A 72,089-nucleotide genomic window follows, 5' to 3' on the forward strand; every position below is an offset into this window, starting at 1 on the left:
TGTAGTAGGCACAAAGAGGAGTGAAACAATCTTCCTACCAAGAATACCTCACTATGACAGAGGTGAGCTTCCCTTCACCTTCATTAGACGACAGTTCCCTATCCGTTTAGCTTTCTCTGTTACCATCAATAAGGGTCAGGGCCAAGAGAATGAACGAGTTGGCATCTACTTGCCTCAACCTGTGTTTGCTCATGGCCAACTCTACACAGCCTTCTCCAAAGGTTGTAAAAGTTTTCGTTGTGGATAATGACATGGGCATTACTGACATTGTTTATAGCGAACTCCTTTAGGATAATAAGCATAAAGGGAGAGGCAGAGATGTCCATATATGCATGGGCATAAATGCACACAGATGGTCAAAACGGGTCCTATGACAACAGGTTAGTATAATGGTCTTTGCATTAAAGGTGGGGCATTCATTCCCTATTTACATCATTCCCGAGCATGCCAGGCGCCGACCTAGACGCTCGGCCGCGCTTCTAGTTATTTTAATCAATGGACACCCCTTTACATTTTTTGTTTTGGCGATGGAGTGAAACGAAATGTCAATTCAGGCTAATAATGGAGTGAAACGAAATGTCAATTCAGGCTGAGTGTCAGGCTACTATTGTCCATGTCATGATGGACCCCCAAATTAATAGCGACCGTCAGGTTGTAGTTAGTATGAAAACATCCAGCTCATGTCCGTCACGCTGATGTGTCCATCACGCTCATGTCCATCACACTAATACACAACATTTCGTTACCTATCGACTTCAGTTCCTGCCTCCCATTCCATCCATGAAGGCAGGTCACAAACATTTGTAAGAAACACATTTGTTGTAACAGTCTGTGCCGCGTCACTGATTGGCTGAGTCACTCACGTGGGTCTGTGCCGCGTCGATGATTTTCAGTCAGCTGTGAAGCTCTGTTGTTTCAGCGCAACCTGATGGTCGCTTCTCGGCCTTAGGGCGTCTTTACTTGTATGAAAACGTCCAGCTCATGTCCGTGAGTGAGTCACGCTCATGTCCGTGAGTGAGTGATTCACACTAACATTTCGTTACCTATCAACTTCAGTTCCTCCCTCCCATTCCATCCATGCAGGCAGGTCTCAAAAAGTTGTAACACATTTGATGTCACAGGTCTGACCTCACAGGTCTGTGCTGCGTCGCTGATTAGTTCACTGAGCGGTGTGTGTGTGTGTGTGTGTGTGTGTGTGTGTGTGTGTGTGTGTGTGTGTGTGTGTGCGTGTGTGTGTGTGTGTGTGTGTGTGTGTGTGTTGGGGGAAATTGCTGCGCGACCTAACGGTCGCTTCTCGCTCTTTCTTGCATTTGTCCCTCCCTAAACCCTATCTGAAAATGTTTCGTGACAGGGAGCTCCCGTATCAGATTTGTGTTGTTAGAATCTTTCAAAAAACTAAATATTACTTATTTTCTTTCAAGATTATTTTTTTTAATAGCAGATCTACAAGCTCACAAGTCACAACGGATCCCAACGCATTGTGAGCTTGTAGTTCAAATAGTATTGTAGTCGGGGATCCACATGCCCAAAAGCTCAAGGAATAGGGTTGAACCTGTGATGTTCTGCCGCACTTTTTATTTCTGTTTTATCTATTAGTTTGGTCATTAAGGTCCACAGAATCAGAGGCCTGCTCTGCCGGAAAGGTCGCGAAAAAAAGGTTATGGCCATTTGTATATTCACTGTCCCATTGACTCCACTAGAAATATTCAACAAAGAAAAAAAAATCTGCTTTAAGTAGCATGTGAGGGGTCAAACTACGGGTTCTTCATCATTCTGAATCCATTGCAAGCATTTGTTTTGCATGAAAAACATTCCTTGGGCAAAATATTGGCCACTTTTCACAGTTTTTGCGGGCCAATATTTTGCCCAAGGAATGTTTTTCATGCAAAACAAATGCTTGCAATGGATTCAGAATGATGAAGAACCCCTAGTTTGACCCCTCACATGCTACTTAAAGCAGATTTTTTTTCTTTTTTGAATATTTCTAGTGGAGTCAATGGGACAGTGAATATACAAATGGCCATAACTTTTTTTCGCGATGTTTCTGGCAGAGCAGGCCTCTCATTCTGTGGACATTAATGACCTAACTAATAGATAAAACAGAAATAAAAAGTGCGGCAGAACATCACAGGTCCTCTCCCATTTTGATGACTGGATCCCCGGCTAGTATACATACGTGTGCTCTTGTGGCCTATTCTTTGGGGGTTGTTTTCCGACATGGTTGCTTGTGTCTCTCAAAAAATCTGGCAACACTGGTAGCAAAGGGGAGGAGAGATACCCCAGGCTGGCTGGAATGCTTGCAATTCAATTCAATTCAAAGGAGATTTATCGGCATGAGAAAACATGAGAAAATGAGAAAGCATGCACTCAGTTATGTCATTGTTATTGTTAATAGCTGGTTCAAATTACAGGCCTATAAGCCTACTTGTGGACGCTTCAATTTGAAAACATCAAAGATACACAACAAAATCATATTTAAGTGACATTAATGAATTAAAAATGTCATACAATGAAGGGCCTTTACTTTAATACTTGTCAGAATTGATTGAAAGGCTAAAGTGGAAATGCAGGGACAGACAACAGCCTACAAGTGGAAATGGAAGCCAGTGAAAGCAGGGTGAAGATAATAACCTTCAGTGAACCCATGATGTCAGAAAAGCTACCAGCACCCTGTGACTGTGATCAATCTGGGATGGATTGGACAGACCCTCTCATTATCCCATTGTATTTAAATGTGCTCTATAACTACACTAACTAAAACTAGATAGATAGATAGATAGTTAAGTATTTAAACAGCTAAACAATAACATACTGGATGAATGCTCAATGGCACATGGTCATTTGTTGATGGAATAGGAGATATATTATATATTGATGATGAGTGTTAAAATGTTTTCATTTACTTTCTATCGTTTTAGTGATTTAAGCTATTTTGATTTCAGTGGGAAGGGGCATGCGTACAAGTGGCTAAATAATGTATTTTTAGACAATAATCTTTTTTACTATTTACAGTAACACTTCTAAATCACATCTGCCCACCCACTGAAACAGTTTAATAATAATAATGATCATTTTTATATGAGAAATGATTTCAAGAAATGAAGGGAATGCAGCCTTAGGTGACCTGAAGTGAGAATATTTGCATTATCGTCTTTGATGGGTGGAAACCTTTTATGTCCAAAACTGTTACTTTTCAGGATTCAAATTCAAAAGTATCAGATCGACATGCTTTTGTATTTTGCTGTATTATGATCGTTAACCTACAAAAAAACACACAAAAGGTTAGAATATGGAGAAGTTTCTGCCCGACAGCAACGATATACAGTATGGTGCACAGTCAAAGTGTATTGTTTAGTGTATATGGTGATACAGTGATACAGTAAACTAGGTACAGTGAGATAAATCCATGCATACATGTAGGTAGTGAGGGCAAATGTTCTCAAGTAACAAAATGTACAAAGACAACATGTATTCTACTAATGTCCTCCTTTTCCCTCTATAGTCAGGTAGTGAGTGACATTCTACTACTGGGTTACTTGTCCCCAATAGTCTTGCAGTGAGTGACAGCTTATTTGAGGTATGAAAGCAATTTGTGAAACTGTCAAACAACTTACATAAGAGTACCTGGCGTAACACAAAAATGATAGATAGTGGTTCTCTAAATGTTTCATGTCAATTTGTTGTCCTCTTTATGAAAATATGTTGTGGGCCAGGCAGGCACATGCACACATATAGACATCAAAGGGGGCTTGAGCCCCTGGCCTTTTATTTGTCTGTAAAAAGTGCCCTCTCCAGACCATGAATGCAGTACTATGGTGAAAGAAATGCAAATGCCCTCTTTCCATGTCATACCTGAAGGTGGAATTCAAGAGAATTGCCTTGTCCAAACTCTCCTGTACTTGAACACAGCATCTTATGTTGAAAGAATTGCCCTCTCTATGTAGAAAGTCATGCCGTACGCCACATCTCTAGTATTGGCTTGATTATGCTTAGTTCAGTGTGGTATCAAGCACAGAAAATAGCGGCCCTCCAAGCTCATCAAGTCCTGATGATCTTTACTGCATATCTCTCCCCATTTCCTGTTAATCTCCTCCACTATGCAGCTGGGGACCGCCTGGAACCCCCTCAAGGACCTCAGGGGGTCCCCGGTCCCCACTTTGAGAAGCACAGATATCAATTAAGTTGGCAGATGATGGGAACCAAGCAGTTTTATTACATTTTGTCTCTGGAGAATGCTGATTCACCTCATTCATCTGTGGTAAAAAAAAAAAAAAAAAAGAATCTAATCAACTCAATAGCTCCATCTGCTGGCCAGACACACACCATTCTAGACATAAAAAGGACAAAGGACTGTTTGTATTGAATACACATCTGTATTCTGTTTTGTCAGTAAGTAGTGTAATAAAATAAAATGAAAACAAACACCATATGTACACTTGTTCGATACTGTCACTACATTCACATTTCCGCAGATACATCCATTTAAATCAATCTTATTGAGGCATCCATGAGGTTGGAATATGTTTATTAAATACATTATAATCCAGCACTCTTGAGCACTTACAGGGCCTCTGGTGATAGTCTCATAGCTTTTCAGAATAACACCTTCATTTAATAAGGCTCAAAAGAATGGATGACAGTATTTCACACAGTTTTGACATTTATTTGGTGATGGAAAGTAACCTAGTATACATTTACTGTACAATTCTGATGTATTTCTTTTTACGTTACTTGAGTATGTCAAATTCTCAATACTTTATACTTCTACCCCACTACATCTCAGAGGCAAAATAGACGATCTACAAACAAACTGCATCGTGGCGCGTTGTAGATCGGCTAGTTTTACTTAGATTTTTGTACTTTTAGGTCCGTACATGAAACATATTTTGATGCCAATACCTTTTTGTATACTGTACTTTTCAACACTGAATTTTTGCTTGCAACAGAGCATTTCCACTTTGTGGTATTGCTACTTTTTTAACCAGGAAAGCATCTGTATCATTTTAGATTTGAGGCGTTGGCTATTCAAAAAATAGAAGATATATAAGCGTGCAGTGAGTTACTTTGTGATGCTGATGCGTGGCGAGCTTGTGCATCTGCTATTTTCTGACCATTTCTAAAACATCTTGAAATGTTTGAGAATTACTGATTAAAAGGCATTTGCAGAATTAGGTCTCAAAAGGTTAACCCATTTAGACCGGGAACCCCTGTATGTAGATATACCTTTCAATCCGGGAACCCCCTTTGGGGTAGTTGTTGCTACAGTATGTATTGTACAGTATATAGCAACATACTTAAAACAAAAAATGGAATAAATATTTGAAATTATTTTCCAGAAAACGTACTTCAGGATTTAGAAGGCATGTTTAGAATCGGACTCAGGTCTCTAAATGGCTTAAAAGTACTTAAAGGTATATTCAGTGATTGTATTTTATTCAAATAATAAAAATACAATTGGTAAATTTTCCATTCATTCTCACTAGAATGTGTGCTGACCATAGGACTTCCACCATGGCCCGTGTTACGAGCATAGCTAGATTCAGTTTTCAGAGGTGGGCCAGGTGGCCAGCCAGTCCTCGACCAATCAGGGTAGAGTATGTCCCTAGTTATGTTATGATGTTTAGTTATGATGGTCAAAATAAAAGTGTTGAGAACCACAGTCGCTCTGAATTAAGAACGTCTGCTAAATGCCTAGATTGTAAACTACTGAACTCATAAAATGCCAGTGTCTTGTAGTAAATCAGTATCATACATCTCCTGAAGCTGGAGACGTAGGCCTACCTATATTCAGTGATTGGGTCTAATGATCAAAACGAGAACATTATAATGGTGTAAAAAATCGATACAAAACTAAACATTTCCACACTGTAAGGCCAGTAAGGGACAAGATGACCCCCGGCCACTTTCATTATCACTGAATACACCTTTAATCCACCACGTGCCATTTAACGAAGAAGACATTTTACACAGGGGTGGTGGGCGCTGCAGCGGCAGCGGGTTGAGCCGACTTGGTCAGCTTCAACAGTCTCTGGATGTCCGGCTCGATGTCTATCGTGGGGAACTTTTTGCTGTACCTCTTGAAGGGCTCGCCCTCCGGCCTGATGAGGAACTTCTCAAAGTTCCAGGAGACGTCGGAGCGGCAGACGGGGCTCCAGACCAGGAACTTGGGGTCCTGCATGAGGGAGGTGGGGTCGTCGTCGGGGAAGGGCAGCTTGTCCTTGAGGTAGGCGAACACGGGGTGGACGTTGGCGCCGTTCACCTCGCACTTCTCCAGGACGGTGAAGCTGGGCTGGAAGCCTCCGCCCGGACGCACGTGCTTCAGGCAGTTCAGGATCTCTCCGTTGCTGCAGTTCTCCTGGAAAAGACACACACACCACACACGTGACATCTTCACGATATTGTTGATGTTTTATTATGGTTTTATTAGGGCTATCACAATTATTACATAATCGTCTAATCGCGATTATTTAACATAATCGCAATGATTTGGTCATAATCGTCATAATCGTTTACATGTTGAAAAGTTTTCATATTTTCAAACATTTTTAAAAATAGTGGAAATAGCAGATCTACAAGCTCACAACGCGTCGCAATGCGACGCGTTGTGAGCTTGTAGATCGGCTATTTCCACTATCAATGTTCTTTTTCAAGTATAAAGTTGTCAAATATGCAAGTCATTTCTTTGTATATTCAGGTTATGTGTCATATCTGCCACGTGCAACTTCAAAGCCTACAAGCCAAACAGGAATGTAATTGTCAACGGCAGAAACACAATTAAATCGTTAATCGTTATGGTAAACTGAGGTTAGGGTTAGGGTTTAGGTTAGGTTTAGGTGACACCTCCATTTAGAATAATGGAAGTCAATCTTCTGAATGCCAATGTTTCTGAATGGAGATGTGAATAGACTTATGTACATGATGTGTAATGTAACTTTTTGTATAATTGTAGACTCGCTTTAGCGAGCACACTTAGTTATCCCGTCCCCTATTTTGGGGGGGTCTTTTGTTTTTGAGCTACAAATTCAGTTCAAACTTCAACAGCTTTACAGTTATCATTGCTTGTTTTGTTTTTTTGTTTTTGTTTTGCATGTTGTATCTTACACATATAATTTTATTTTATTTTATTGTTTGGTGGGTAGGGGTGTTCTTATATGGTGTCGAGGAGGAGGAGAATGTCACAAGCCGTAGTAACATCTTAAAGATGGGTCCAGGAAGGTTCCCAAGTCTTTGTTTTGGAGTCGAAGTACCATCCCCACATAGGCTACTGAAATCAGGAATACGCTGTTGGACGGAGGTTGCCCTGTAGAAGAGCCCTTTTCACATGCTGAGTCAGTGAAGCTACGGTGGGAGGAAGCTTCTCAAGGAACTTATTGCCATTTAATTGAGAAAAGCCACTGTCTGGCTAAGGCTTCATCTACACTGCTGCAGCCACAGCTCTTGGTGCTGCCCATGCACTAGTTCTCCCATGGCCAAGGAAGGCTGATGTAGTATCACACATTCTGTGGTACTACATCATGCATCGCGCATGGAAGAAAGGTAAAGCCAGTGACGTCTGGGGATCAAGAGCATTGTAGATATCATGAACGGGGTTAGGAATCAGGCAACCTCAGGCAACTGAGACATCACACAGATACCATGTTATACTATGAGACATCACACAGATACCATGTTATACTATGAGACATCACACAGATACCATGTTATTGCGACCGAAGGTCGCATATACTCTGAAGAACCGTGTCGCTTGAGTGTCCTTCCTTCTGTATCCTCGTGACCGTCCGTATCCTCTGTGATGTCAGTGTGATGTCAGCGAGTTGTGACATCACCTCCTGTACAGGGCGGCTACACGAAATGTGGATAACACTATATATGGAGATAGTCCAGTCCATCATGTCATATGGGACTACCGTCATAGAAAGTAGCCATTGTTAGGCCGGAGTCATTGGCTGTCTAAACATGGAGATGTGGATAACACTATATATGGAGATAGTCTAGTCCAATATGTCATATGGGACTGCAACTATATATGGAGATAGTCCAGTCCATCATGTCATATGGGACTACCGTCATAGAAAGTAGCCATTGTTAGGCCGGAGTCATTGGCTGTCTAAACATGGAGATGTGGATAACACTATATATGGAGATAGTCTAGTCCAATATGTCATATGGGACTACCGTCATAGACAGTAGCCATTGTTAATCCGGGGTCAATGGCTGACTGTCTGTACAGGAAGTGATGTCACATGACATACTTTTTATGCCCATATATGAGTCCTAACATGGAGATGTGGATAACACTATATATGGAGATAGTCTAGTCCAATATGTCATATGGAACTACCGTCATAGATAGACAGTAGCTATTGTTAGGTCGGAGTCAATGGCTGTCTAGTCTGACTGTCTGTACAGGAAGTGATGTCACATGACATACTTTTTATGCCCATATATGAGTCCTTCTGTACCACATCTCCATGTTTAGGCAAACTCCACACAGAAAGGCCCTATCGCCAACCCTTACTAAGTAGCATACATTTACAACATACCTTCTCCAAAAACATCAATATTGAACTCCATATGTATATGGATACATACATGTATTTTTATTAATAAAGGATAAAATAAAATTAAAATGCCATAGATGGGCATTCCCAAAAGCAAAATCCCTTTATGCCCATACATGGGGATTTCTGATGTCATCAATCTCTGGCCCTAACTAGCTCAAAAGCCTGCTTTACTCTGATTTACACCCTACCTTTCCAGATGATGACCTATTGGGTATACACTTATGTCCAAATATAGAAATCCCAAGGCATCAAACCCAAGCTTGGCTTTACTAATTAACTCTTTTAGTGCCACCCGTTCACCACTAGAGGGCGCCCCAGGTGCCATAGAAAATCCCATAGAGATATGCTGGTATATGCAGAAGCCCTGCAGCCATGACTTGCCTGAACACTTTCCTTTGTGCATGTACAGGAAGAGGATGAAGTTAGCTTGAAGTTAGCTATTGGCTACCAAGCATTTTAGAAGCCTTATTTTCGTGAACTTAGCCATGATTAAACCTTGCACACCTCATGCATGGGAAAAAAACAGAGAAGAATGAGCTCTAAAAAATCCAATGCAATCCTGGATTGCATTGGAGTGGATTTGTGCAGTTTGTTCACAGCTTTCAAACAAAAAAATCCGATTGGAAATCCGTTCAGGCATTCTTGAGATAATCGCCATTATGTTTTACATGTTATGTAAACAAACATGGCTGCCCTGTATGTTAGATGGGGTTGTATGGGGGTGGAACATGCAAAATCGCGATTGAAATCATGTTCACTAGATTTGATGGGGTCCAAAAAAAAAATTTTTTTTAAAAAAAATTTCAATTTTTTTTTTTTTTTTTTTTTTTTTCAAAAACCGAACATGTTCGGTTTTGGCATATGTAATACGTTTTAAAAAACCGAACATGTTCGGTTTTGGCACTGGATGAGTTAACATACGTTTTATGCCCATTTATGGAGATCCCCCCAATGTTATCAATATTAAGGACATATCTGGAAATGCCCATATTTGGTAATGTCCACATATGGGCATGTTTTGACATAACATAGTCAGGGCCCTATCGCTCACACCCTAGGTTGGGTTGGCGTGTTCTCCCCGTGTCTCCTAGGGTTGATATCCTCACAAAATTGGGGCAAGTCTACCAAGGGCCACCAGGACCGTAGGGTCCTGAGAAGGATTCATAACAAAGCATTTTAACGGACTTCCTGTAGTCATAAGGTAATTCTACCTCATGACCACAGAAACGTGTCTTTCATGAGGTACTTTTTACCTAACGTTTATTTGGTGAGGCATTGCAGAATGTCTTGAGGAAAATACGATTATTTTGTGATTATATTGTAGCCTACATTGTTTACAAATAATAATACACGTCAAAGTTATTTTATAAGTAATTCCATAAATAAATAATAAATAAAATCGAAGAAATGTATTGAGGAAAAAATAAAATAAATAAAGGTAATAGAATTACCTTATGACTACAGGAAGTCCGTTAAAATGCTTTGTTATGAATCCTTCTCAGTCATATTACTAGATTCTAGCGATCAATAGACTAACTAGATTATATTCTTCTGCTTTCTTATTTTTTATATATATACCACGATGCCTTGTTGTGTACATACCGGCTGTAATAACTCCAGGAGAAAGCTTTCTTTTGCGCTAAAGAAAAAGCTAAAGGAAACGCGGTAATCACGCGAGACGCGAGACTTCATTCTTCTTCTGTGAGTACTATTGGGATCATGTCAACAACGGCCATTTCCCTCAACCCGCGATAAAACAGTGGAATACTGGCTGTCTTGGAACTATAAATAGCAGATTTATGAAGAAAAAAGTAACTTTGCAGCGGTGAAAATTAGCGCTTTTGGAGGACCACAAATGACCGCCGTTTTGGCTGTGGGAGAGAGATCTGAGGAGTCCAGGAGAAGTAAAAACTGGAAGGACTATGATAAAAATCCATCATACCAGGTATGTACAGACGTGATAAAAGGCTGATTAAGGATTAATATGTTTTATTCTGGAATTTTCCTTTAAGCAACCTCCATCCAACAGCTGCATATTCCTGATTTCAGTATGTGGGGATGGTACTAGGACTCCAAAATACTTAAGTTGGGAACCTTACTGGACCCATCTTTCAGATGCTAGTACAGCCTGTGCCTGTTCTCCTCCGTTGGGGCTGCAAGAAGTCATGTAGTGGGCACTGCAAGTGTTGTAATGCTGGAGTCCTCATTATGTGGATGTAAAGGTTCCTGCACCAACAACGAGGGTTCAGACATGACACACATATACATGCAAATTAGGGTTACACCCAATCATAGTGATAAGCATTACAACATCATGTTTGTCATGGTCAAAAACATGAAATAGACAAGTTTGCATTTGTAGCTTATCTGATTCAAAAGTTACTACCAAAACTGTTTATGGATGGTGGCCATATTGCGTTGGCCGTTGTGGCGACCCCGAAGGTTGCCGGCTTGGGCGTCCTAGGTAAATCATTAGAGCATGCCTTTACATTTGCTGCTTTTAGACTGATTAGCATGAAATATCCATAATTCCCCAGACTAAAACTGATTGTTACCATCAGCAGCATCTGGTAACCTGGTAACCAAACTGATTACACTTGCAAGGGTCTTCAACAGGTCCGGGGCCCCTAGTAGAGGGTCTTCCAAATCTTTGTGTGATAGAAACTTTTTTTTCTCCTCTTCTATATTAACCACTTGCCAAAAATAGCAGATCTACAAGCTCACAACGCCTTGCGCTGCGAGGCATTCTGAGCTTGTAGATGGGCTATTTTCGGCATAGAGGTTTGGTGTAGAGGGGGAAAAGAGCAGACTAGTAGCCTACAGAGTGAAAGGTCAAATGTATTAAGTATTGACGGTTCAAGTGGTTAAATATCTGAAAACACAAATTGACATGAATCCAAAATACACTGATGATTGTGCTGTCAAACGATGAAACTATATGGAAACTATGGTTGTGGGGGCCCCTGCTTCATCTCTCTCTCAACTAAGGGGTCCTTGGCCTGATAACGTTGAAGACCCCTGGATTACAGTGTTACACTGACCTGGTAACCAAACTGGTTACAGGGGAAGGCCAGGACCACGAAGCGATGGGGGAACTTGCTCTGCAGCAGGTTGAGCTGGGTGTAGTCCTGGGTGGTGGTGCCTCAGAGGGACGCCACATTCTCGATCAGCACCACCCGTCCCCTCAGCACGTTGAAGTCAAACCGGTCCCCCTCCACCGTGGTGGCCTGCGGAGGTGTGTTCATTTTGATTCAGTGTTAAGGCCTGTCCATACTCTCTCCGAAACTGAACTTTACGTCGGAAAGTTTCGTCTCAACTACAAAATGACACTCTATTTTAACCATGATAGATTAATCAAAAACGCACATCTTTTTTTCTGCCGACTCCTGACGCCCTCCTAATACGTGAGCCGGTCGTGTTTTTCTAAAACCTTATTCATTTATTTTATTGTAATTTTTTTTCCCCCCAAAATTATTATTACAAATAAATGAAAAAGTTATCGAAAAAACACGGCCAGCTCACGTATTAGGAGGTCGCCAGGAGTCACCCAAAAAAAAGACGTGTTTTTGATGAATCTATCATGGTTAATACAATATAACTTGTACAATTGGGGTGATTGTCTATTTGGTCTCCCTGCTCTTCTATTGAGACATTTAGATTGTATTACAAGTCATGTCTCACCAGTAGACATAGGATCTGACATGAATTTTGACCAACATTACATTTATCCCCCTGCTCCATAAGCTCAAAGGTAAAAATGTCGGCACTTGGCCCGGACAGCTGGCGTAGCCGTCTGGGGACCTAGGCTCGTAATCCAGCCTGAGAGCGTGTTGCGGGTTTCAGTACAGATCCCGACGACCTTTGCTTTTGTGAGGGTACCTACTACCTACCCTAGGAGACACAGGGTGGACATGCAAACTCCACACAGAAAGGCCCTTTCGCCAACCCCAGCTAGGGTATGGGCACTGATGACGCGGAGGAGGGAACACGCCTCCCAGTGCCCAAAAATCATCTTTAAAAAAATTATGATAATTTAAAAAAGAAATCTTAAGAAAATCTTAAATATACAGATTTGATTGACAATGGCTGGCACCGATAATCTAAATGAACAATGTACAATAGCCACGGCCAAAAAAAGGCTTGCATTGCATTGAAATACTTTCAATCATTTTCAAAAAGTAGCGAAAATAGCAGATGTAGCCTACACGCTCGTAAAACAGACTAATGGAGCGATTCAAAGGATTATCCAAAAACATATTGCGATTATCTATAAGAAAATGTTTACATAAAATGGAAATTTTCCATTGGCTCACTGCCATCAACTAGACATCATTTACAATTACAAACAATAAAAAACACAACTAACACTAAAGAACACACAAATGCAATAAATAAGAGTGGTGACAGACGTAGGCTACAACCTGCAGATCGTAGAATGTCTTGGCGATGTATGCCATCTTGTCCCTTGTGCTGCGACACACACTGATGGCACACAGGATCCCAGCGTGTGACTGTACCCAACTGACGAGAGACAGAGACAGAGAGAGAAGACAGAGAGAGGGCTCGCTTCCACGGGTGTCAAATAGCCCAGTCTGCGGGCAATGAATATGTACCTGACACCCGACTCTCTCACACGGCGGTGAAGGTAGATTCCTATTACATATAAATCAAGTGGGTTGATTATCTATGTATCACAAGATTTGGCAGTTTATCATTTTCATTCAATGTTATATGAGATACTTTAATGGTTTCCTGTGGAAATAAGCTTAGTCTTTTCTAGGATCTCCTTGTAGTAGACCTTGTACCAGTGAACTGTAGCCTACAGTCATGAAACTGTACCTTTTCCAATGCAAACTTCTAATAAAGTCTTCAATCAATCAATCAAGTGAGATAGGATTATCCCGACATAGCTGCAGTTGTGTGAATTTCACATTTATATTATGATATTTTTGAGGGGCCCAAAGTCTACTCCAAATATGTTTTTCGAGTGTCAATGGTGTAATGTACCCAAGTACATTTACTCAAGTAGGCCCACTGTACTTAAGAACAATTTTGAGGCATTTCTTTTTACTTTACTAGAATATTTCCAGTCTTCAGTACTTTTACTTCTACTACTCAACATCTGAGGCAAATATTGTACTTTTACTTTTATTACAATATTTGAAACTTGCTTAATTCTAATTTTGTACTTTTATTCAAGTAGGCCTACATTTTGAATTCCAGTCTTTTACTAGTAACAGATTATTTCTACATTGCGGTATTGATGCTCAAGTAAAAACAAATGTAGCCTAATACTTTTTTCCACCACTGGTGAACAGAAAGGGGGTTACACGTGTTATGTTATTATATTTAATCTACATGACAATGTTGCAACCTAACTGGGCTTCTGGGTCATAAAACATTTAACATGTCATTACCTTTCTTTTTACAGCATGTGATGAAAAATGAATGAATCTCGCACGGTGTCTATTCGCTCAATGGGACACCCCCCTCCCCTCCTCCAGTCCCGGGCCAGTCCTGGAGAACCACCATGACTTTGCAGTTCTTCTCACATCTCCAAATCAATCTGCTTTTGATACGCAAAATGAAGGTTTCTTCACCAAGTTTATTTTCCTTCAAAAATATAATTTCTTTTTTTTTAAATAAAATATAAAATGCCATTTCAGTGACACTTCATTTCGATGTCAATCCAACTTAAACATTTTGTCCTTTAACGGGACCACTTCACCCATTTTCAACCTGACTTCGTATAATTGATACTCATTTGTGCTCATTATTACAGTGGTTCTCAAAGTGGATTCCAGGGACTCTTTGGGTTCCTCTAGGGGGAGGGTCTAAATTGACCCATACGAGTATGTAACTCTGACAGTGTACAAATGGAACAAAATGAACCCTAACGGGTTCATTTGGTTCCATTTATACACGGTCAGAGTTAAGGGGAGACCTTGAAATTTGAAAGTTTGAGAAACACTGCATTATTAGATGGAATTATGTGTCTACTCTGTCAGAAAACATGCCTATCAGTGACACCATCGGTAGGCAAGAGCAATGGCTTCTATTTCAGCATGTTAACCTCTCCAGGAACAGTAAGGCAGTAGTTTCTATTAGTTTGGAATACCCATCGATGAGGTCATTGGTAGGCAGGTTTCTGAACTGTCCACAGACCACCAGTGAGTAGACGGATATATATGTATAATGAGCATTATGAGAAAACCGTACATTGACAATACATTGACAATACAAAATGATTAAAACTAAACACACAGTACATAACAAATCAACTGACACAAAGGGGAAAAAAATAGAAGTGACAGATATGTGCGCCTTAATGAAGTTCAGTACTTTGATCAGGAGTTTTGTCCATGTTATCCCGTATGTACACGCCGTCTTCATGTGAGAACCGTTTCATGAAGATCTTTAGCCTTAGAGAAGGAAAGGCTAAAGACAACCGAAACAGCTAGAAAGGATATAGGCACATTTTGGATTTACTGATTACATGAGAATATTGTTGTCGGGTGGAAACCTTGTATGTCCAAAACCGTTCGTTTTGTATTTATCATTTTAAAAAACTATCTACACTAGTGCAAGGCGTTGTGGGCTTGTAGATCTGCTGTTTTCACTAGCTTTGTGCGATAGTCTTCTATGATGAAGCAGGGCTTTACTTGATGAAAAAACATACAAATTTGAAACTTGGAGATGCAAGGTTTCTGCCCGACAGTGATGATATGTTTGAAAATGGATGAAGTCCTCCTTTACATAGTCGTAGACTACTGTGTAAAGCGGCAGCCACACTGCTCAAGTGCTCCACCAACGGTTGGCAAAGACCAGTACATTCTTTGTCTGAAGAGTGAACTAGTTTCCGCACGGTAGACAATAAACATGATTAGAATTTAGGGTCATCTTGTTGGAGAATGACAGTCCTCTTCCTCATGTAAATAAGTGCGCGGTGGTAAGTTAATCCCTCCTCGCCTGGTGTGGGTTTCAGGGTGTAAATAATTCATCTTTGTCCTCTGGCTTCCTTGACGTTGACCCTAACCCAAACCACACCTTTAATGTCGTAGTACTTTAGAAAGAGTCAATCTATAACAGTCACAAAAACACACTGCTTATAGTTACCAGCACATGTGTTGAATTGTACAGAACAGAGGATAGTAAAGCTTGACATATTCACAGTTATAGTTAAAAAAGTTACAGAAATATTTGTGCAAAGACATTTCTCAGAAGCAAGACTGTCACAGTGTCATGGGGGGAGTGAACCAACGATAAAGAAATATCTTCATAAACCATATAAATATACAAAATATGGGCTTTACGGGAGCTTCGGGATGCTTTTCCAGTCCCTCTGCTGGTACAGTTAGGTACTACAACCTTCTATAAGCATACTGTACAAAGAGTGAAAGTATGATGGAACAGAAAAAGAAAGGCCATGGACCCCAGGTTATAAAATACAAATATTAAAATAAGGGCTGAACAATCGATGGTCGTCGTTAAACATTCTCCCATTTAGAATTAAATGCCGTGTTTCCCCAACCCTTTTCCTTAGCGCAGGGGTCTTCAACGTTTTCAGGCCAAGGACCCCTTAGCTGAGAGAGAGAGAGATGAAGCAGGGACCCCCCTCTACATATCGTATGAAATTGTGTTGCAGATGTTCATCGATTGCTTTCTTATACAGCTTAAGACTTGTTTAACAGCACAGTATCATCTGTGTAGGTTGGATTAATGTGTCTTCTTTTCCCTCTACACCAATCCTCTCTGCCAAAAAATAGCCGATCTATAAGCTCACTGCGAGGCGTTGTGAGCTTGTAGAAAAGTAGCTCTTGGCACCATGAGGTTTTCTTTTTGGTTAGAATTATTTAATGCTTTAAATACTGAAAAATAGCAGATATACAAGTAGATCTACTTGTAGATCTGCTATTTTTGAAAAATCTTGATATTTTTTTTGCAAGTCTTTGAATATATATTTTTAAAAGCGAACATTTGTAACTCAAATATTTGCTTCTGGGTGGTCCCTGGAACAACATATTTTCCTTGACATGAGAAAAAGTTTGTGAACCGCTGATTTAGAAGACATTTATAGAATCGGGTCAAACATATTCAAAGACTTGCACAAATAATGTTCACAATTCTTTCAAAAATAGCAGATCTACAAGCTCGCAGCGCGTCTGTGAGCTTGTAAATCTGCTATTTTTTAATTGCTGAAGCATAAAATAATGTTTAAAGAGGTGGTGCCATAGTTTTGTACTTTTTCTGTTTTTCATGTGTCTAGGAGGTTGAAAGTACATCATTGGACCCCCTGGTGTGGTTTTTATGAGCAATTATGTATTCTCTTGGTATTTGTTTGTTTTCTCTTGGAGGCTGCCACCTTGTGGTCAAAAGTGTCAGTTAAAAAACACAGATACTTTTACATCACAGAATCAACTCCTCCCCTAATTACCATTCACCCAACACTGTGGGGTGTGGCTAACTTCAGCTGGGTCACCACCCACCATGACATCCATGCATACTTGGTGTGGCCACATAAAAACCCAATTTTAACTCTTTCTGTATACTTTTTTGGAAAAGATCTTCCTCCTAGTATAATCATAATACCCGATAATCATGTTTTAGAGGGGGGAAAAATCATGGCACCACCTCTTTAAAGTGGTTCAAATCTAAAGTGATACAGATTTGCGTTCAGGCCTATATGGATTGGCTAACAGCAGGTCTTGTTGGCCTCGGCGGGCTGGTGAATGTCCTGGGTTTCCTCCAGAGAAACGCGGTCTAGATACTTATCTAGCGATCCCAGCAGGTTGGACGCCTCCCTGGTCTGAGCCTGCAGCACCAGTTCTGTCAGACGAGTGAATGACTGCATGGAAGAGGAAAGAGGAGGAAATACGTTTGGAAGTAGAAGTAGAGTCGTAGAAGTCGTCGGCGGTGGAAAAAGTGCTCAAATTCATTACTAAAGTAAAAGTATCAATGCTGCAATGCAGAAATACTCTTGCTACAAGTAGAAGTCCAGAACTCAATTTAACTTGAGTAAAAGTACAAAAGTATTGGTATCAAAATATATTAAAAAAATATTTGAAAATAGCCGATCTACAAGCTCACAATGCGTCACATTGTGAGCTTTGACTGACAGGCTATGACTCAATGTGAGAACTGCAGGTTTTCAATCTTCTTTCCCCTCGTTGTGAACACAATAACAGCAGCTGTCTGAGCTATACAGTACCCATATGTCCACAACACAAGTCTACCTTCTCTTATAGAGTCCATCTGGTATCTATCTATCTATCTATCTATATCGTATATACGTGTATATCATAAAATACAATTAAATAATGAAATACAATAATTCATGCAGGGTCTTTGGTTCAAATGTGGTCGCTCGTCGCCCTTACGGCGCGTTACTTGTGAATTAGTGCAACCAACGCGGACATTCTATGCCCCCGGCAGATCTCACCGGGTCCTCCGGCGTCTCGGAATGGACGCGGAGGGGGACATGACTCCTGCTGCTGTCCGTTTTGAGTAAATGAGGAAGTGATCCGCGGTGGAAAACAAGTGATAAATCATAGCGATTTTATAATTATAATGGATAAGCCTAAACAAACCAGTTCACATGAACAATACATACAATACAATGTAAAATAAGATATCTGAACGGCTACATACATTTTATATACAATTAAAATGTCGTGAGCCCCAGTTACAGCGGCGCTAGCCCAGGCTTTTCTCTTTGAAATGCCTGGATCCCGAGGCTACTTGTGAATTGAATACAAAGGACCACAATGGAAACAAGTCCCCCAGACTTTTTTGGCTTTAATGTCTTACTGCACCGCCTGCTGTTTACATTTCTGACTAATAAAGTATTCAATCAATCAATTAATCAATCAATCAATCAAGTGGGCCTACCTCAAGGATGTTAATGTTTTTAGAGGCACTGGTCTCAAAGAAGTCCAGTCCATAGGACTGTGCCAGCTACAAAAGTAAAGTTATATGGAAGAAAATGTGTTAGCATATCATATTTCATTTTACAACATTCACTGCTATGAATGAGCGATGACTAGGGCTGTCATGATCACAAAGCTTTACTTTACTAAGTAAATTGCAATACATTATTTGATTGTTACCCATTTAGGCCTAGAATTATAGAATGCTTTAACCAGTGAAAAATAGCAGATATACAAGCTCACAGCGTGGCACCGAGTGCCGTGCTGCGAGCTTGTAGATCTGCTATTTTATTTATATATGTGTTTTCAAAGCGAACGTTTGTAACTCAAATTTTGCTTCTGGGTGGTCCCCGGAACTAAATATTTTGAGATGGGGGTCCGTGGCCAAATACATATCATTTTGGGGGTCCTTCACATGAAAAGGTTTGAGAACCACTGACATAGTAGTCTCTCAAGAACAGACTAACTGAGCTCCATTTAAGTGAAAATGACCTTTTCTAAGACAATGGCTAGCCAGATTGCTGACATAGAAACATAGGTTTTTCAAAAAATCTTAGAAGGATTAAAAAGACACTTATAGAATCGGGTCAAAATTCTAATTTTCAAGATTTTTCAAAAATAGCAGATCTACAAGCTCGCAGCGTGGCACTCAGTGCCGCGCTGTGAGCTTATATATCTGCTATTTTTCAATAGTTAAAGCATAAAATAATGATACACAATATAGTGTACCCGTTCTAAATGGGTTAAAATAATAATAATAGGAACCAGTAATAATAAGAAATAGGCCATATCGTCGATCAGGTGGAAACCACATGTGTTCAAAACCTTTACTTTCAGCACCACTTTTCGAGCTGCTACTTTTGATGCCTTTGTGTGATCAAGCAGGGTTAATTACACAAAAAGTGAGAATATGGAGATAATATTGAATCATTTCATACTTAACGGACAACTTTGTTTTTTTACAACAAGGGTTCATATTTTAGATTGTAATTAGAGAAAAGAAAAGATGAATGTTATGTTTTCAGTTACTGCTTTCTATCCTTTTAGCGACCACCCACTGAAATCAAAATCGCTAAAATGATAGAAAGCAGAAAACATTTTAACTCATCTTTTCTTTTCTCTAATAACAATCTAAAATATCGTCACTGTCGTGCAGAAACCTCATATCTCCAAGTTTCAAATTTGTACGTTCTTTCGCAAAGTAAAGACCTGCTTCATCATACAAGACTGTCATACAAAAGTAGTGAAAACAGCAGATCTACAAGCACACAACGCCTCGCGGCGCGAGGCGTTGTGTGCTTGTAGATCGGCTGTTTTCACTAGTTTAAATCATTTTTGGAGCGGTGAAAGCGCTCCCAATAGACAGGTATGTCCGTGGGTATGTCCGTGGGTGGGTGGGTGGCTGGCTGGCCGTGTCCGTAGCCTGGCAATACCTTGAGTGGCCACACACAACACACTAGTTAAAGGAGGGGCGCTGTTTTGTGCAGGCCAGGCACACTCACCACTCACTCACAGGCACAGTTTACAGTTTACAGTTTAGGCATTTAGCAAGCTGCTCAGATTCACCGCTCCACTTCGAACCGAGGTTTGATTTTTAAAATGATAAATGCAAAATGAACGGTTTTGGACATACAAGGTTTCCACCCGACAGCGACGGTATGAACCTTTGAAAATATTAGAAACAGGTTTGAGCATGTTCAACAGATACAGATGGATGTAAATGAGAGCGCTCATCAGGCGGTTATTATGTAATAATTACATTACATTATGTAATATGTGGCTGCAGCCTGGATTGGAATGATGTGGGAACTATGTACCTTTCTTCCTTGTTCCTTGGTGACCTGCCTCCTCGGGTCCTCGTCAGACTTGTTCCCCACCAGAATCCTCTGCATCTGGCCAGGCCCGTACTGCAAATAACACCACCAGGACACAGTGAGGAAGCAGCTCCTCACTGACTCACACAGCCACACAAACTGGCTGCTTCATTTGCTTGAGAGGTTCACTGGAGCAGTGGTTCTCAACCTGTGGGTCGGTACCCCTCTCAGAGGGGTCCCCAAATTATTTTGGGTGGTCCCCAGATGATTAACTTAATGTGCAACATTGTTTTCTCTATCAACAGTAAACAAAAAAAACATAAAGTTTAAGTACATAGAGGGTCTCTGCACATTTCTAAAGTTCTAAATTTAAGGACTATTTAATACCTCTAAAATGACTAATTAAACGTTGGCCAAATTGTCAAATATTAGAGGCAGAAATTGTGAAAATAACCAATGGCGTTGTGAGCATGTAGATCTGCTATTTTCACAATAGAACCATTTTATTCTAAATGTAATGCCTCAACTCTTTGGGCTCATCAGGGTGGGGGGTCCCCAGTTCAAATATGATTATTCTGGGGACGCGGCCTGAAAAGGTTGAGAACCCCTGCAATAGAGGTTCATCAGTTAATCGAACTAACCGATTTAATCGCTTATTTTAAAAAGAAATCGCACATTGTAGGTGCGAGGAACTCTAGATTTGAGGGCCGAATAGTGGCACAAACCTCTAGTTTCAAAAGGTTTAAAATCAGTGAACACATTATCACTTTTGCATGACACAGTTGTGTGTCCACGTGCGGAAAAAACAACGCTTATGTGGTTAATCAGTTCATTGAGATGCAGCCCTGACGTTGACAAAAGGGGAAGGAACGGGGACACAGATGGATGGGTCAGAACAACAACAACAACAACAACAGGGAACAACGCGGGGAAAGCAGAGCAGAAGGACAAAGGGAAGGGGTGAGTGTGTGCTTATCACTATCACATGATCCACATCACTGTCTATGCGTTCATTGATTCACCTCACCTCGTCCACATCACTGGCCCACTTCACTATGTGCTGGAAGGAAGGCTCGCTGGTGATGTCGTAAACCAGGACGATGCCCTGGTTAGGATGACAGAAAAGGGGAAGGATGAGTATAGAGTACAGGGTTAGAGAATCAACTTAAAACCTAGAATATATCTTGATCGTATTAACCTACTGTATAAAATAAAGACCTGAGGCAGATTATACAAATGCTTTCTAAATCAGTGGTTCTCAAACTATTTTGTGCCAAGGTCCCCCAAAATGATATATATATTTGGCCACTATAAAAAAAGATATATTGATGGTATTAGTCGTGTGGTTGTGGAATGCTCACCTGGGCCCGTCTATAGTACTGTTTGGTAATCGTCTGGTACCGTTCCTGTCCAGCTGTGTCCCTGCAAAGAAGACCAAACGCCAACACCACCAAACAAACTCAACATTTGCGTCAACAACATACAAGAAAACTAAATAGCATCCAACTCCAAGCCATTTCACTCACCAAATCTGTACTCGTACCTTGACACCATCTATTTCTAGCGTTTTCATTTTGAAGTCGACACCTGCGAAATAGAAGGAAAACGTGTTGTTTATCATCTGGGGGGAAGCAACAGATCATTAATACAAAAGAAAGGAATGCTCTGCATCCAGGGATTATCGCCTGCTGGCTTGTGATGGACATTTGTGTCAAAATGGAAGCAAATGGACCCATTGTGGTTGTCCTTGAAAATAAAACATTTGAGAACGGCTATCCTAGTGGACTCCTCAGTAGGTCAGTGTCACACATTTTCTGAAGAAAACCTGTAGACTGACATTCAGTAATTGGGTCTTATGATCAAAATAAGAACATTATAACGGTGTGTGAAAACTATAGACTTTGCCACGGACAAGGACAAGTCATGCCACGGACACATTTGTTTGTGTGCGGACATACTGTATTGAGGACCCCTGTCCGCTTCACAAAGGCACAGCGTCAAAATAGTGAAACACCTTTCAGGGTTCTAAAGCAGAGTACAGATATGACAAGTAGGGCTGTCACGGCATTTTACTTGACGATTAATTGTCGCTCAAATAATTGAGCGATTAACAATTTAATTACGTTTCTATGTTGTTGAACATTGGAACATTATGAATAAACATTACATTTCTTTGGCTTTCAGGCTTTGTAAACAAAAAGGTGCATGCCCTCAATGATGTTAACGTTTTTAGAGGCACTGGTCTCAAAGAAGTCCAGTCTATAGGACTGTGCCAGCTATGGACTTATATAATTTAATAACTTTATAATAATATTACATACATTTAAAGAAATTGTGGAAACAGCCTATCTACAAGCTCAAAACGTGTCACAATGAGACATGATTCAGAGACACTGGTATCCCTAAAGCAGTGTTTGTCAAACTAATTTTGAGTACCTCAAGTTTGGTATATGGACCCCAGAGAAAGAAAGACATTACTCACTAAACAACAGTCATGTAGTCAGAAGTTGAGTGATATGGCAGGTTTACCCACTTCCAACCAACTTGAAAATAGGCTTTGTGCATCAGTCAATCAACTCCTGTTTCATGTTATTGTTCACAGTAGCGTTCAGCTAAAGGTAGCCTGTGACCGTAACAGCTTAAAACTGTGGTATGCCAATATGAATAGTATTTGTAGGAAATACCAGTGGGAGATAGTGACACGGGGTCCAGCAATACAGAGGAGAAAGCAAGTTACTCACAATAGCTGGGCCCTAAATCTAAAGTCTGTTGCATGCTGAGGTTGCATGCCGTAAACAGCAGATATACTGTATTATAAGCTCACAACGTGTCACAAATGTGAACAAAATAAACATTGGAACGGTATTTAAGATAGTGATGCCTGACTAACCTGAGTGTCACTTCCAACCAAGAAGGGAAAACTAGTTTGTTTGTTTCAGCTGCCAAGAGCTCAGTTCAGACATAGACTGCAAAACATCCCAAATACTGACACACCTTGGCCCCATTGTATTCATTATCCACCTCCTCCCACTCGGACTGATATTCTGCAAATATAACATTAATTTCCACTGTTACGCGGACAACACCCAGCTCTATGGCTCTTCCACCTTCCTACCCACCTCCCTCAGTGCCTGTTTACAGCAAATCAAATCCTGGCTCACCTCAAACTTTCTCAAACTGAACAGTGGTAAAACCGAGGTAGTCCTCATTGGTTCCAAGTTCGCACTCACCAAGCATCCCAGTTTCTCCCTCACTATAGACAATTCCTCGGTTTTCCCCTCCCCTCAGGTTAAGAGTCAGGGTGTCGTCCTCGACAGTACCTTATCATTTATAACCATATCAATAACACCATTCGGTCTGCCTACTTCCAACTCCGTAATATCAACCGCCTCCGCCCTTCACTCACCCCCAACAGTGCTGCAATGTTGGTCCACTCCCTCGTCACTTCCCGCCTGGACTATTGTAATTCCCTCCTCTTCGGTCTCCCCCAAAATCTCCTCCGTAAACTCCAACTGGTCCAGAACGCTGCTGCCCGTATCGTAACCAGAACCCCTGCCATCAATCACATCACCCCTGTTTTGTATCAACTCCATTGGCTTCCCATAAAACAACGCACCAACCTAATTCTCCTCCATAACTTCAAGGCCATCCATAACCTCGTCCCTCCATACCCGTCTGACCTCATCGATATCCACATCCACATTCCCCCCGGTCTCTCAGGTCTGCCTCCGCCATCCAACTGATCCCCCCTGACAAACCCTCAGCCCGTGTCTCCACCATGGGGTTACCACCTTTCAGCCGCTCTGCCCCTCACCTCTGGAACTCCCTCCCCCCTGACATCAGAAATTGTGACTCACAACCCAAGTTTAAAACCCACCTCAAAACTTTAGGTAGGCATATGCCTGACCTCATTGTTGCTCTGCTGCAAACTGTTCTGCTTTTATTGTGATTTGTGTTTTTTTTTTTTTTTCAACTGCTGTTTTAAAATTGTTGTACAGCGACCTTGAGTGCCCTGAAAGGCCCCTTATGAATAAAATGTATTATTATTATTATTATTACACTCTAAACCAGGGTTCCTCAAAGTGGGTGCCGTGATACAAGTCCAGGGGTGCCTCAAAATACTCTTGATAATATGAAGAATGTATCAATATTACTTCAGTTTAACCACTTATACTGAGACCTGAGATGCTCTGTACTTGGTGTGATCTTTTTCTGCCTACAGTACACCAAATAATAAATATAGCAGATCTACAAGCTCAACGCGTTGTAGATGGGCTATTTTTGTTAAATGTTCCCCCCATAATAGGGATGCTGCTGGGGTCTAAGTGGTTAAACACCAAGTATAAAAGTTATTTTCGATCTGTAGCCTACTAATGTAAACAGATAGCCTATTCTCTCAAAGTTTTCCTCGTGACAAACTGTATCTTAGGGGGAAAAAATTACATATTTGACATAAATGTAAGGTACTGTAAAGTGGTTCTCACAGTGTGGTCACAAGCGTAATTTGTATAGAGTTGATGGGTTTAATAAACCCAAGGGCCCCCCTACTAGGGACAGTATTATAAATTCATAGGCTATTATATCGCCATTGTCGGGCAGAAACCTTGTATCTCCAAGTTTAAAAATGTCTCGCGGTGCGAGGCATTGTGTGCTTGTAGATCGTCTGTTTTCACTAGTTTAAATCATTTTTAAATGATAAATGCAAGACGAAGAGTTTTGGACAAGCCAAGGTTTCCACTCGACAACGACGATATGTATTTTGTCATTTCCAATATATCATGGGTCTCTAATCTCCTAGTAGTCTATGGGCCCCCCTCACGGCAGTGCAGGGCCCTTTTGATCTGAAAACCCATGCAGAATAAGATCTAATTTCGCCCCTGAGTGTGGTCCAGGGACCATTGGGATTCCTTCAGGACCTACAGGTCTGTAACTGTAACTCTCAGACCCCATAATAGCTCTCAACTCTCAAGAGTTATTATGGAGGTTCCTTGAATTAAGAAAGTTTGAGAACCACTGCTGGATGATGAATCATGTGATGTCAGGGAAAGGAATCACTATTAGACAAGCTCTTTTGTTTGCCATAATAACAACCCTCTGAGTCTGATTGTGTAAAAAGAAAGACATACATGTGTAAAACAGTCATTAGCTTATCTCAAAGAAAGACAGGAAAAGAGACATTAGTGACATGGAACACTAATGTTCCATTTAGCAGTTTCTACACATTTGATTGTAAGGAGAAGAAATAGCAGACAATGCCAAATCATTCTATAATGAACAAAAACATACTTAGTTTCCAGAGTGTTTAAATAGTCCTTCCCATATAATCTACATGTTTGCAGACCTGATATGATAAGCAAACAATTAAACTTGGCTTTGATAAAGCATAATTTGGTCTATTCCAACACACTTCAAACGGTGTCCATGTGTTTATGTAATGGGGATTTATGAGAGTCTTGAGCCAAGCTTCAAATAACAAGTGCTGCTAATATTCTTTTTTCTTTTCTCAGTTTGCATAATCCTTGCTAATGCTTGGGAGACCAGCAGTAGTGGAAACAAGTAGGATATACTCACAATACTGCAATGTAGAAAATACTCTGTTATAAGTAGAAGTCCTGTATTCAAAATGTACTTGAGTATGTATGAAAGTATGTATGAAATGTACAAAGAGTAACAAAAGTAGAACATACTCATTGTTCAGAATGTTATTTAAAGTTTTCAAATGTATAAAAATCTTTTGAAAACAGCAGATCTACAAGCTCACAATGCATTGCACTTCTACTACACTACATCTCAGATCCAAATATTGTACTTTTACTACACTACATTTATTTGAAAACTTTAGTTGGGCTTACTAGTTACTTTGTAGATTGAACATAGGCCTACATTATTCAACATTTTGAAAATAGACGAGATCTGCCATTTTCAAAAGATTGTAATAGCCTACGTTTCGAAATGGGCCATTCTGCTTAATGAGTATTTTGGAAGTAGGCTACAATGTGATAGGCCTACCTATAATAATAGGCTACTTTTGTAGTCTACTTTTTTAATTCCGGGGACTTTCACTTGTAACAGAGTATATCTATTGCAGTAATGCAGTATTGATACCCTTACTTAAAGTAAAACATTTGAGTACTTTTTATCACCACTGAAGTGAAAACACACAAACTTCCATAATAAGCTTTTTGGAACAACAACGTCACCGCTTTCATTCATTGGCTGCGTTTTACATACCGATCGTGGAAATATGCGAAGGATGAAAGTCGTTGTCCGAAAACCTGCTCAGCAAACAGGTCTTTCCAACCCCCGAATCCCCGAGCAGCATCAGCCTGAGCAGCACGTCGTACTGCTTGGAAGAAACCATAATAATAACGATCGTCTATTTGTATTTATTGATTTATTTAGATGCGGGTTCAAAGCCAAGTGTTTTCTTTTTGCTCTCTCACACACAGAAGCCTGGTGGAGAGAGAGAGGAGAGGTGTTCTAATGTTCTCTACTCCCCACAGTCCCCATCCCATCACTGGGAGCGTGTGCGCGTTTCCCAACTGGTCTTGGGCCTTAAGCTAGATGCAGAATAGACCCACATTTAGAGTGAACATTTTTGAAGCGGTGACAGCCGCTTCCAAGGAGTGGCTTTGTGTGTCCCCCATCATCCATATATGGTCATTTCAGTCCAGAATGAACAGGGTTTATCTGTCCGTAAATGTGTGTCCCATCACTCCCATGTGTGTCCCCCATGTCCATATATGGTTATTTCAGTCCAGAATGAACAGGTTTTATCTGTCCCGTACGTCCAGAATATGTGTGTAGTGTCCGTCCCGGTCTGATGATTGGATGATTAAAAATGTCCCTAAAAATGAGGATTGGTCAAGCTTCACATGACAATCCGGCCCTCCAGATAAAATCATTCAGAATTCAGAATTCTGTAGCTCTAGACAATTTTATACTCAGATTCACCGCTTCACTTCGAACCGAGGTTTGATTTTTAACTAAAATCTTGGCTTATGGGGGTCCCTGGAACAAAATGTTTTGAGATGGGGGTCCACGGCCATATAGATCTACATATCATTTTGTGGGTCCTTGACATGACAACGTTTGAGAATCACTGATATAGCAACATAGGTTTTCAGAAAACTGTTAGGATTTAGAAGACATTTGTAGAATCGGCCTATATCAGTGGTTAATTAGGACCCCCATAATGATATGTATTTGGCCGCGGACCCCGATCTCAAAATATTTTGTTCCAGGGACCCCAGAAGCAAATATTAGCGTTAAAAATGGTCAAAGTGTGGTTCCTGTGGAAATGGCCTCGGCTTTCTAGGATCTCCTTTTAGTTGACCTTGTACCAGTGATTTGTACTGTCGTGAAACTGTACTTTTTTCTATTGCAAACTTCTAATAAATTCTTCAATCAATCAAAAAACTCTGTATTTGGGTCTTGCCTTAAGCTAGATGCAGAATAGATACACGCAGCTCAGACCCGTTGGCAAACGAAAGGTCGCTCACTGGGAAGTGAAGGAAGGGGGCGGGGCGGCTCCATGATTTGTGACAGACAGACACAATGGGAGGGGTCAGGTGCGGGACTCCCTTTTTTCCGGGTGTTTCGATTTTATTCCGTATTATGGTCTAAACAACCAGTGGTTCTCAAACTTAGAAGGTCTCCACCTAACTTTTTACACTTATTTTATATCAGGTATAAAATAAGATATTAAATGGTTTCCGGGGCAAATAAGCCAAGTGATTAATAGGATCTCCTTTTAGTTGACCTTGTACCAGTGAACTGTACCGTCATGAAACTGTACCCTTTTCTATGCAAACTTCTAATAAAGTCTTCAATCAATCAATAAAACTCTGACTGTGTACAATATGGTTTAATGGTTCCACTTGTACACACTATCTGTGTGTGCTGTGTTCTGACATCGACATGAGGAGACAGATATGCCTATGATACAGCAGAAGGTTGTCCTTCATTTCATCCAGTAGTTTGAGACAAGAGGCGTACTTGGACTCGTAGAACGTAAAGATGATGTTCCATTTGTACACAGACTTGTAAGGGTACAAACCCCCATAAAGGAACCCAGAGTCCCATAAATCCACTTTGAGAACCACTGTTCTTCTAAAATATATGCAGATCTACAAGCTTGTAGAGATCCATTTTCATATGGCCAAAAATATGGCTGAAGTGTATGTTCTGCAATAATAATTACATAGTAACTAGTGTTCAAATGAATGGAGTAAAAGTACAATTTGCCTCTGAAATGTAGTGGAGTATAAACTTAAAAGTATTGGAAATTGGAAATACTCAAGTAAAGTACATAAACATAAATATTTAATTTTGTTTGTCAAACGATGATGTCACCGGTAGGAAGGATTTGACAGCTCTCCTATGAGACCCAGACTGAATAGAAAAGAATTGTGCTATTTTATTATGAACATTAGTGAGGACCTATTATATGAAGACAGGTTGAAAAGTGGTGAACTACTCCTTTAAGTAGGCCTACTTAATTAAAGGTACTTAGTTACTTTACACCACTGGTCAGGTTCAATCTGTTTATATCTAATAGCAGTGGTTCTAGTCAAACCTTTTTTCATGTCAAGGTCAAGAACCCTAAATTCATGTGTATTTGGCCCAAGGATCTGAATATGTTGTGTGAAGGAGCACCCCATATATTGATTTGTGGTGTTAAAAATGTAAAAAAAACTATTCAAAAATGTACTGTAAGTAATTTCACATTTCTTTTTGAAAATAGCTGATGTACAGTATATTAGGGGCCCTGGCCCTTTGAGGAACCCTGCATTAGCTCATGGGCCATTGGCAGAGCCACCATAAGCTCCATTTGGTTCCATATGTACACTCTAAAGGTTACAGGCCCATAAGGGTCCACATTTAGGCCTAGAATTATTGAATGCTTTAACCAGTGGAAAATAGCAGATATACAAGCTCACAGCACCGAGTGCCGCGCTGCGAGCTTGTAGATCTGCTATTTTTGAAACAGTCGTGAAAATGTGTGCAAATCTTTGAATATATGTATTTTCAAAGCGAACGTTTGTAACTCAGATTTTGCTTCTGGGTGGTCCCTGGAACTAGATATTTTGAGATGGGGGTCCGTGGCCAAATAAATATCATTTTGGGGGTCCTTCACATGAAAAGGTTTGAGAACCACTGACATAGTAGTCTCTCAAGAACAGACTAACAGATCTCCAGTTAAGTGAAAAGGAAGGACCTTTTCTTTGACAATGGCTGGCAGATTGCTGACATAGAAACATAGGTTTTTCAAAAAAACTTTAGAAGGATTCAAAAGACACTTATAGAATCAGGTAAAAATTCTAATTTTCACGATTTTTCAAAAATAGCAGATCTACAAGCTCGCAGCGCGGCACTTGGTGCTGCGCTGTGAGCTTGTAAATCTGCTATTGTTTTATATTTAAAGCATAAAATATTGCGTCATATTGTGTTCAGGCCTAAATGGGTTAACTATCAACTATCAGAAACATTTTGATCGCATGCCCCAACAGGATTGCCCACCAGCTTTATAACATTGAAAACATGTCCAATCACAAACAATAATAAATAAAATAAAAATCCCAAAAGGATAAAATAGTTTTATTTATAGTCTCATAGTAAAGGTACGCCTCAACTTGCAAGACAATTGTTGGCAGTATGTACAACATACCTGTAATTTCCATGGAATGGAATAAACAAATATCTATTTCGTACACACTAAATTTACCTCTGCAAGAAAAAGAAAAAAAAAAACATAAAAGATATCAAACAAACATTCCCAGGACAGGCAAATAACTCCGGGGAAGGTTTTTTCCTTTGCAGAACTGACAACATTTACAGTATACAGTATGAGTATAGTGTTTAATACTACTAACACACTGATATGGAGTTGTTTTTGTTCCAATAACAAAAATAAAAGGTTTACTATCTTTTAACTGCATTGTGTGTAACATTCAGTATCCATTTGTGGATTCGTTTTTGCTTTTTATACCCAAGTTGTGTTTTGAGATAACACAAATAGAAAACAAAATAGTTGGACCTGTAAAGTGAGAAATATATTAAAACAAAGAGGTCAAAATTGTTCGTCCAAAAAAAAAAGAATAAAATAACATCCAAGCCAGACAACAATGTACATGAGATAAGAAATCAATTCAATGGTTTCATTTTAAATATATAGGGATTCTTTTGATTTCACAAACATTTCAAAGACGAAAAAAGAAAAGAAATGTTCAGCCATCTACACTGATTCAGAAGGGTTGCATCTTGCATGACTTATTTTTTCCTCCAAAGCAACTTCTTTTCTGGAAAAGTACAAATATTAAAAAGGTAAACTATGTCTAAGGACAATTTTTTCCAAAGGTCTCTTGAGTCTCAAAAACTTTCCAACAAAGTTAGCAGAGGTTTCCCAAATTCTTTTAAACAAACGGGGGGTGTGGGGATATTTGCTGTCGCTGTACTCAGGCTTGATTTATACTTGGCTGCGTGCCAGTGCCGCGCACCAGAAAAAGGACAACTTTTACAACAAGGGTTCATATTTTAGATTTTAAATAGAGAAAAGAAAAGATGAGTGTTACAATGTTTTTATTTACTGACATCTATCGTTTTAGCGATTTTGATTTCAGTTGGTGGAGGCATGCGTACAAGTGGCTAAATATGTCTTTTTAGACACAATAAGCCGGCGATTTATTTACTATTTACAGTAACACGAGGCCTACTAGACCCAATAAGTCACATCTGCCCATGAAATATTGTGCATCTTGGGAATGGGCTAGTGTCTAAAAAGCCATATTTAGCCACTTGTACACATGCCCCCACCCACTGAAATCAAAATCATTAAAATGGCTAAAACGATAGAAAGCAGTAAATTAAAACATTTTAACACTCATCTTTTCTTTTCTCTGATTACAATCCAAAATATGAACCCTTGTGTAAAAAGTTGTCCTTTAAAACCGGGAGAGCATCCGTTTTTGGGGGGAAAGCATCCATTTGTATCCGTTGCTAATCATACACGGCGTATGAGTACACTGCAAACATGGAGACATACATATATAGGTACATACGCACTCGGTAAAGCAAGGGAGCACTTGCACCGCCCAAAAATAGCAGATGTGTGGCGCTGCGAGCTTGTACATTTGCGATTTTTTGGGGGGGGGGGAAATCTTGAAAGTGTGTGAACTACCGATTTTAGAAGGCAATTGCCTTAATGGGTTAAGCTCTGCGGCGCGCTGCCCAACTCGCCATGGCTTGTTTTCGGCACGCGACACCCGAGCACGCAACAAAGCATGAATCAGGCTTAAAGCTTTTACACCTTTGTCATCTTCACGTGTTACATATGAATGGTAACCAGAGAGGGTTTTTTTTTTAAAAGCATAAAGTCCTTCAAAACTGCAGAGCTGCCACACTTGAGGGGGGGGTTGAGTGTGTGTGTGTGTCTTGGGAGTTGTTGCTGCTTGCGTCACGAGAGAGAAGTGACAGGATTGTTGGTTGGGTGGGAACAGAGAAAAGGTATTAGCCGGGGACCCACAAGCCCAAAAGCTCAAGGAATAGGGTAGGACCTGTGATTTTCTGCCGTACTTTTTATTTCTGTTTTATCTATTCGTTTGGTCATTAAGGTCCAGAGAATGAGAGGCTTGCTCTGCCGGAAACATCGCGAAAAAAAGTTATGCCCATTTGTATATGCACTGTCCCATTGACTCCACTACCTAACCCTAACCCTTTTTTTAATATTTTTCTTTTCCTGTGTAGTCACAGTGTAGTGGAGGCAATGGGACAGTGAATATACAAATGGCCATAACCTTTTTTCGCGATGTTTCTGGCAGAGCAGGCCTCTCATTCTGTGGACCTTAATGACCAATCTACTGGTAATAGATAAAACTGTAATAAGAAGTACAGCAGAAAATCACAGGTCATCTCACATCCTGTAGGGATGGGTCCCTGACTATATAGACTTGCTTTTCTTTCATCTTCTTCTTCTTTTTTTTTTTTTTTAAGTTTAGACATACTGTAGTAGCAGCCCTCTCACACCCTATCTCCACCTGTATCTCCTGGACTGGCATCAGAAGGCTGGATCGGAGTGAGGAAAGGTAGGAGTGGTGGGTGGGGGGGAGGGAGGGAGGGAGAGGGAACAACAACAAAAGAGTCTCTAGTGAGAACGCGGGGGGTCTAGCCTATAGAATAAAGACACCAAGGATCAGGTCAGTGAAGTCACAACAACCAAGCATCACCAGGAGGGGGGTGGGGGGGCAGTTTGAATGCTAAAACGGCACCATTGTAACGTTAAAAGGCTCATTTAAAGACCATCACACACCGAGGGAGGGCGCGTGACAAATAAACGATACGAAAATGTATTTTTTTCAATACATTTCGCATCAAAAACTATTCATATAGGCCCTAGTTGATGCCTTTATAAGCTCATAACAAATCAATCTAGTTTCCGAATAAAAAGATTATGTTGCTTTATCGCCACATAATGTTCACGTCTTCTGTGTGATAACATACAAATGTTTGGGTCAAATTAAACTCGAGAAAAGAAAAAGGAAATTCACACGCCTCTGGTGTGTACTGTACAGCCCTAACACACACAGTTGAACGTCCCTTCTCGTTGGACAGATTTTTGTATTTATTTTTTTGTCTAAAATCGTTTGTGGAAACAGTGCCCTGTGACGAAGTATATTAATGATGTCTTATTAAATGATGTCTGGGCCCCCGCGCAACAACTACAGGCTACAACGCACTTCCTCCTTTCAGATTTGGTCATTGCGACGCCACACCGTCACCGATCCTTGGTGTCTTTGGCTTCTACAGTCTAGCTTGGCTCCACACGCAGCTTCTTCCTGGTGGGCGGCTCCTCGGGCTCCGACTCGGAGCTGGAGTCGGAGCCGCCGTCGAAGGCGGACACGGCGCTGCCCTTGCGGTTGGTGTACAGGCTGCTGTCCGAGGAGGCGTAGTTGGCCTGGAGCTGAGTGTTTCCCTTGGCCTTCTCCAGTGCACGGACTGGAACCGCAAAAGAAAAGAGTAGGGGGGGAAAAGCGTTACTTTGTGTTGGGCAGAAACCGCCATTGTTCTAAGTTTTTGTGGTTTTTTTTCGTAAATTGACGTTCTAGGGCTGTCACAATTATTTTTCATAATCGTCATAATCTTTCCATGTTGAAAAATGTTCATATATTTAAAAAAAAGTCAAAAATAGTGGAAATAGCAGATCTACAAGCTCACAACGCGTTGCATCGCGACGCGTTGTGAGCTTGTAGATCGGCTATTTCCACTATCAATGTTCTTTTTTAAGTAGTAAGTTGTCAAATATGTCAGTCATTTCTTTGTATATTTAGGTTATGTGTCATATCTACCATGTACAACTTCAAAGCCTAAAAGCCAAACAGAAATGTAATTATCAACGACAAAAACACAATTAAATCGTTAATCGCCAATTATTTGAGTGACAATTAATCGTCATGTAAAATGTCATATCGTGACAGCCCTATTTGTGTTGGGCAGACACCGCCATTGTTCTAAGTTTTTTCTTATTTTTCTCTAATTGTGTAGACTTCTTGTAAATTAATGAATGCAGATGTTAAACAATAAAGTAATGCAGATGTTTAACAATAATTTAACTGTTGAGAGCGTAAAATGAATCCAAATTGACCCATGAGGGTCCAAAGACACGTTTCGAGTTTGTAGACCAGCTACTTTTAAATTTGAATCATGGAATGGATCCGGTTGTGAAAAGGAATTTTGAAAATTCTGATCTACAAACTCCCAGGGTCTCTCTATTAAATTATAATAGTATGATACAGTAGGTCATGTGGTCTCTCTATTAAATTATAATGGTATGATACAGTAGGTCATGTGGTCTCTCTATTAAATTATAATAGTATGATACAGTAGGTCATGTGGTCTCTCTATTACGTTATAATAGTATGATACAGTAGGTCATGTGGTCTTTCCAGTGTGCATCCTGAAACAGTCTGAAACTGTCTCAGTGTAATCTGCCCAACAACAGCTGACCAGTACAGCAAGTAGTCATACAGTCATGCTATACAGACAATTAATTTGAAGAGGGGGGAAGAGAGAAGGATTTTGCCATTTGATTAAAATGTTAAAAAAAGGGTTTTATTATTGTTTCCTTTTTTTCCCTTGTGTGTTGGTCTCAGAATAGTTTTATGCATCAGGCCTCAGCATAAAGACAGATTTATTTTTTTTATTCATCAGAGACCAGACACACAAGGTATACAGATGGACTAGCAGATCTACAGGTCCCACTATTGGAGTATCGCTGAATATTCCTTAAACACGCAAAAAATTAAACTATGAAGATAAGCGGTTGCTGCCCGACAGCAATGATATGTTGTACCATGTCAGTAAGCTATTTTCACAACATTTTACCAGTGGGAAATGCTTGTCAGGGTGGAGGGTTCCCAGTTCTAATATGATTATTTCCTGAAAAGGTTGAGGACCACTGGTCTAGACTGGAGGGTTTAAATGGTAAGTGTTTTAAGTATATATATCGTCACTGTCGGGCAGAAACCTTGTATCTCCAAGTTTCACATTTCTACGTTTGTTTGTAAAGTAAAGCCCTGCTTCATCATTCAAGACTCTACAAGCACACAGATCGTCTGTTTTCACTATTTTAAATCATTTTTAACTCACTTAGTGCCGGTCGACTTTCAGATCAACTATCTCACTATGGACTTCCCTGCCAAGCGACTTTAATCGACTTTTATATAAAAAAAAGAAAAAAGTTTTTTTCTTTTTTTTGAAAAATTATTTTTGGACCCCATTAAATCTAGTAAACATGATTTCAATTGCGATTTTGCATGTTCCACCCCCATACAACCCCATCTTTCATACAGGGCAGCCATCTTTGCTTACATAACATGTAAAACATAATGGCTATTTTCTCAAGAATGCCTGAACGGATTTCCAATCTGATTTTTTTGTTTGAAAGCTGTGAACAGCCTGCACAAACATGGTGCATGATCTGTGCATGGGCGTGCATGATCTGTGCACTATAAATTACATGGAAGTCTATGGAGACTTATGGCGGGGAGATCCCAAAGAAGGCATATTTAAATGGCAGTAGATGAGTTAAAATGATACTTACGAAACGAACGGTTTTGGACATACAAGGTTTCCACCCGACAACGACGATATATTGGTATTTCTCCATGCACCAGTACAGTAGGTACTGACATGTATCCTGAAGAAGGCTGTGCTGGCCGCTATGCGTGCGTTATCCCAGCCTTTAACATTTTATAATTAACTAGCCACTGCAAATAAACGCTTTTTAATTTGTTGGTTCCTTTTTCCTTAGTTACAGTAGGTGATGACTTACCCTGCTGCTCCAGCAGTGTGTTCTGCTTCTTCAGGTCATCGATGTCCTGCTGGTGGGTGTGGTTTTTTCGCCTCATGTACTGGATGTATTCTGTGGCTTTGTCTAGAATCTGTGCTCGGGAAGCCTGTTTAACAGAGCTCTGTCAGCACAGAGGCACAAGGCTAAGACATAGCAATGCTACATCACACATATACATACATTCATTGAGATTATATACATATGTAACAGAGGTGATCCGAACCTCCCCACCCGGTTTCGAACCCGGGTCTCCCACGTGAAAGTCCAATATCTTAACCATTACTCCAAAGGGATATCCCCTATGGAACGAGAGCAGATACTAGACTTTTGAGGCTTCAGGCTGGGGCTGCGACTCTTTCCGCCACACTCACCCCCCTTTGACCTCCTCCTACAGGGAAGCCCAGATCCGGGCCATGGCACCAATGTAACGGAGGTGATCCGAATCTCCCCACCCGGTTTCGAACCCGGGTCTCCCATGTGAAAGTCCAATATCTTAACCATTACTCCAAAGCGATATCCCCTATGGAACGAGAGCAGATACTAGACTTTTGAGGCTTCAGGCTGGGGCTGCGACTCTCTCCGCCACACATATATAATTGCTGCCGGGGCAGAAACTATGAAATATGCCTTGGGAGCTATAGTCAACTTTTTCTTGAGAAACCGAAGCCAAAATAAAAATAATGTTTCAAAAATATTTATAAAAAAGATTCAGCTAAATATGTGTTTCTATTCAAAAATGACCACAAAAAGCGTAAAATAATGATAAAATAATCATTTTGGCCATTGTCAGACCGACTTTGTTTATATCCCTTATCAATCAGAAGAGGGATATAAACATATACCCGTATTTTCCGGACTATAAGGCGCACCGGACTATAAGGCGCACTGTCAATGAATGGTCTATTTTCGAACTGTTTTCATATATAAGGCGCACCAGACTATAAGGCGCACATAATAGACGCTACCGTTGCGTTATGCATCCAACAGATGGAGCTGTGCTAAAGGGAATGTCAATGTCAATGAATGATCCATATATAAGGCGCACTGGACTATAAGGCGCACTGTAGTTTTTTGAGAAAATTAAAGGCTTTAAAGTGCGCCTTATAGTCCGGAAAATACGGTATATAAGTCGGTCTGACAATGGCCAAAATAATTATTTTATCACCATTTTACGCTTTAACAGTAACACATATATGAACCTTAATCTTTTTTATAAAATATTTATGAAATATTATTTTTATTTTAGTGTCCGTTTTTCAAGAAAAAGTTGACTATAGCTCCTTCAAGTCTACAAGCTGAGCAGAGCACAGATCTCTGGCAGGAAGCACTTTATAATAATACCGTCTAATGACGCATACACGACACTGTGTGTTTGAGATGCTAACTCTCCCCAATGACAACAAAACTGTGTTGAACTTGACATAATGTTGACAAGTCATTGTTGGTGTAACTAAGGGTTAGGAGGAAAAAAAAACAATAGTGACAGTGTACTTGCATAAGGTAATCGTAGGTTCAATATGCTGTTTTTAACTTAAAACAGAGGATGGAAGCCTTGCCAGACAAGCTTCAATTGAACCATCAGCTGATTTAAGAGGTCCACGTCATATGCACATTTTTCAAAAGGTTTGACTAGTGGGGCGGGGCAACCACATATAGGCTCTAATGCCTTAAGTTTTGGGTTTGAATCCCAATGACGCTTTTCTGCGCGTCACTCCCTGTCTCTCTCTCCCCTTGTGTCCTGTCTCCACTGTGTACTATAAAATAAGGCAGAAACACCCCACAAAATATATATAAAAAGGTTTCACTAGTCTCAACTTAGGACGCTCGGGCGTCGCAGTGGTAAAGTACCTGCCCACTCCCTTCTGTGGGTCTATGGGTTCGATTCCACCACAGTGCATCCGGCTTGGACAAACATCCGAGTTGCCGGTGTGTTGTTTTGTCGCTGCACATACGTACATACTCATATGGCCTGGGGACGGGAATGTTGCACGGGAGGAGTAGGACAGAGGCCCTACAACCTCCCGTTGGGGACTCCTCACCCGTAGCGTACAACAACGGCTGGCAACACAGAAATGTGTTGGGAGGAATTGGCATTATGGTAGCAACTAAATTGGGGTGGGAAAAGGGTCAAAATAATTCTAAAAAACTGAAACTGTCTCAGTGTAATCTGCCCAACAACAGCTGACCAGTACAGCAAGTAGTCATACAGTCATGCTATACAGACAATTAATTTGAAGAGGGGGGGAAGAGAGAAGGATTTTGACATTTGATTAAAACGTTAAAAAAGGGTTTTATTATCGTTTCCTTTTTTTTCCTTGTGTGTTGGTCTCAGAATAGTTTTATGTATCGCTGAATATTCCTTAAACACGCAAAAAAGGGTCAAAAGGGTCAAAATAATTCTAAAAAAAGGCTTTGACCATGCAAGCAGATTGTGAACATGAGGTCCAAAAGTGACTAACCATAACTGAACACAACAGAGAGTATGCATCATATGCCACTCAGGATCAGCACCGTGGACAGACTGAGTGGAAAAACATAAAGCAGTATGAAGCATAGGAGTTCGGAAGTGCTCCTCCTTCCTTACTCCTCATGACTCCGACTGACTCCGTTTTTTGCCACTCAGTAGGCGTTCCCGCATAAAATCTCCGGGTACAATGATGTCACGCACATACCCTCTATTCGTTAAACCCATACCTACCTATGTACATGTTTTGCCAATCAGTTGCAGACAATAAACTAGTGAACTGACACCAAGCAGTGTGTGATGACTTCTGAGCAGCAGACAGAAAGGGTGGGCTACATCTACACTTAACCATACTATGCCTAACTAAACTAAATGAATTACAACACATTGATGTTTAAATCCACATTCACCATAAAGGCCCTTTTCCACTGGCAGCGATAACGATGACGATAACGATTTAAAAAAGTGGGTTTTCAATTGAAGTGGATCGGCATTCGGCAGCATCCACTCAACACCGATACAGACAACGATAGCCGACAACTACATCGTTAGGATCAACAGCGATGTGGTGAAGATCACAGTGATATGGAACTGGGTCTCTGACAAACAGCTCGAGGTGCGCTCTGCGCGAGCGGCTGTTAATTGGCGCCTACTTCACATTGATGTCCGATAACTTTATCGGACATCAATGTGAAGGCATAATTATCGCTGTGATATTTTATGGCTATCGTCATCGTTATCGCTGCCGGTGGAAAAGGGCCTTAAGACATGTCATGTACTGTGGGGGAGGAATGTAGTTACCGTCCCCACACATAAATCCAGGAAATAAACACATTTTCCACCCCTGTCAATCTATAGAATTTCAGTTTTTTGACTTTTACCATAAGATATGCACAATTTAAAAAAAACATATAACAGAATCAATTAAATGTGTACTCCACCTCTCTGACTTTCTCCCCCTGTAAGGCAGGCACGGAGTCTCGTAAACTGTGAAAGCTGTCTTTAATGTGGTCCCTGCGTTTGCGCTCCAGCGCATTGTGATGTGCTCGTTTGTCCGCCTGCAAACACACAAATGACATGGTTATTAAATGCACATTCCCTTTCTAGCATGTAAAACCATCAAATGTGTCATGATGCATTGTCTGTTTTTACGTTCCTAATCCAAGTCAGCATCGGGACCACAGTGGCACTCCACTCGTATTCCATTTAAGAATTGTACTTTTGCCATATAATTAGCTGTTGACATATCTTCTCATTCCGCAAATGATTCTGTGAATAATTACTTCCTTGGGTGTTTAAGTGACACCATATTTTATTCTAGGGTATCAGGCTGCATATGAAAGACACCACCCGTTTCTGAACTCACAACTCAGTCTAGAAGAACTTTGACATTTTTTGGAGCATTTACAATTCACAAAACAATTCAAATCATGATACATGTCCCAATTCACCATATGAAATGTTGCTGAGGTCTACAGAGTAATTACCTGAGAACCAGCCCTCAATTACTCCATTACCAATAATAATCTAAATCAGTGGGGTCCGCGCTGCAGACTCTCATAGGTCCTCAAAGGGGTTTCAGGCGGTCCCCAGCAAAATGTGTCAATTAATATATCATAAAAATCAGTCTAACCACTTTAACCCTATATACATACCTATATATAGAGCTACAAGCTCACAACGCGTCCGTTGCATTGTGAGCTTGGGGAGCGTAGCGTTATTACGACGTTCAACGTCACATTCGTCCGACACTGGTAAACGCTAACCTGCAGACGCTGTTGAATGCTACCCTGGTGAATGCTACTGTGCCTTAACCTAACCCTTACCTCAATTAACTATGCCCAAACCTAACCCTAAGTCGGACTAATGGGACGTCGACATATTCAGATTTCACTGTGAGCTTGTGGATATGACTATTTATTTTTCAATCTTAAGAAGACTTTAGACACGTTGAATATTTGTGATACATTACAACACAGTAATCTTGAAAGGGGGTCCCTGGCACAAGTTATTTTCAGATCGGGGTCCGTGGCCAGTCTGGCCACACAATTTAATTTGGGGGTCCTTGACATGGAAATGTTTTGAGAACCACTGATCTAAAACATCATATCGTCTGTGTCGGGTGGAAACCGCATATGACCAAATTCAAAAGTAGTTGTTCAAATTCAAAGTGTGTCTGCTTCGCCCTGCAGATCTGCTACTTTTGTGTAATGCTGTAGTATCATCCAAGTAGGCCCTACTTGGTAGGGCATTCATTTACAGGGGGGAAAAAACCCCACAAAAAGTTGACATTTTTACCCATGTAGGAATAATGTTATGACAGACTAGCAGGCCAATATGGGCCAGCAGAGAGTAACGTATCACAGCTCGCTGATCTAAAGCTGGGGAACCAGCTTAGCCTAATGGGGGAGGGGAAGCCCTTCCTATGGCTAGAAATGCGCCTACCAACATCAACAGTCTGACATGGTTTCAAATAAAAACGTTACATAAACTTATATAAAATACATTTCATGTGTCATTGGAAAACCAACCACACATAGCAGATTAGGCAAAAAAAAAAAAAAAAAAAAAAAAGGCTAATCTGTGATTGCCCTATGAATACCTGTGCAAACAAACAGTTAACATTTCTAACAGATACTGAGACATGCACTGCAGGGGCACTTGTTACCCTATAACCCCCGAAGTCTCATCATTTGTGTTGGCTAATTGACAAAACATGAAAGCACACACAACCGTTCTGTTCTACCATAATCTGTTCTTGTTACATAAGAGAACGCAAGCTGGCAGTAAAACATTGGCTACTGCTACGTTATGTTGTTGTTATACCACACAAGCTAGTATGTCATTTACAAAGATCACAATGAAACTAAAATGGACATAATAATATATATGTATATATTTTTGTACCCTGCTAGCTGTCAGCTAAATATAGCCAGGGACACTGGCTTGCTTGCGTGGGCTTATGGGATGGGATTACCCTTTCATGGGTAATATTTTACCACCTCCCCATATGAATATGTATACCCCAAAAAAGCAGAACTCTCAAAGTAAAAGCAAAACATAATGCAAAGTGGGTGTGTGGTTATCCATTGACCCGAACATAACATACAGCACTATATGCTGCACGTTCAGGCTTTGCTGCTGCCTTAATACCCATTTAGGCCTAGAATTATTGAATGCTTTAGCTGCGAGCTTGTAGATCTGCTATTTTTGAAAAAGTCGTGAAAATGTGTGCAAATCTTTGAATATATGTATTTTCAAAGCGAACGTTCTTAACTCAAATTTTGCTTCTGGGGGGGGGGGGGGGGTCCCTGGAACTAGATATTTTGAGATGCGGGTCCGTGGCCAAATACATATCAGTTTGGGGGTCCTTCACATGAAAAGGTTTGAAAACCACTGACATAGTAGTCTCTCAAGAACAGACTAACTGAGCTCCCGTTAAGTGAAAAGGACCTTTTCTTTGACAATGGCTAGCCAGATTGCTGACTCAGAAACATAGGTTTTTCAAAAAAAAACCTTAAAAGGATTCAAAAGACACTTATAGAATCGGCCAATCGGGTCAAAATTCAAATTTTCACGATTTTCAAAAATAGCAGATCTACAAGCTCGCAGCGTGGCACTCGGTGCAGCGCTGTGAGCTTGTATATCTGCTATGTTTCAATAGTTAACGCATAAAATATTCATTCATTCATTCATTCATTCATTCATTCATTCATTCATTCATATAGTCGTGGCACAACAACAATCCACATCTTCGTCTAGAATGTCATTTTCTAGTGACCTCGAAGGAGAGAAATGTCACCAGATACTACATTTAAATAATGATCAGGGTTTGCTGGTGGTGGGTGGTTGGTGGGAGCACTCAGTGGGGTAAAGACAAGTAACTACTTAGGTACTGTGCTTAAGTACAATTGAGGTATTTGTGCTTTACTTGAGCATTTCGAATACTTTTACTTCTACTCCACTACATTGCAATGTGAGCTTGTAGATCTGCCATTTTCAAAAGATTTGTATGCATTTGAAAACTTGAAATCAATGGGACATTCTGCATAAATATACTTCAAGTACATTCTGATGCCAATACTGTTGTACTTTTACTCAATTCTGGACTTGAAATAGAGTATTTTTATATTGCACTATTTATATTTTTACCTAAGTAAAACATTTGAGTACTTTTTCCACCACGTCTGGGTGGGGGGGATGACTTTCAAATAAAAGGCCGTTTCAACTCTAACCAGTAACCAGGACTTGTTTATGTAACGTAATGGGGGTGGTGGTGGGGGAGCAAAACTGGGTATTTTTTTCTTTTCTTTTTGCACCAGACTGGTCCAAGCAAAACAACCGATCTACAAGCTAAGTAACAACAGATCTACGAGCTAACAACGCGTGGCATCTTGTAGATCTGTTGTTTTTCTTGAGCATAATATACACGATTGCTGGGTCCACAGAGCTATGGGTTGAGCCGTCCCTCGATGGATCGTTTCTAAACCGATTCAAGTCCAGCAGCCTTAACGTGACCTTTACTGACAAACATACTGGGCTCTGGTGGGATCGCAACATAAAAAACAGACAGATTGTATTTTCTCTACCCCCCATCTGCTCCTCAATTCCGTCGCAACGTTATTTAGCCAACCTTTAGCCATTATCTTAGCTAACGGGCTAGAATAAAATAAAATATAAAACCACCAAGGACTCGCGCGTGACGTCACGGGCCAACGTCAACAAACAGGAAGTGCTTTTTTTAAAACTAAACAGGGCCCCACGTTTTTGTCATTGTACATATTTGTATACATTTATCTTGAAGAGTTATAATTTTGTTTTTAAAGGGAATTGCTGTATACACTAGATATTTACACTGAACGAAAGCGTGAACGATTTCAATTCACGCCACTAACTAGTTCTTATGAACGACCTAACTAACACTGCCTGAAACCGCCGCCATTGTGAGACTACGGGGTAAATGTAAATAACCCTTGTCGTGTCACACGATAAAATGAAAAGAAATAAGAAAAAATACGATAAATGAATAAAAAAACGATACATTTCCCCACTCGATTTTGATGGCGTCGCCGTCCCATCCTTGCTACCTTCGTCCGAGCTAGCAGAGGGTCAGCTAGGGTAACGTTAATAGCAAATGTAGAAAACACGTTACGAGGGTTTTAGCTCCCACTAGCCATCCAGCGCTTAAACAAAACACACACACACACACAACCAAAACACTTACATCACTGTCCACTTCGATGTCATCGTTGTCGCTCATTCTTCGGGCGAGGAAAGAAAAACAAAAGCCAAAACAGCCGTCTCAAAAAAATAAAGGAAACGCAGCAGCAGCGACTAAACAACACGCCAATAATAAAAAGCAGAAATCTCTGGCTGCTACTACAGCAGAGACATCATCATCATGACGACGAGCCAAGGCGAGGATCCTCTACACGTGATTCGCCTACACACACATGGACGGGAAAACATGTATGGCGCATGCGCGACGACCGCGTGGCTCTCTGGGTAGTGGAGTTTTTCTTAACTAGTGTAGAATCCGGTGTGATCAAATTTGACTTGAGTGCTAGTACAAAAGTATTGGCATGAAAAGTATAGGGGGTGAGGACTGGGCGGGGCCTTGCAAAAATCGGCCACTTCCGCCCGCCATCTTAGTTGCTATCTTTCTTGTAAGACTCTTGGATAAAAGGAAGCGATGACCGGAGAACAGCATTGACAGTTCGCTGGTTGTAGATAAGACTGATTGGTCAATGCAAGTGTACTTACTCTATTACAAGTCGAAGTCCAGTAGGCCTATTCAAAATGTACATGAGTAAAAGTATAAAAGTATTGGTAATGGTATCAAAATGTACTTAAAGTACCAACAGTAAAAGTAGGCCTACTCATTGTGCAGAATGTCCCTTTCAAGTTATCAAAACATCTTTTGAAAATAGCATGGATCTAACATTGTAAGCTTGTAGATCGGCTATTTTCAAATGGTCAAGATATATGTATATGCTGAAGTGGTTAATGATGTTTTGTAATAATAATCAAAAGTATAGTAGGCCTAGCATTACTAACTAAAGTTTTGAAATAAATGCAGTGGAGTAAAAGCAGGCCTACAATATTTGGATCAGAGATGTAGTGGAGAAGAAGTAAAAATATTGGCAAAGTACATATAACTCAAAAGTGTAGGCCTACTTAAGTACAGTACTTAAGTAAATATACTTAATTACTTTACACCACATAGCGTGCCTACAGCCAGTTATTGGGCCACTGCCAAGACCACTTGCAATTTGACTCGGCCATTACTCGGTCAATTTTCATCAAAAAATAAAAATTTAAACGTGTCCATATTCACTGGAATGTCTGCTTTCATTTGCTGGTGCTCATTATTGTCTACCAATAAAAAGATATCACGCTAAAATCACGACTTCGGCTGTCCATGCATGAGCGCAGAAAGAGCACAAGCAGATCAGAACAGCCATCACATTCATCCATTGCTTTGGAAATAAAGATCGGTTTATAATAATATAACATTCCCTATAAACAGTCAAATGTGTGTGATCGTTATGTTGATCAAATATCGTTTTATTGAAATGCAATCAAAGCCTAGAGCAATTGAAGTAAAAGTATCGTTGCTTGCTCAACAAGTAGAACTAGTACAGACTGATCTTGATGCATCCAAGACCTAGCAATGGCAATGGCCGCCAAAGTGGGCGGAGTTAAGCCCCAAATCTTGCGGTGATGTCATAACCGACAGTCCCTATACTTAAATTACCACAAGTATTTCATTATGCAGAATGTCCCGTTTCACAAGCTGTCATAAATACAGATAAAATCGTTTGATTAAATAGCACATCTACAATCCACCCGTGCAGTCGTGAACTGTGTTTGGTGTTTGGTTCGAACTACAATTCCCATGAGCCTCCACGCATGGACGAGCCCACCACCACCCCAACGTACTGTTGTTGTCATCTGCAGCATAGAGCCATCGTTGCCATGTCAGCTTATTATAAGCAGCTTGGGACTTGTTTTCCTTGGTTTTTCTGTGTAAAGTTTTTTTTCTTCTTGTTTTTAAAGTGTAGTTATTTGGACTTTCTTAAAATGTTCAAATATTGTATTAAATTATTGTTTAAACCAGTTCTCAAACATTTGCATGTCAAGGTCAAGGTATCATATCATGGTGTATTTCTCTGCACGGCACGCAGACCCCCATCTGAAATTATTTTTAAAAATATTTTCTTCTCAAGATCTTAAAAAAAAGGCAGATCTACATGCTTTGTGTTCTGGATGCGTAATGAGCTTGTAAATCGGCTATTGTCAAATAGCCAATTTATAGTTTAAAGTGCTCATGAACTATAAAGTTATAGTTATTTTTGGCTTGTTTAATAGACGTGGCTGCTTATTTCTCTCCCAAAATCTGGCAACAGTGAGAGCCATGATCATAGAGTTATTGTAGGAGATCTGTAGGAGAAGTGGTTTAGCCCTTTTAACCACTTTAACCCTCAAGATCTGACTTACAATATACATCTTTGGACGGCCTTTTTTTGTCTACACCAAATCTCTTGGGATGCAGGGGTTGAAGTGGTTGATTTCAATTTGCATCAAGTGTTTGCCTATGTGTGCAGAATGTTGGCCTATCATGTGGTTAAGCCTGCAGATCATGGGGCAGCCTGCATGCTGCATGCTGTGGTGTTCAGCCAGCCATCATGGCAGTAGTGTCAAGCAGCAACAATAACCCCTTTGCAGCTATGATTATGAGGCCAGATGGTGGCTCAGCTTCAGCATCCCTCCCCCCACTCGAATGCCCCACTCTCCATTCTATAGGGCATATATATAGGCCTAACACCCCAGTCCAAAGAAACAAGCACTTTGCCCGTTCCCGAGAGTGTAGCCTATAGGCCTATAAAATCACCATTGCAACATACATAAGCCTATGGTGGCTCATCCTATGCTTCATCAGCAAGGTTCACCATTACTGTATAGCAGAGGTTCCCAAACTTTTTTGTCTCAGGGCACCCCATGAATATTTTTTTAATCCGAGGCACCCCTACATTTTCCTTGTATGTCAACAACCGTTCGTTTTGTATTTATCGTCTATAAAATGTACTAAACTAGTGAAAACAGCAGATCTACAAGCACACAACGCCTCGCATCGCGAGGCGTTGTGTGCTTGTAGGTTGGCTGTTGTCATGTTTGGCTGTTGTCCATTTTGGTTAGACTTAGAACTGACTGAAAATAACTTATCTTGCGGCACCCCTGGACTGCCGCCGCGGCACCCCAGGGTGCCCCGTCACCCACTTTGAAAACCCCTGCTGTATAGCCTATATTTAGATTTTCTGTTTTACACACCATGTTCTTATTTTGATCACAATGCTACCCAATTACTGAATGTCAAGGCTCAAGGTTTTCTTCAGAATATGTGACACTGATTCACTATGACACTATGGCACATCATGAGTTCACTAGTAGTGCTTCTCAAGCGTTTTGTTTGCAAGGGAAGGGCCCCCATAACTCTGAGAGTATACACATTAAATAATTTGTACATTCTCAGAGTTATAGACTTTGATGTTTAGCCTAGCTATGGTATGTGGCAATTCTGTCTGAAAATAGACCTCTAAGCTGCTTCTTGTACTTCTTTAGCAAGCAACAGCGGAAGATGATGACCAAGCCTACTGTTTTGCATACAAGTTTAAAATGTAAAACTACTATTTGTACTTTTTATGTCCACAGTCTCCCTGGCCCAATGGAGAGGGGATAATTGAAAGTAACCATGGCGACTAGAGTCCGATCCAGTGTGTGCCTGCTTCAAATAACTTTGACATTGACAACTTTTAGTTTTCCTATACCCAACAACCAGGGTCAACTGGAAACAATGACCTAGATCACATCAGCTCCTCCCACCAGGATAACTGTTACACTCTATTCAGACACTTCTATAAAACCAAACCCCTCACCCGCCCTGCTTTTGGAAGGCTGACCACTGCTCCACCCTACTGCTTGCCTGCAAAACTGAAACAGGGAAAACCAGTTTCCAGAGTCATGCACGATTGGAACAAAGATGCTGATGATTGAGGACTTTTTTAGCCTGGCATTTGCCAGACTGATCACATGGGATTCACTCAAAGTCCCTCCACTGTATCCCTCCACTAATCCCATGATCATTCTGGCAACGCCAGGCAATTACTGAGTGACAACTCACTGACTGTAGAGATGTAGAGGGAACAGCTGATGGCAACACCAATCATCAATACTCACCGCCATAGGCTATACGTGCGCCAAGCGGAATACCAGTACATTTCTGGGTATCGAACGAACATACGTTTCTGGCATAGCCGGTAGGAGAACCATTCCCACATTGCCCACAACCTTTATTGGCTAAATACTTACAAGTGACTGTTCCCACCTTAGCTTAGAATTTAGATGAATATAATGGGTACAGAAATGTGCGCTCTTCTCAGCCAGGGCTGTGTCAGTACAGGCATCATGACACAAGGAAGCTGCAGGGAGCAATAGTTTACTTTAGATGGTGCTGGTGCAACTGTTCACGTTTGTGGCTGTTCTATGTGCAGAAGTCAAGAAGGTTTCAGAGGTTGTGCTTTATTTAGATCGAGGGCCCATCAATGTGTTCATGGTTGGTGGAACAGGCCCCTTGGAAGCCAATCATGGGAATGGAATATGAAAAATCAGTATAGTAAAAAAATATAGTGAAAAATGAGTATAGTAAAAATCACACCTAGTGTGAAGTGAGTTTAAGCTTGGCCAATGTGACCCTGGGGCCGGGCGTACAACAAACTTTGAGCGCTTTGTGCAAAGATGTAGGCAGATGTAGGCCAAGCGTTTGTCGTACAACAAACGTTGGACAAGCGGACAAAGCCCCACTCAAAAAGTGTGTTTTGAAGAACCCCCCCTTCCCATACACTGTGTTCTGTTTTTGGCTTAATTATTGAACAATGGATGGAGGATTTTGTGCATTTCTCTAGAGGGCATGGTAATACTCTGGCAAGCATCATCACATGTGAGATTAAAATGGCACAACATGAGAGACGACATGGATGTATATTTGCTTTTATTAAAAACCAGTACAAATACTGAATAGAAAAACTATCATCGATTCACAAAGAGAAGAGTTGGGTGCGTGTGCATCAGTGAATTTCAATTAATGTTCTCGAAAATACCTGAAAATAGCTGTAACCATATCTGTAATCATAAATAGTATCTAATATTTCTCTGGAAGGCCTAGACATGTTGCTGGATAAAAAAAATACTTACAGTATTTTTTGTTAAAGGTGCTGTTTTATTTATAAGTTAAAGGTAAGATAAGTGATATTTTTTGCTCAAGACAAAACCTTTTTTGATAGTAATACTACTATAGTATAGTCAGTGGTTGTGTTCTAGATTCTTTTGGATGGCATCTATAATTATTCCCACCCTCCCACACACACAACATGTGTGCATGCGTGCACGCTCGTGGTCACTGAATGGTCTAAGTATGCTGATGACGCGCAGTCATCAGCATAAACCTAAAGTGTGGCAGGTCAATTGTTTAATGTGTGAATTCCTTCACCAGCAGCAACCATTAATTATCACCCCAAGAAAGACAATAGCCACAAATAAGCCTTCACCTCAGACCATTGGAAGTCCACATTCTTGCTGCCCCCTCCTCCTGTGTATCAGATGCGTATCAGATATACTAATTTCTCTGAGATTCTTTGGATTTTTGGATGGTTCACTATGCTCAGTGAACACACCACTGAGCATAGTGTTTTTTAAATAACTGACTCTCCTACATCTTTTTCAGTTTGGGCCAACTTCATCCAATCAGGAAAGAGGAGGATAAACTAGAGTTCTCAAATTCTGCCCGAACCCGACCCGACATTTACGGTAGGGTAGGGCCTAAAATGTATGCTATTTAGTCGGGCCGGGTAGGGCCTCGGGCTCAATGAAAAAATAAAATATATTCTTTTATTATTTATTACTATTACTCTGTGATAGAACTGACCATACCCGACCCGACCCTTTTGGGCCGGGTAGGGCCCAGGGTAGGGCCTCGGGTCTACCCCGTTAGGGCCCAGTTAGGGCCGGGCCTTCATTTTCAGGCCTGTTGAGAACTCTAGGATAAACAGGATAAAAATTAAGTTGGAAGTTATGAAAGACACAGCAGACACATTTGGAACTGGAACGCTATACAAACTGAAGCTGATAAATGGGTTCTCTCTCCTGGTTGGATAAAATTGGTGTCTCACCTGAAAATGTATCTTCTGTTGAAGCTGGTGACCCCTGTTAGTGAACTAACACTATAATAGAGCAATGATTTCTATCAAAATATAGAGTTTTAACTTTTTAATAACTACAGAAAAGTTTTAGTTTTTAACCAAAGAAATATCATTAACAGCACCTTTAATTAATCATTCACATTCAGGCTTAGCAATTTGGTAATTTTGTATGTATGTAGGCTAGTGGCTCAATATAAATAATGTATTTAGAAAGCCACAGAGGCAGAGCTGTCAGAGTAGCTTCAGGGTTGCTTCAACAAATGCATCCCATGGAAGCTTTCACCAGCTGTACAGTGACTCAGGAATGGACACGAATATAAACATAATCAGAAAATGGCTCTTATTTGGTTCAATCTCACAATATCTGTATGAGATTCTGTTCTCCCTTTTGCATCATTTAAATGCTCGGCCGTACGACCACATTGCGGACTGAAAATAGCAGATCTATAAGCTCACAAAGCACCACACTCTGGCTATTTTAGGCCCGCAACATTGTTGTATGGCAGAGTACAGTATATAAACGAAGCTAAGCTTTTGTCCTCCACTCCACTAGTGCTGTTGGTCTTTCACTGCCTGGTGACATATGGTTTGGTTTGACTCTCTTCCAGTGGTGACACTATGGTACCTTCCCGTCCTCTTCTTTGCCGTCAACAGGACAGTATATCTTTTCTGTGGGAAAGAACAACAATAAACAAACAATGCAAAATCACACACACGGCAAATCAACACGTTGAGTACTTCAGGAGAACTTAAAGGACAATTTAGTTTTTTTTACAGCAAGAGCAAGGGTTCATATTTTAGATTGTAATTAGAGAAAATAATTTTCAATGACTGCTTTCTAACGTTTTAGCGATTTTAATGACATTGATTTCAATGGTTGGGGGCATGTGTGCAAGTGGCTATATATGGCAATATATATTTTTAGATACAATAAGCCTAGGGTGACCAGACGTCCCGGTTTGGCCGGGACAGTCCCGTTTTCAAGCTGCGTGTCCCGGTGTCCCGACAAATATCTCCAAAACACTAATATGTCCCGGTTTTCAACATTCACTACAACATTGTCCCTGTTTTCGGCAGAATTAAAATAATAGTAGCAGTTTTCAGTGGTTGCATAGACATTTATCACGAAAACATGCTCACCTAAGTTAACCAATCAGAAAACATGAACAAATACATTGCGTGTCTGAATTCAACGCTGAGGCTGTTTGTCAATCACTCACTGCCTGTATGTGTGCGTGCACAAACGTTAGAGAATGGGCACGCGCGTGCGCGGAAATGTGTGCATTGCTTTGTGGGTCCCGGTTTACAGGGGTTCGCCTCCCGGTTTGAGCGGCTGAAAATATGGTCACCCTAAATAAGCCCATTCCCAAGATGCACCACAATCTTTCATGGGCGGATATGACTTATTATATGCAGAATATGCACACATGCCCTCATGCATTGAAATCAAAGTCATTCAAATTGCTAAAACAATAGAAACACTCATCTTTACTTTTCTCTAATGACAATCTAAAATATGAACCCTTGTTGTAAAAAAAAGGGAAAAAAATGTCCTTTAACGATATCCAAAGCAAATGTAACCTGACTTTCGTCAGATGGTGGCAGTAGTGCGCTGCCCTACTTTACCATCTGAGCTCTCTCGGAGGGAGTTGATAACGCTCGTAAAGCCCCGGGCCGGACCAATCAGCGGCAGCTACGGGCGGGCTCTGAGCGGCTCTGAGCCAATAGAGTCTGATTGCAGACCACGTGGAAACACAGGAGGCGGATTCTGGGTGTAACGTCATGCAGACAAGCCAATATGAGTGGTTGGAGTTGGCACTCCCAGACTGTGATAGACAGACGGCCCCATCCAATCACCTGCTGAATAATTAAAAAAAATGGCCCGCCCCTTACATCGAGTCTGCCGGAGCAATCCCAGATGCTAGTAGCAGAGCGGTATGCAGCCAGGCAAATGCACTGCTACTATCATCTGGCGCAGTCAGGTTAAAGCAAATGCTAAGACAAGAAAAGCTTTTGTTACTGGCCTGTGTACCAAATAGAATAAAGGCTTTTTGGAGCTGAAATTGGTTAGCCATTTTCTTTTGCTTTGCCAAGCCATGCACCATGCAGTAATAAAGGATTACAGTTTTAATGGAACAGTGTGCCTTTAAAGGTGATACACCATGACATTTCACTTTTCCTATTTTAAAACCTTTTTTTGGGGTCCCACTAGCACCTTCTATCCTCACAAAGTCCCATTTCTGACCGTTGTGTCTTTCTCTGGTTTTGAGAAGGCGAAGGTTAAAAGTATCCCACGGGTTCTCAAAACAGGCTATCCAGATTTGCTGCCGATTGTGACGTCATCTGCCGATTGTGACGTCATCATAAAAATCAAAAAAATCAAAACAATTTTTTTTTTCAGATTCAGAAGATTTTGAGGGGGTGTCGCAGTTCAGGCCAAAGGTGGTACTGCAGCTGAAATGCTCAGAGCCATTCAAAAATGAGAGAGGCTCTCTATTCAGGAGTGGTAATTTAGCCTCAAACCTTTTGAAAAACGTTTTTGGGACATAAACAATATGACATAAATACTTTTTAAATGCATGGTGTATCACCTTTAATGTTTCCCAAGTTCTGCTGAGGTATAATCTAAAGTGTTGTGTTATTTACTACATAGGAAAGGAATTTAAAGGAATATTTAACTTAAACTAGAAATACTGTTCCTTCGAAACAGTGTGGGCTCGATTCCAACCCAACAAATAGGATACTTTAAGGTACTGTAAGGTACAGTACCTTACAGTATTGTACTGTACCTTACTATACTGTACTGCACCTTACTGTACTGTACTGTACTGTACTGTACTGTAACTTACTGTACTTTACTGTACTCTACTGTACTGTACTTTACTGTATTCTACTGTAACTTACTGTACTTTACTGTACTCTACTGTACCTTACTGTACTGTACTCTACTGTACCTTACTGTACTGTACTGTACCTTACTGTACTATACTATACTGTACTCTACTGTACCGTACTGTACCTTACTGTACTGTACTCTACTGTACCTTACTATACTGTACTTTACTGTACTCTACTGTACTTTACTGTACTCCACTGTACCTTACTGTACTTTATTCTACTTTACTGTACTTTATTGTACTTTACTGTACTCTACTGTACCTTACTGTACTGTATTGTACTTTACTGTACCTTACTGTACTGTACTCTACTGTACCTTTCTGTACTGTACCTTTCTGTACCTTACTGTACTTTACTGTACTCTACTGAACCTTACTGTACTTTTACTGTACTCTACTGAACCTTACTGTACTGTACATATTCTATGTGTTCTAGATCTACATTTTTGATTCTGTGTTTGGGAACCAGCAACTGTCAAATGGACTCCAACTGTAGTGGAGTATATTGAGTGCATATACTGTAGGCTAACAATCCCAGATCACATCTGTCCTCCACTATGTCTATAACCAAGGCGTTCTTCTATGTGGCCACTCCAGACTGAGGAGTGGAGCATGGCTTTTATTGTGTTTGTGGATCTGACTTGGAAATGCATTGGTTTTGATATCTCCCTGACAACCAACAACAACCACTAATATGGCTGACTGTCCCTGCGGGCTCTAGGATATATGGCTATGGGATTTACATCCCATCGCCCGGACTTGATTCTTGATCACAGCTGTGTAATCAGTAGAGTGGAGAGGGACATTTATTTATAGTTTTAACTATAACTATAGTTTTATACATCACACAGCTTAGACATTTGGATCAAATCAGAGAGCAGACCTGTGTGAACGCAATGATATAGATAGCATATCTGAAGTGTGAACACTGCAGCCACAGCGCCTTAACATAAACATGGGTCTATTATCCTTCTCTCCACTCTGTCCCCCCATTGGAAATGCATTGGGTGCTTAAAGTTAAACATTTTTATTTTTTTATATTTATACTACAAAACATTTCAAAACCAAAAATACACGCACACGTGTCCTCAGTAAGCTGAACACATAAAAATTTGAATGGTGTTGAAAGGTGTAAGCGTTTAAGAGATGAAGCGCGCCAAAGTTTTGAGGATACTGACTAGTATAGTATAGAAATAAATAATGAAGATAACATACGTGTGCTCGCCTTCCAGGCGAGCCCACAACTAGACCAGGTCAACCTGGTTGTGCCAGACCCCCTGTCTGTCATCATCATTTATGACATCATGCCTTTTGTAGGCATGTCATCATCATGTCATCATCATATATACCCTTTATATAGAAAAGGGACAGACCGACATTTGCTTATGTAGGCCTACCCATTTCATGGGTCTGGCCAAAAAAAACCTTACATTTTTATCATCAATCAGGCTTTTATGCCCTGGACAGTTTTTAGTTTGCTTGATTCAGTGTTAAGATATTTCATGTAAATGTTATCAGTCCTCCTCCTCTAGGGCTTCTCCACATACACACCCACTGTAACTTCAAACTCCATTTTAACCATGATAGATTCATTAAAAACACTCTGGTGACTCATACTACCCTCCTAATACGTGAGCAGGCTGTTTTTTTCGATTTTTCATTGATTTTTCAGGGTTAGGGTTATTGTATTTAATTCTTTCCATTTTCCCAAAGGATTATTAAAAACAAACAAAAAAAGTTAATGAAAAAACACGGCCTGCTCACGTATTAGGAGGCCACTATGAGTCACCAGAAAAAAAATAATGTGTGTTTTTAATGGATCTATTATGGTTAAAATGGAGTTTGAAGTTACAATGGGTGTGTATGGGGAGAGGCCCTGGGCCTGGAGGGCCTGATAACATCAAATATCTAAATACTGAATCAAGCAAATCTCCTCATTGTGTTCATAAAAGCCTGATTAGATGATAAAATGACCAAAAGTTTTTTTGAAAGTGGAATATCCCTTTAAACTCCTTTATTGCTTAGGGAAGTGGTGTTTCTCAAACTGTTTTCATGTCAATTTGTATTCAGCCGAAGACCCCAATCTGAAAACTATCTTTGTGCCAGGCATTAAGGTGGTTCAACTAACTTTCAATGGTAAACCTGGAACCCCTTCAGGGTCCCTTGGGGGGGTTCCAGGGTCTCATTTTGAGAACCACTGGCTTCGGGACCCTAAATTAGGGCACAGTGTCCATGTAGTTCACTATGTGTTTCTCAACCACTGTGCCTGGGGACCTTTGGTGTGCCCCTGAGAAGGGTCAAGTGTGCCCCTTGAAACTGCTTGAAAGCCAGTATTGTATGTATCATTTTAAAAATGATTTAAACAAGTGAAAACAGCCGATCTACAAGCACACAACGCCTCGCACCGCGAGGCGTTGTGTGCTTGTAGATCGGCTGTTTTCACTACTGTTGTGCGACAGCCTTGTATGATTGTTGGTGTGCCCATGGATTCTTGGGACATGAAAAGTGTGCCCATGCAAAAAAGAAAAAAGGTTGAGAAACACTGCGGCTATGGTGCAACTCGGGCAGCTGTGAGCTTTTACCCTCGGACTCGGTGGGCGGCCTGAACGTCTGATAACATCTGAACAGCAGGATGAAGAGAAGCGCCTCCCCTCCCTGGAAGATGATGTAAATGAGGGGGAACAGATACAGGGGCCCGATGACCTGGGGGGGAAAGGCCACCTTCAAGATGGTGCCACACAGCTGGATGTTCTGACAGCCCGTCTCCATGGAGATGGTCCTTCTACACCTGAAACACAAAGTGTCATCATAGTTTGTCAACAGGTTTGGCGGCTTGGCCACCAGTGGTGAACCAAGTATTTTTGTGACCGTAGGACGCATTTACAATGAAAACCCGCAGCTCATGTTCGTCAGTCAGTCAGTCAGTCAGTCAGTCACAAGAAGTGTGACTCACGTCACGGCAACCGCACTTGCAAATTAATTCTGTCCTTGTCACTTTTATGCCCATATATGTTAACCTGACTCCACCAGATGGTGGCAGTAGTGCGTATACTGCATATACCACCCTACTTTTACCATCTGGGATTGCTCGAGCAGACCCGATGTAAGGGGCGGGCCATTTTTTCAAGTTCTTTAGCAGGTGATTGGATGGGGTCGTCTGTCTATCACAGTCCAACCACTCATATTGGCCTGCCTGCATGACGTTACACCCAGAATCCGCCTCCTGGGTTTCCACGTGGTCTGCAGTCAGACTCTATTGGCTCAGAGCCGCTCAGAGCCGTCCGTAGCTGCCGCTGATTTGTCCGGACTGGGACTTTTCGAGTGATATGATATCAACTCTCCCCGAGCAGTCTCAGATGGTAAAGTATGGCGGTACGCACTGCTGCCACCATACTGTATGTAGATCCCTGATGTCATCAATATTAAGCCCATATCTGGGAATGCCCATATATTATGGACATATTGTGTCCAGTGTAGTTGTAATTTTTTTCTCTAAATTATTTATCCCACAATTTTGTGACCCATTTCTCACCCAGTGCCAATTGCTTAAACTGTAATCCAGGGCTCTACTCTCCCTCTGGCAACCTGGGGAGAGCCCCGATATGAGCTCATGCTTACTAATAGGCATGTCCACCAACCGAGTGCATTCTGTCCAGAATGTTGTGTGCTGGTGTGTGACCTGCTAATGCTGCTTACCGATGGTCGAGTTTGAACATGGTGGACATGACATATCCGAGCATATAGCCAATCAGTGGCATTAATGCGCCCACTGCCATGAGCTGGGGCGAGAGGACCACCCACACGGCCCCCCCGACGGTGATGCCAGACATGACGCCGATTGCCACGGCAGAAATGAGCAGGATGCTGAGGCCCACCTGTCGAGACGAAAGGCACTTTGAGCAGTGGTGCAAAGTAACTAACTACATTTACTTAAGTACTGTTACTTAAGTACAATTTCAAGACATTTGTACTTTACTTGACAAAACACCAAACAACCTTCCATTGACAATGCATTGGACCTCCCCCTCCCCCCCTCTTTCTGACACGATAGCTGTCGCAAATGTGTGTGGCGCGCCAAAGATACTTTACACCAGTGGTTCTCAAAGTCCAGGGACTCTGTGGGTTGTTGGGGGTCTAAATTGACCCATAAAAGTATGCAACTCTGACAGTGTACAAATGTACACTTGTCAGAGTGTACATTTGTATTTTCCATTTGTACACTGTCAGAGTTAAGGGGAATTTTGAGAAACACCGCTTTACACCACTGGATGCAGTCGGACTCACCTTGATGATGATGGGTGAATACTTGGGCCTGTGGTGGTTGATGGCAATGCCGACGGCACACGGCACCAGGGTCAGGATGAGAGCGATGGTGATGCCCTTGTAGGGAATGGCGTGCTCCAGCTGACCGAAGCTCTGGCAGTAGACAAACAGCAGAAGAGGCATCATGCCCAGGGCCAGCACGGTGGAGCATGTTGTCATCACGATGCTATAGTAGGGATATGGGACGAGAATCGTTATTATCATTGAATATAATTTATAAAGCGAACATTTGTGGCTCAAATATTTGCTTCAGCAATACCGCAATGTAGAAATACTAGTGTGTCACAAGTAAAAGTTCTGTATTCACATTCTCATGTTTTAGGTTTGTTATTCCGCATTAGGTCAGTTATTAGGCAGGGAGTAATACAATAATACATGTGCGTATTTTCTTATTTTTTTTTTTACATCATCTTCATACAGACATACAGTACAAAGAGAGACAAAACTTCGCACACAACTATTTAAAAAATATGAAAGGTCGTGATCTGTGAATAACTTGGATGGGTGCGAGCATTACATACTCAACAAGACAACAAAGCAATGCCCTATACCCTTTCCCACCCACTTGGAACATTGGCACCTTCATATCGTCGTTGTCGGGTGAAAACCTTGTATGTCCAAAACCATTCGTTTTGTATTTTTCATTTTAAAAATGATTTAAACTAGTGAAAACAGTCGATCTACAAGCACACAACGCCTCGCACTAATCTGCTGTTTTCACTACTTTTGTGCGAAGGCCTTGTACTATGAAGCAGGGCTTTACTAAAAAACATACACATTTGAAACTACAAGGTTTCTACCCGACAAAAAAAAAGTTTAAATGGATATATTGACTTAAAAAGGAAAGAGGAGACAAGAAAAAGAAAACAATTATAATAAATAAAAAGGAAAAGAAAGAATAAGAAGAAAAGGGGAGAAACCAGGCTGGTGTGACTGAGGCAGGAGGGGGGGTACCCAACGAGAGATATAGCCCTATGTGATATCCGGAAACTGTCTTAGGTTATTGAGATAAGTTATTACGGAATCCCAGGCAGATGTGAAGCCTCCTGGGGAGCATCGGAGGGCGTATTTTATTTTCTCAAGATTTAAGTATGACATCACGTCTTTTATCCAGTGGTCTGGTTTAGGGGGGAATGGAGATTTCCAGTCTAGAAGGATTCTCCTTTGTGCAAGTAATGATAAAAAAGGCTATGCCGTTCTGGACTTTTTTATTGAAAGTGAGATTTTTATGGAGTACACCAAAGATTGCCACTTCAAAGCAAGATTGTAGATTTATATTAAACATCTCAGACAGAGCTTTAAATATGAAAGTCAGTATCTCTGAAATGCCCAGAACATATGGATCAGGTTTGCTGAAGGTTTGGGTTAGGGTTACATTCTGAAAAAGTATCGGCATCGAATTGTACTTGAAGTACCAAAAGTAAAAGTAGGTACTCGTTATACAGTAAGTGACGTTTCAAAATGTATACAAATCTTTTGAAAATAGCAGCTCACAAGCAATTAGCAGTTCTGTAGGCTCACAACGAGTCGCAGTACGATGCGTTTTTTTGTAGATCTACTATTTTCAAATAGCTGAAGTCAGGGGATTTTGAGTCTGTATCTGTGAGCAGTACTGCAGAATTCCCGAAGATACCGTCTCATTGTCAAACCAAATCTCCAACCATTTGTGTGTGTTTTTCTCCTAAATTAATAAGGACCACTTGATCATACTACAGAGTCACACAAAAGCATCAAAAGTAGCAGATCCACAGAGCTTGTAGATCTGCTACTTTTGAATTTGAACTCATATGTTTTGACATATGAGGTTTCCACCCGACAGAGACGACATAATCCTTTTCATGGTTCACTCAGTCCAAACTGGGCTCAAGATACACAGGATGTTTTGACGAGATGCTCTTCTGTCTCACAAGACTTCCTTGAGGGCAAATCGAAGTGTTCCTGTCTATACATCTTAAAGGTCAGGTCAGTGGAAACTACCTGGGAGGTAAATTCAAGTTCTCTTCCGTGATGGTAAACCAATCAGGGACATGCTGGGCCCCTGATTCAGCCCGGGAAAAAGAGTTGGAGAGGCCCTCATTGTGCGCTATAGAGAGACAGATCTCTCTATAGCGCTGCTGCTACTCAAAGCCAGTGGGCCAATTACATGAGTTAGGCTATATTACGTTGTTGTCGGGTGGAAACCTTGTTGGGTCCAAAACCGCTTGTTTTGTATTTATCATTTTAAAAATGATTTAAACTAGTGAAAACAGCCGATCTACAAGCACACAACGCCTCGCACCGCGAGGCGTTGTGTGCTTGTAGATCGGCTGTTTTCACTACTTTTGTGCGACGGCCATGTATGATGAAGCAGGGCTTTGTACAAATTTGAAACTTGGAGATATGAGGTTTCTGCCCGACAGTGACGATTTACTTTGTTGGCCGGCCAGCCCCCAAAATGGAACGAAGGCAGACATTTTATTTGTAATTTTTTCCTAATGGCCGGCCTGCCTCGCACCGCCTCGCACCGCGAGGCGTTGTGTGCTTGTAGATCGGCTGTTTTCACTACTTTTGTGCGACGGCCTTGTATGATGAAGCAGGGCTTTGTACAAATTTGAAACTTGGAGATATGAGGTTTCTGCCCGACAGTGACGATTTACTTTGTTGGCCGGCCAGCCCCCAAAATGGAACGAAGGCAGACATTGTATTTGTAATTTTTTCCTAATGGCCGGCCTGGACCGGCCGGGAATGAACCGCCCGTTCGGGAGTTGTCCCGCTTTTCCCAATGGCCAGCACGTCCCTGAAACCAATGATACCATCTTATTATTTATTTATGCTCCATTGTACGCTCACATAACCGTAACGCGTTGTGAGCTTGTAGATTGTACTGTACTTACCGGTATATCAGCCTCACATTCACTAGTGATGGTCTGTACATACAGACCATATCTATTCATAAATTAATTGGTGCTAGATTGGAGTTGGGCATTTATACTTATACTATTTATGCTATTTATTGATACTGCTATCTCTGCTACTATGACACCTGAACTTCCTCACATGAATCATTAAAGGTTTAATCTTATCTTATTCTAGTCTGAACCAAGGGGCACCATTACATTGATTCAACCCTTTTCATTTCCCGGTTTTCTGGGATCCCCATTTGATATAATGTTTTGTCTCTGGGACCCCTTACAGGTCCATTTGGACCCCTGGAGGTCCTCAAACCTCTGAGATTTAGTGGCATATAAGCATTAAGTATCAATACATTTAAATACTCAATTAAAGTTAACATACCTTGAAATTGTAACTTGAAGCGCAGCACTATGTAACCTTCTTTTATGAATAAAATGTCATTTTGTCCAATGATCTGTGTGGTAGAGTATGTTAATATAATATAACTTTTATACAATTGGGTTGGTTGTATTTTGTCTCGCTGCTCTTCTATTGAGACATTTAGATCCTGTGTCTATAGGTGAGACATGACCTTTATTGACACGATCCTGTTTCTGGTTTGACACGTTCAATTCATCCCCCGAGCAAGCAGGCAGGCTCCATTAGCTCAATGATAATAATTTAAAAAATCACACTCGTGTGAACTGAGCGGTGGAGGCTGCATGTGTGTGTGGGCGTGCGTGCGCGCGCGCGTGCGTGTGTGTGTGTGTGTGTGTGTGTGTGTGTGTGTGTGTGTGTGAATGTGAGTCTGAACAACAGCGCCCCTCCCTTAACATGTGTGGTCAGAAAAGGTACTGCAGGCTACATACAGACACGGACGGACGGACGGACGGACGGACGCCTACATACATACCCACACACACAGCCACGTATAGGAGACGGTGTGACCACCGCTCAAAAACCTAGTGAGAAGTGAGCGGTGCTACAGTAGGCCGCGATTCAGTTTACTTTAGGGCCCGGACATTTCTGAGCACGTTTTTCTGGACAGTTTGGGAATCGGACAAAGCCAGATGTTGGAGCTTAGCTCCCGTTCCAGGTAAAAAAAAATACAAATCTGCACTTCAAATCCAGGGCAGAAGAGGAAAGTTACATTTAAGTACGGTAGGCAAGAGTAACCGCATTCGTCGCTGTCGGGTGGAAACCCAAGACCGTTCGTTTTGTATTTATCATTTTAAAAATGAACTAAACTAGTGAAAATAGCAGATCTACAAGCACACAACGCCTCACACCGCGAGGCGTTGTGTGCTTGTAGATCGGCTGTTTTCACTACTCTTGTGCGACAGCCTTGTATGATGAAGCAGGGCTCTACTTGGTGAAAAAACGTACAAATTTGAAACTTGGCGATACGAGGTTTCTGCCCGACAGTGACAAATGGCTTGATGGCTTTCAAACCTCCAAGCTGCACTGACCTCAGGTTCATGTCCCCCCTCAGGGCCAGGGCGAAGATGTTGGACAGGTTCCCCCCTGGACAGCAGCCACAGATCAGCACCGTCACCGCCTCCATGGTCCCCAGCTGGAACACCTTGGCCAGGCTGAACGCCGTCAGCGGCATGATGCCGAACTGGGCCACCACGGCGATGGCCACGCCTTTGGGCCTGACCACGTGCGACCTGATCCAGGGACGTGCAGAGAATGTTAGAGAGAGGCAGGGGCTGAAATTCCCTAAAAAGGGCACATTTGGCACAAAATAATCTGAAAATAGCTGATCTACAAGCTCTCAACACGACACATTGAGAGGTTGTAGATCAGCTTTTTTTGTTTGGCTCTTCCCTATTATGTTGTAGTATTGAGTATTTTGCTTGTGTTTGACATGGTGGTGAGATATTGTAGCACGGACTAGCATTGACTGTTATGGACACTTTGGTTTGGCACTGTATTGATAGTTGTGCTTAAGTATTGCTATTTGCATAAGTAATGCTGTTTCACTTATGAGCATTGACAGTTTTTGACACTTTATGTATAGGCTTACAGTATATTCTTTGTTTCCTTTCTTTGATGTACCTTGTTCTACCTATCTATCTACCGGTATCTATCTATCTATCTATCTATCTATCTATTTATCTATTTATTTTCGGGGCACAAACCCGCACTTTTTAGCTATACTGAAGATGCGGTGTACAACAAGGATTTCTACACAGAGGACAAATTATTTCAATGCAAAATGCTGTGTTCAAGTTCAGGAGAGTTTGGAAAAAGGTAATTCTCCTGAATGCTGCCTTAGGGTATGACATGGGCATTTACATTTCTTTCACCATATCTAGTGCTGGTCTCTAGTAATGGTCTGGCACTTTTTAACAGAAGGGTAAAAAGGGCAAGGGCTGAAGCCCCCTTTGATGTCTATGCGTGCACGTGCCTGATCTTGGCTACCTCCATGGTGCAGCCGAGCGACACCATGGTGATGAAGAGGATGATGATCGTGAAGCCGTTGATGGCCTTGTCCATGGCGGGAGAGAAGTGGATCTGGAAAGGCGTGTCGGGGTCGTCGCGGCTTCCGTTCATCATCACACTGACGTTGTTGTCGCCGTCGCCTCCTCCATTGCTGAAGCCGCCATAGCTGGCTGTGGAGAGGAGGTCCTCAGTCAGGTTCATGGTGCTGCTGCACCACCAAGGCAGTCTGCTGCTTTTTACTGGGCTGTGCTTTCAACCTGCCAGGGAAAGCAAGCAGGAACTGAGTCAACCTTCATGTGCACTGCAGTGGTTGTCAAATGTTTTCATGTTAAGGACCCACAGTTTTGGTATGTCGTCTCTGTGGGGGCAGAAAGCTCCTACATTTTTTGCATTCCCACACAACTCCTCTAAGGTATATTAATGACATAGTTCAATATTGAAAATGGGTGGTTTTCCCCTTTAACCTTTTGTGTTTTTTCGTAAATTAACGCCCCACTTCATCATCCTACAGTGTGTCACGCAAGAGGATCAAAAGTAGCAGATCCACAAGCTTGATGTGAATCAGCGCATTTTGAGCTTGTAGATCTGCTACCTTTGATATTTTTTTAATTTGAATCCTGAACAGTTTTGGACTTGGACCATCGCCTTGGAATCAGAATCAGCTTTATTGCCACATCACAGGTTTGCAGGACTAAAAAAGTGTGTGAAAGTTGTTTTCGTGCATGGTTCCCATCCGATTGTCAATGGAAATTGATCCTAGATCAACAAATTAACTACATATTTCCATGGTATAAGATAAGAGCCCTTAGTCTTTCTTAAGTTTGTGTTTCTAATTTCTATTTCCATTTTCACATATCATTTTAAAATGACAAAGTTGACAAGCGATAACAAAATAATTTGCAGGTGTTAATGGGTTAATTCAGTCTGTGCCGCTCGCCTGATATGATTCAATGGGATTCAGGTTTCACATTTAAAGCAGAAAGTGTGATTGGACAGTGCATGATATGAATGGATGTTTTTGTTTGAGTTTTCACAATAAAAAAAGAAGGAAAAAAAAGATCCCCTCGGGATGAACCGGTAGATCTTAAAACACATGGTTGCCCATCAGGCCTGTTCTAGAACAACTGGTTTATGACGATGGCACATGGCAGGTCATTCACAGTAAGGCCTGGTGTGTACTGTACTGTAGGCCTCAGGCTCAGGTGGAAAAAAGCTAATTATGCCCTCAAAATGATTCACATTAATAGAACATAAGATTTTAGTTGTCATGAATAACATTCTTTTGATTTTTGGCATTCAACAAGGGATTATGTTGGTGCAACTGGTCTAGCAGTTAAGGCACTTACCACATACATATAGTCTCTAAAGCGAGTCGCAGGTTCGATTCCCGCACCCGATGACCTTTGCTGCGTGTCACTCCCTGTCTCCCTGTGTATTTTCATTCTCTACTGTGTACTAGTAAATAATAAACTAATAAAGGCAGAAAATCCCCCCAAAACATAAACAACAAGTGATTAAAAAATATTTACCACCTGGTTTCTAACAGCACTGAACTACAAAGTGAATCACCTCCATACTGAAGGTATCATTTTGAAGTACCCATGCAGTGACTCACTGTGAATACTAAAAAAGTAACATTTACACAACAGCCCATCTGGACGACCCGAACACTTATTGAAGGTAGAGAGAAAGAGAAAAAAGGGCTTCTCTGTTAAAAGCCCTCTTTGTTTCTTGGGTTCTTTAGCCTGGTTCCCTTGGTAGCGCACTGACACCACTGCCTGGACGATGGCATTCAGGCGGTGACAAACACAGTCACACAGGCACAGACACAGTGGGGAAGCAACACATGAAACCGTGAGGCCTGCCGATGGGGAGAAATAAGTGCTTTTCTTATTGTGTCTCCGAGATACTGTCTTCTCAATGACATCTTTGTCTTATTTCTCAGTGTTAGACGGTATATAAGCTTTAAAATGTGAATGACTCTTGCGTACACATCTGTGTTCATACACAAGTTGGAACTGTTTACACTATATAATTACAAATAACTGAAACTAATGAAGTAAAGCAAAAAAAAGAACAATATGAATGAAACAAGCAATAACTCATGAATACTCATGAAACCTAACTGAATTGAAATTGTAATTATATATCTAGGTCAGGAAAGATAACCGATATTAAATATGAGATACTTTAATGGTTTCCTGTGGAAATAAGCTTAGTCTTTTCTAGGATCTCCTTTTAGTAGACCTTGTACTAGTGAACTGTACCGTCATGAAACTGTACCTTTTTCTATGCAAACTTCTAATAAAGTCTTCAATCAATCAATCAATCAATCAATCAATCAATCAAAATGTTATTTATATCACCTTTGGGCACACTACGATGAGAATTACATTTCTCACTTGATTGTTATAATTTAACAGAAGGAACTTGACAGCCTTTGTACAACTCTCCCTCTTTGGTTCTCAACAGAATCAAACAGATATCAACATCCAGTCTACTTCCACCCAGGTCCCATGCCTTAAAATAACTTAGATGAATGAATGAACATTCCAATCTTTTAAGTATCTTAAAGCACAGAACTTGAGTAAATGTCTGTACTCAGTCACCTTCCACCACTGGGTTACATCGCCTTATACACTTAAACCCCAGCATCCTTATTGTGAGGAAAGATTTCGCAGAAAATAACAGAACACTGGAAAGACTAGTGTCTTTCTAGGATAGTGCGCCTCAGGGACTCCGGTCAACCATAATTATGGAGTTTAGGTGGTTAATTGCTGGGTGCCTAGCAGTGGATGTAGGTTAAGTAAGGTCAGGAACACCAGACTGCAGTAAAATGCTTAACAAAAACATATGCTTACCTTCAATATAACTAAACTGTCTCGTGTTATCAATATTAAACTTTTCCAGACCGAGGATAAATCACTTCCATTTGAGCTTTTAAACTGATGATAGATACTCTGTATAATAAAGTGCTACAAGTGTTTTCTTCCCTACCTTCATAGTTGTCCATGTCTTGCTTGCTTAAATCTGAGGTTCCGTCTGCAAAGCGGCTCTCCCTCCCCGATTTTAGTATTCTCTCTCTCTCTCTCTAAACACACACACACACACACACACACACACACACACACACACACACACACACACACACACACACACACACACACACACACACACACACACACACACACACACACACACACACACACACACACACACACACACACACACACACACACACACACACACACACACACACACACACACACACACACTCCCCATCCCTCCTCACATTCTTCTCTCTTGCCCCATTTTTCTCTCTCTCTCTGACCCCCCCCCCCCCCCCCCCCCCCATGTCACATGGAATCATGATCACATGGTACAGGACAACCACAGTTATCCTCTGATGCATTACACCCACACACACACATTCTGTAATGAGCTAAATTTAACCCCAAAACACTGTAATGAACAATGGGTTCAATAAAAGCAGTGATTCTCAGACTTTTTTTCCCTTTCTTCATGTCAAGGATCTATGGATTTCGACGCGGAGGACCGCCCATCTGAAAATACTTGGTGCCAGGGACCCCCATACAAGAAAATGTTTAAAAATATATAAAAAGATGAGTCAGGTTTTATCAGATTTCTTTAAAAATATGAAATGTGCACCTTCTTGTGCGTGCATGACACCAGTCATGTTGCCATACCTTAGCTTTTATACATTGTCAGATACTTGAATGTGTCCAAGTTATTATCATCCCTTTACATCTCAAATGGAGTTAGGTTTCTGACCATTAATGTGGAGAATACTGATTAATAAAAATAAATACATTGAAAAGTGAGTTAGCTGGTTTCTGCCCATTTGTTTGTGTGTTGTATACTTATGGTGTTGTATAGGAAAGTGAAGATTTGTTGCGACCGTAGGTCGCTACTTAGTATGAAAGCCTCCAGCTCCTGTCTGTCACTCTTCTGATCTGTCACTCTTATGACATCACAACGTCACAATATAGCTGACCTGTTCTGACATCACCTCATCCCAGCTCAGCAGAAGGATATAGCTGACCTGTTCTGACATCACAATGATGTTGCAAATTAATTCCATCCCTGCATGTCCCTTTTATGCCCATATATGGAGATCCCTGATGTCATCAATATTATGCTCATACAGTATCTGAGAAATTCCATATGTGGACATTGTGTCAGTCTCATGTGGTCTACGACATCCAGGGTTGCCAACATTGGACAGTCAGAATAGGGGGGTAGTTTGGGGGGGGGGGGCGTGGAACGCCGATTTTGATAATTCTATTAGGCTTGCTTTACTCGCATTGGAAAATGATGGGTACAATTTCAGCAATTAAAACGCAAAAAGTAGGTGTACAGAATTGGATTTGATAACTGAAGCAATGTAAGACCCATCTGTACTAATAGGCTATTCACTACATACTGTTAAGTGAATATCTCACTACGATTACATGCCCTGCCCACAACCCTTAAGTGGGGGGTCTAGGGGTCCTCCCCCAGAAAATGTTGAACATAGTAGATGTAATGTCCTGTGTTCTGGTGATTTTTTGGTACCAAATCCAGGAGAATGACATGTGTTGTTGCCACGCAAAGCCACGGAAATCCTCCAACCCAGGAGAAATTCAGGAGAAATGACAATTCAGGAATTTACATCAAACATCTATGATGTCAGATGTCAGTCATCTCCATATTTGGGAAAATATGGCCACAATCTGTACAACTTAAACAACCAACCAGGTCAAAATTGATCCCATTAATAGTCTTTAAAAGACAAAGAAGCGGCCACACACAGTGTAGCCAAAGTAACCAATATTTATTTTAGGACGCAGAGGGAAAGTTGATCTCATACCAAAGCGCCAGTGCTCGCACAGCAGTCTGCTGTCACCCAGTTGGATGCATGCACACGCCCATCGCCCATGTGCGCGACCTTGGGGTGTCTTACTGGTATTTATTATTGACCACTAGGTGAGAAACAGCGCACTAAATGACCGCTGGTGTTGACATATGATGACTTGTCAATGTTGTCAGTTACTAGGAAGTCATACGTAAAAAACTTCCACAGAAAATGGAATTTCAAGGGAAAGAGTACTAGATTGTCTGAGTCATCATTGTTAGGAAATATGCCCATATAATCAATCGCATGTGTCTGACCGTTCAGTTGCAATGAGAATATGGAAGGTTAAGAGAACAGAATACGGGCAACCATGGGAAAGGAATAGATCAGTGGTTAAAAAAAAATTTTTGAGACCTCGACCACCATCATATCTTAGTTAAATAATTACTTTTAAGGGCTTGATTTAACTCAAATTAACAAATTAAATTAAGGCCTTAACAGTTATTAATTCAAGCTTTTTGCCTCACACCACGCCCATATCCCTCAAGTTCTCCCAACACAACAGTGGTCCCCAGGTTGATTCTTAGTAACCCTGGTTCATAAAGAGTTGAAAACCCCAACTGATTGCTATTGGTCATTCCGGCCAGCCAAATGGGAGGGGATGTGTTTGTCCTGTCTTTGTTTGTGATGTGGAGAACACACGTGTGTTCTCCACATCACAAACAAAGACAGGACAAACACGTGTCATTGAAATAAACGTTGCACAGCTCTGTAAGGACTTTTTGAGTAAAGAAACTCAAAAGAAAAGAATATAAAAAAGAACCAGATGTCAGAAGGATAAAGGCTCCGTCTTTCATTTTCACTTTGGCTCTCAGGGAATTGGAATCGGAGGGCGTCTCCAGTAAACACCTACCTAAATGCCAGGCTGTGCCCCCTATGTGCCCTCCTCCCCTCCCCCAGCGTGGGAAAACCCTGTTGGCATCAGAGGCCTTCTACACAGAATGACATTGTTGCGGTGTCACTGAAGAGGCCCTTTTTATTCAACTTGGCTTCACTCACGTGTGTAAACACACCATCAATGAATATTCAGCAGTGGTACTCACTCACGTTTTTGTAACTTGAGTAAAAAAGTAGCAGTACCGCAATATACAAATGTTACAAGTAAAAGGCCCGTAACTTTCCTCTACTGACCCAGATTTTAACCCAGGTTCCATTTTTACAGTTGAGCTAATATATCTTGCCTGCTTGCTCAGGGGAGAAAATTCAGGTCAGATCATGTGTCTAGGTGAGACAAGACCTTTGACATGTCTCAGTAAAAGAGCAGGGAGACAAAATAGACAACCACCCCAATATTATTGTATTAACATACTGGTTAAATGTCGCTTTGAGTGAAATTGGTAGCAGAATATACTTGTTTCATAACTTCATGTAAGTACCCCCAAAATCTTACTTGGGTATATATACTTAGTTACTTTCCACCACTCTGAACATTAAGCAACGAGGTAGAGGGTTCCGCTGGCCTGTCTGGCAAGTGGCAACACTATTGGTCCTTCTAAAGGTAGCTGGGATATTATGGGATAGCCCCTGCAATCCAGGATGTCGGACATTTACCATTCACACTGTAAAATGAATGATCCACATAATTACGTCCCATAAGGCCGAAAGGTTGTTTTTGCTCTAATTTCCAAGAGTGTGATACATTCAGATTTAGGGCAGTGGGGCCATTTAATTTGTGTTTTAAACCTGTTCAAACCGGTTTTATATCATTTTGCGGCTCCTTCCTTGGGATGAAAAAAAAGGAAAGTTTGCGAATTACGGCGTATAGAATGGGCCTTGTCCCACAGGGTTTTCTATCTGTGGCACACACAATGGCCACCACTACTATATCTACACTTTGACTCAAGTATTTTGTCATTTTATGTGTTTATATAAACCTGCAGTCAAACCTTTTTGTAGATTTATCCTTAAAAAAAAAAAGAAAAAAAAGTAATAAAATAGGTTAAAAAGAAATACATAGAAATAAATGCATTGTGAGATGTAGATCGGCTATTTTCACTAGTTTGGGTCCCGGGGTCTTGAGCAAAAAGGTTTGGGAACCAAAGCTGTAGTATAACAACCTCACAAGTTGAACGTCTCTCGCATTTTCCATTATTGTGGTTGCCCAAGAGGGCAACACATACAGTAGTACTAGTGCGACTTTATTATTTCTAGATAAACTTTTAGCCAATGAGGAAGCAGCATTCTCGGTGACGTCACCTTTATAGAGTAACCCCATTGACTTGAATGGGAAAGTGTAAAAATGGCAACCACTCTCTCCCAATTTCCCAGAATTGCATCTTTCAAGTTATTATATGCCGCAGCAGCAGCAGCAGTCACAGGACACAGGCCAACTCGTTTCGGCCCGTAGGCCTCTGTCTCGTCAGCATCGCACTGAGTGCACTGTGACTGTATACTGTAGATAAGTACAGTGGTTCTCAACCTTTGCAGGCCGAACATAAATAAAATGAAAAATCATATTTGAACCCCCCCCCCCCCCCTCCCCCCCATATGAACTGGGGACCCCCCTGGGGCCCCCAGTTTTTTTGAGTTTCAGTGAAATTGAGAACAGGAGCGCTCGTCGTGCGGCGCGGGGCGGAACAAGCAGTCGCTTTGATCCACAACAACGACAACGTAGCGTCGGCAGGAATGATATCGCTTCACCCCACGGAGGTTAGGGTTAGGGTTAGGCATAGTTTTACAGAGGTTAAGGTTAGGGTTAGGGTTAGAATTAGGCATAGTAAGCTAATGGCTAAACACAGCCGAGCTAGGCTAGTAGATAAACAACGAAAGAGGTGTCGCAAACGAGTGACGTCAGCGACTACACAAGTGAATGGCTGTTGTCGCCATCTCATGGTGAATACGCATAATTTTTACACAGGTGCGCTGATAAGAGACTATCAAGGTGAATTGATCCAGGTGGTGTTAGGTGGGTGTGTGGTGAACAACAAAACGAGCACACACGAGCAGGTGGCGTTAGGTGGGTGTGTGGTGAACAACAAAACGAGCACTCTTACCCCAATCTCAGTGAGTTACCCAAACTGACTGTAACACATGGATATTGGTTAATTAAGTGGTTTAAAATGATTGTTCTGCTATATAAATATTAGGCGTATCTACTTTCGCTGGGTTGAGTTCAGTTCATTATAATAATTTTGTAATATCATCATCATTTTTCACCCTTGTGGAATGTTGTGTCTGTCGAGGAAGCTCTCATTAGCTGATAATTGTACATTAGTGGTACATAATCCCCTGTGCTTGTGGTGTTCTGGGCTGTCGGCCTGTGAAGCTGACTGTGTTAGACCGTCCTGGCAGTCAGCTGATCGAGCCAGGCTGCTTCACGAGACTCGTATCCACAGGCGTTCCGCGAAATATGCATTCTTCTGAATGAGCCTCCACAATGGAGGAGGTTTGAGACTATATGACTGCACCGGGAACAGTAGCTTTCTTGTGCTTTGAGAAATCATTTTCTTTGCTTTCTCGTTTTCTGAAACACTTTGGAGGAGAGATTGGGTTTCAAAGGAGAGTTGAATTGAGAGGCCATAAATAAGTCAAACCAAACTCATAATGATGCATGGAGCGTCCTGTGCATCATTGTTGTCGGGCAGAAACCTCTTATCTCCATATTTTAACTTTTTGTATTTTTTGCAAAAGAAAAATCAATGCCGTAGCTCAGGGTTCCCCAATTAGGGCCGAATTATGTCTAGGGTACCAAGCCGAGGGCCACAACATTGCAGGGGGCAACGGTGGCGTTCCCATTACTCCAGCGACAGTTTTCGTCGTTGTCGGGTGAAAATCTTGTATGTCCAAAACCGTTTGTTTTGTATTTATCATTTTAAAAATTATTTAAACTAGTGAAAACAGCCGATCTACAAGCACACAACGCCGTTGTGTGCTTGTAGATCTGCTGTTTTCACTACTTTTGTGCAACGGCCTTGTATGATGAAGCAGGGCTTTGCTTCGCGAAAAAATGTATACATTTGAAACTTACGATGGTTTCTTTCTGCCCGACAGTGACAATTTACTTTGTTGGCCACCCAGCCCCCAAAATGGACGAAGGCCGACATTTTTTTTTTTAATTTTTTCCTAATGGCCGGCCTGGAAAACTTGTATCTCCAAATTTGTACGTTCTTTCACAAATCATACAAGTAAAAGAGGGTTAGGGTTAGGGTTAGGGTTAGCAAAAAAGTAGTGAGTAGGGTTAGGGTAGGGTTAGCAAAAAAGTAGTGAAAACAGCAGATCTACAAGCACACAACGCCTCGCGGTGCGAGGCGTTGTGTGCTTGTAGATCGGCTGTTTTCACTAGTTTAAATAATTTTTAAAATGATAAATGCAAAACGAATGGTTTTGGACATACAAGATTTTCACCCGACAACGACGATATCAGAACTGTTGCTGGAGTAGCAGGAACGCCGCCGTCGCCCCCTGCAATGTTGTGGCCCTCGGCTTGGTACCCTAGACATAATTCGGCCCATGGGGAAAACTAATTGGGGAACCCTGCTGTATGAGGTTTCCACCGGACAGAGACGACATGTAATGCCATTGCATTGTCATGTGGAAACCTTGTATGTCCAAAAACGCTACTTTTCAGGAAACGGAAAAAAGAACATATTCCAATGGATCCAATGATTTAGTTACAATCTCTTGTTAATAATTTAAATTGCTTCAACACATCTGCAAGCGCAACAGTGTTCTCTCCTCCATGCCATCAGTGCCCATACCCTAGTGGGGTTGGCGAAAGGGCCTTTCTGTGTGGAGTATTAGGCGAGTGCATAAATGAAAAAAATGCACCTTACCCCCAAAACAATTGCAACAAAATGTTTTTCAACAGTTTTTTGTAGTATTCGGTGTCCTTAATAACATACTAAAAGTTTACCAAAGTTTGACCACTAGAAAGGTGTAATTTTCAAGACGGTGTCCAAGATGGCCAAATTAAGAAATATTACACGAGAGGGTGTACTTTATCGTCAATATCATCAACTTAATTTAATTGGAATTAAGATATTCGATACAAATCTGTAATTTGTTAATGCCACATTTAGCTACTATGTTCCTGAACTCCACATGAAAACTGCTAGCATAGCCGCGAGCATAGTGCTGGGACAGGCAGCCCGACCAGCACAGATGATTTCTTTGATTGATGAGACCATCCCATAGCCTAATGCTGTGTATAATCACAGGTAGATAGCTATTTCAACCAATCAGATTGCTTCGTTTTAACTACCTGTTGTATAATTGACTATACGCCCCACCCCTTCCTCAGGAAAATACATTTTCTTTCAGTATGAAC

At 41.1% G+C, this 72,089-nt stretch overlaps 4 protein-coding genes across 5 annotated transcripts; all 4 read right to left on the bottom strand.

Annotated features, from left to right (window-relative positions):
• Positions 1-5,962: 5,962 nt before the first annotated feature.
• gpx2 (glutathione peroxidase 2) lies at positions 5,963-13,021 on the bottom strand (the record flags this gene model as incomplete). The annotated part of the gene is made up of 3 exons (XM_080750879.1): positions 5,963-6,355; positions 11,606-11,791; positions 12,986-13,021. The coding sequence occupies 3 exons, from the start codon at positions 13,019-13,021 to the stop codon at positions 5,963-5,965; spliced, it is 615 nt and encodes a 204-aa protein (XP_080607005.1).
• Positions 13,022-17,256: 4,235 nt separating this feature from the next.
• LOC308305981 (ras-related protein Rab-15-like) lies at positions 17,257-26,665 on the bottom strand (the record flags this gene model as incomplete). The annotated part of the gene is made up of 7 exons (XM_080750880.1): positions 17,257-17,409; positions 18,453-18,518; positions 20,308-20,397; positions 21,332-21,409; positions 21,666-21,726; positions 21,831-21,891; positions 26,536-26,665. The coding sequence occupies 7 exons, from the start codon at positions 26,663-26,665 to the stop codon at positions 17,257-17,259; spliced, it is 639 nt and encodes a 212-aa protein (XP_080607006.1).
• Positions 26,666-32,547: 5,882 nt separating this feature from the next.
• On the bottom strand, positions 32,548-43,486 carry LOC308305741 (protein max-like). 2 transcript variants are annotated; one of them, XM_080750592.1, is made up of 4 exons: positions 43,339-43,486; positions 39,056-39,172; positions 35,633-35,756; positions 32,548-33,297 (listed from the first exon to the last, which is right to left on the bottom strand). In XM_080750592.1, the coding sequence occupies exons 1-4, from the start codon at positions 43,372-43,374 to the stop codon at positions 33,110-33,112; spliced, it is 465 nt and encodes a 154-aa protein (XP_080606718.1). In that variant the 5' UTR covers positions 43,375-43,486; the 3' UTR covers positions 32,548-33,109. The 2 variants fall into 2 exon arrangements, with proteins under 2 accessions (XP_080606718.1, XP_080606717.1); XM_080750591.1 differs by having other exon boundaries at positions 35,633-35,771.
• A 6,499-nt stretch (positions 43,487-49,985) lies between these two features.
• Positions 49,986-61,968, bottom strand: LOC308305983 (hepatic sodium/bile acid cotransporter-like; the record flags this gene model as incomplete). The annotated part of the gene is made up of 6 exons (XM_080750882.1): positions 61,874-61,968; positions 60,930-61,130; positions 56,551-56,755; positions 55,963-56,141; positions 54,849-55,054; positions 49,986-50,038 (listed from the first exon to the last, which is right to left on the bottom strand). The coding sequence occupies exons 1-6, from the start codon at positions 61,960-61,962 to the stop codon at positions 49,986-49,988; spliced, it is 933 nt and encodes a 310-aa protein (XP_080607008.1). The 5' UTR covers positions 61,963-61,968.
• Between the last annotated feature and the right edge of the window lie 10,121 nt (positions 61,969-72,089).

The sequence above is a fragment of the Nannobrachium achirus genome (genome assembly GCF_963921795.1).
Source record: "Nannobrachium achirus genome assembly, chromosome: 20".
Classification (NCBI taxonomy): domain Eukaryota; kingdom Metazoa; phylum Chordata; class Actinopteri; order Myctophiformes; family Myctophidae; genus Nannobrachium; species Nannobrachium achirus.

What these genes read in the sequence shown, in the direction of transcription:
- LOC308305741 (XM_080750591.1), bottom strand. Translation starts at nt 43,374, where the DNA reads ATGAGCGACAACGATGACATCGAAGTGGACAGTGAT. An exon ending in ACATCGAAGTGGACAGTGAT is followed by an intron (nt 39,173 to 43,338) that starts GTAAGTGTTTTG and finishes GTGTGTTTGCAG; the next exon opens with GCGGACAAACGAGCACATCA. An exon ending in AGGGGGAGAAAGTCAGAGAG is followed by an intron (nt 35,772 to 39,055) that starts GTGGAGTACACA and finishes CTGTGCTGACAG; the next exon opens with AGCTCTGTTAAACAGGCTTC.